The 67642-nt window shown below is 53.9% G+C and overlaps 2 protein-coding genes across 6 annotated transcripts in view; both read right to left on the bottom strand.

Moving 5' to 3' along the window:
* Positions 1 to 7843: 7843 nt before the first annotated feature.
* On the bottom strand, positions 7844 to 33659 carry LIMK1 (LIM domain kinase 1). The gene is given in 17 exon segments (XM_051991946.1): positions 7844 to 8036; positions 8039 to 8097; positions 8214 to 8371; positions 8734 to 8789; positions 9686 to 9842; positions 11315 to 11380; positions 11619 to 11678; positions 12636 to 12767; positions 15736 to 15822; positions 16511 to 16694; positions 17506 to 17693; positions 17798 to 17903; positions 20385 to 20591; positions 21377 to 21486; positions 22749 to 22887; positions 29845 to 29941; positions 33576 to 33659. Coding segments are annotated over 17 exon segments (1965 nt in total). The 5' UTR covers positions 33634 to 33659; the 3' UTR covers positions 7844 to 7935.
* A 13543-nt stretch (positions 33660 to 47202) lies between these two features.
* ELN (elastin) overlaps positions 47203 to 67642 on the bottom strand; it is a 67874-nt gene continuing 47434 nt past the window's right edge. For 3 of the 5 annotated variants that reach the window (XM_051991945.1, XM_051991941.1, XM_051991944.1), the window contains 14 exons: positions 64090 to 64140; positions 63027 to 63098; positions 62865 to 62921; positions 62379 to 62465; positions 61997 to 62035; positions 58761 to 58871; positions 58042 to 58101; positions 57461 to 57574; positions 56403 to 56456; positions 55764 to 55856; positions 53545 to 53589; positions 52252 to 52281; positions 50479 to 50529; positions 47203 to 48613 (listed from right to left, as the gene is read on the bottom strand). In XM_051991945.1, the coding sequence (XP_051847905.1) occupies positions 48570 to 48613; positions 50479 to 50529; positions 52252 to 52281; positions 53545 to 53589; positions 55764 to 55856; positions 56403 to 56456; positions 57461 to 57574; positions 58042 to 58101; positions 58761 to 58871; positions 61997 to 62035; positions 62379 to 62465; positions 62865 to 62921; positions 63027 to 63098; positions 64090 to 64140 (908 nt within the window). In that variant the 3' untranslated portion in view covers positions 47203 to 48569. The remainder of the gene's footprint in view (positions 48614 to 50478; positions 50530 to 52251; positions 52282 to 53544; positions 53590 to 55763; positions 55857 to 56402; positions 56457 to 57460; positions 57575 to 58041; positions 58102 to 58760; positions 58872 to 61996; positions 62036 to 62378; positions 62466 to 62864; positions 62922 to 63026; positions 63099 to 64089; positions 64141 to 67642) is intronic. The other 2 variants (XM_051991942.1, XM_051991943.1) reach the window with 2 other exon arrangements.

The raw sequence follows: 67642 nt of genomic DNA, 5'->3' as shown, positions 1-67642 counted from the left end.
GAGACCATCTTGTCAGAGGACTATCTGAACAGGGATTTCCAATTCAACGTCATCCACAGATGACCCCGGAGTCTGGGCTTGTAAATACCCAATCAGGACCTGGTGCCAGTCACCGTTAGAATTTTAATTTGGCTTTTTGTTCCCTGTGTGAGCCAAGGCAAGTACCTCACTTTCTCCTTTATAATAATAATAGGTAGCACTGATTCAAATTCTCCCTACCCCGCCAATGTTATTATCATCCCCTTTTTTCAGATAAGGAAACTGAGCCTGAGAGTACCTTAGTGCCTTCCAGGGGCACATAGATTGTAGTAAGTGATTAAAACAGGATCACAAATCAAGTCTTCCATCTCCTAGCCGCTAGAGTTTGGTGGTTGCTCTGCCTTCTGGGGAGGTGCCTTTCCAGTAGATCTTTTGATTCTTTTTTTCTTTTCTTTTCTTTTTTCTTTCTTTCTTTCTTTCTTTCTTTTCTTTTTTCTTTTCTTTTCTTTTCTTTTCTTTTCTTTTTTTCTTTTCTTTTCTTTCTTTCTTTCTTTCTTTCTTTTCTTTCCTTCTTTCTTTTTTCTTTCTTTCCTTCTTTCTTTCTTCTTTCTTTCTTTCTTTTTTCTTTCTTTCTTTTTTTCTTTCTTTCTTTCTTTCTTTCTTTCCTTCTTTCTTCTTTCTTTCTTCTTTCTTTCTTTCTTCTTTCTTTCTTTCTTTCTTTCTTTCTTTCTTTTCTTTCTTTCTTTCCTTCTTCTTTCTTTCTTTTCTTTCTTTCTTTCTTTCTTTCTTTCTTTCCTTCTTTCTTTCTTTCTTTCCTTCTTTCTTTCTTTCTTTCTTTCTTTCTTTCTTTCTTTCTTTCTTTTCTTTCATTCGTCCTTCCTTCCTTCCTTCCTTCTTTCTTCTTTTTTCTTTCTTTCTTCCTTCCTTCCTTCCTTTCTCTCTCTGTCTCTCTCTCTCTCCCCCTCCCTCTCCCTTCCTTCCTTCTTTCCTTCCTTCCTTCCTTCTCTTTCTTTCTTTTCTTTCCTTCTTTCTTTCTTTCTTTCTCTTCTTTCTTTCTTTCTTTCCTTCTTTCTTTCTTTCCTTCTTTCTTTCTTTCTTTCCTTCTTTCTTTCTTTCTTTCTTTCTTTCTTTCTTTCTTTCTTTCTTTCTTCTTTCTTTCTTTCTTTCCTTCTTTCTTTCTTTCTTTCTTCTTTCTTTCTTTCTTTCTTTCTTTTCTTTCATTCGTCCTTCCTTCCTTCCTTCCTTCCTTCTTTCTTTTCTTTCTTTCTTCCTTCCTTCCTTCCTTTCTCTCTCTGTCTCTCTCTCTCTCCCCCTCCCTCTCCCTTCCTTCCTTCTTTCCTTCCTTCCTTCCTTTCTCTTTCTTTCTTTCTTTCTTTCTTTCTTTCTTTCTTTCTTTCTTTCTTTCTTTCTCTCTCTCTCTCTTCTTTCTTTCTTTCTTTCTTCTTTCTTTCTTTCTTTCTTTCTCTTTCTTTCTTTCTTTCTTTCTTTCTTTCTTTCTTTCTTTCTTTCTTTCTTTCTTTCTGAGACAATTGGGGTTAAGTGTCTTGCTCAAAGTCTTATACCTAGTGAGTGCCTGAGGCAGGATTTGAATACAGGTTTTCTGGATTCCCGGCTGCTCCCTTACTGCCCCCGGATTTAAGGATTCTAAGGCAGCCTTGAGGACAGCTCTGTTGGGAAGGTTTTCCTTGTCTTCCTTCATCCCTAACCCGCCTCACTATGACTCCTCCCATCATCGCTGAAAAGGAGGCAAGGACGTTTGATGTTGTAGGAGGATGCTCCAATTGCACAGGATCAGGAAGAGATCCGGGAGCCAGGGAAGGCACCTCTCTCCCAGAAGGGAGCTCGGAGAGTGGGAGAAATGATTCTCTATTTTCACAGCATCACTCACTGGTCAGGAAAGCGTCCCTGAGACCCACGTGTGCCAAAATGTTTGTGGCAGCCCTTTTTGTGATGGCAAGGAACTGGAAACTGAGGGGCTGCCCATCCGTTGGGGAATCGCCGAATAAATGATGGTATATGAAGGTAATGGAACATTATTATTCATTATTGGTGATTTCAGAAAGGTCTGGAGAGACTTACAGGAACTAATGCTGAGTGAAACTAGCACAACCAGGAGATCATTGTACATGGCAACAAGAAGATTTCGTGAAGATCAATTCTGATGGACGTGGCTCTTTCCAACAATGAGTTCCAATGACCTAGAGAGCCATCGACACCCAGAGAGGATTGTGGGAACTGAGTGTGGATCACAACGTAGCATTTTCACTCTTTTTGTGTTGTTCTCTTGCATTTTGTTTTCTTGCTCCTTTTCTTACCTTTTGGATCTGATTTTTCTTGTGCAGCAAGATAATCATACGTTTACATGTATTGGATTGAACATATATTTTGACATGTATAACATGTGTTGGATCGCTTGCCATCCAGGGGAGGGGGATGAGGCAAGGAAGGGAAAATGTGAAACCCAAGGCTATGCAAGGGTCAATATTGAAAAATTATTCGTGAAGATGTTTTGAAAATAAAAAATTAAAAAAGAATTAAAAAAGAGAAAGCATCGCTGACCTAGAAGGGAGCTTGGAGGTGGAGAGAAATGATTCTCTATTTTCACAGAGTCACTTGCTGGTCAACAAAGCAGCCCTGACCTAGAAGAGAGCCCGGAGTTTGGGAGAAATGATTGTTTTTTTAACAGCCTCACTTACTGGTCAAAACCCGTTAAGTCTCTGACCTCTAGTGGCCACAAATGGGCACTGCGGAAACCAATGGAGAGCTGGGGAAGTTCCAGAAAGAGACTGACAGAAACTGGGGACCTCAGGAAAAAAGAAGCTCAAAATGAAAAAAACAAATAAAAATTAAAAAAAATCGATGAGAATGGGAACTCCCGGTATTGAGAAGACTTTCTGCCAGTTCAGGTCAGCACCTTTTTTGCAGATTCACCCGGAGCCCCCGGCCAGGAGGGGCTCCTCTGGCCTGGAGGCCATTTACTCGGCCTTTGTTAATGCCTTTGTTTGATTAAATTTCCGTTTTCCAGGTGATCCCCTAGGGGACCCACTTCCTTTCCCAATCATTCCCCAGTAGAACCCTTGGGTCACGGGTCAGCAGTGGGAATATCTGTGGCCTCCATGCCTTCCAAGGCGCGCCCTCCCCTCCTCGCGACCCCCCCCCCACACACCTGGAAAGCTCTCCCTCTGACCTCATCTCTTAGGCCGCCATCTTTTCCCATCCTCCCTCCCGTTAGGTAGAGCCAGAGTGCGCAGAGTGCCAGGGCTGGGATCAGGAAACGCGTCCTCCTGCGTTCGAACCCCCTTCCAATCTGGCTCGGAGGCTTCCCAGCTGTGAGACCCTGGGCAAGCCACTTCACTCTGCCTCAGTTTCCTCATCTGTAAAATGAGCTGGAGAAGGAAATGGCAAAATGCTCCCGTATTTCTGCCGAGAAAACCCCCAAACGTGACTGGACAAGCCCTGTTCCTCCCGCGCCAGCATCTTCTCCTTTAGTTACCTTGTATCTACTCTGTGTGTACCTTACATGCAGCTAGTAATAATGTTTCTCCCACTAGATGGAAGGGCTTGGAACATAGGTGGGGTTTTTTTTTGTGCTGAGACAATGGGGTTAAGTGACTTGCCCAGGGTCACACAGACAGGCAGGGCTAAGTGTCTGATAGATTTGAACTCAGGTCCTCCTGACCTCAGGGCTGGAGCTCTCTCCACTGCGCCCCCTAGCTGTCGATTTTTTGGCTAACTCCCCCGTGTTTAGCACATAACCCAGGCTTAATCCGTGGGATGAACTCTTTCTTTGTTAGAATGCAGGCTTCTTGAGGGCAGGGGGCGTTTCTTTTTAATCCGGGTATTCCCAGGCTTCGCATGTTGCCTAACATATAAATGCTTAATAGAAAGGATCGGTTTATAATGACTGTGACCCTGCCCCTTCCTCACCCTCCCAGGTCATTTCAAGACAAGACACTGGTTCCATTTATGTGTGTAAAAAACAACCCCAAACCTCCCCAGATAAACAGGCTTTTCTGCCTTTATAAGTCAAGCCGTGTGATCCTGGGCAAGTCACTTCCCCCGTCTGCCTCAGTTTCCCCATCTGTAAAATGGACCGGAGAAGGAAACGGCAAACCACTCCGGGTATCTTTGCCAGGAAAATCCCCCAAAGAGTCAAGAAGAGCGGGAAAAAGACTGAAAACCAGTAACATTTAAAGAAACCAATTCCCACTCAGGGTTCAGTTTGCTCAGATCACCGAACGTGGATAACAAGACACGGTCCACTCTCCAACGTAAGATTCAAGAGCGACGATGGCTGGGGAGCCTCCTCCCAGGGGATCCGAGGTCCACAAAGGGCTCGTTTTTTGGTGGTGGATTCTCCAAATGGGTACAAAACCATTATTTGTGGAATTATTTTGTTTTTGTTGGAGGGCAGTGACCTCAGGGACGGGATGCCATGACGCGCAAGTGAATTGGACTGAATCGAGGGAGGGCTGGGCAAGGTCACCGGTCTCACTCTCTCCTCCGGAGCCTCGGTCCAGTGGCCAGATCGAGATCAGGACAAGTGTCACCCATTTTAGGGGAGAGGGGAAGCACGATCTAGTGAAAAGAGCTCTGGATTTGGAGTTCTGGAACCCGAGTTCAAATCTTGCCTCTTCTACTATTTGACCTATCACTGTCCTCTCAGATCCTGTGAAATAAAGGTTTAGCTGTTCTCCGCTTCCCTCTAGTTGTAAACTCCTTTGGGGGGGATTATATTTGTGTCCCTAGAGCTCAGCAGTGTCTGGCAAACAGTAAGCACTCAATATATGCACGTTTTCTTCCTCTCTTCTCTTGCAACAGAGGAGCAGGAGAGGCAGCATACCTGACATGGCCCCATTGTGCAACTTGGACCAAATTAAAATTGGGAAATAGTTAATAAAATTCAAATATATCAGAGATAATGTTAAAGTGTGATTTTCTAAGTCAATATATGTCTGTGGATATCTTTATGTCCAGGCCCCCATTTCTACTGAACTTTGACCCCAGTGACGAGTCCAGCAGCCTGGTGATTTAGGACAAGTGTTTCCTCATCTGTAAAATGGGTGACTTGGCCTCCATGGCCCACTCTAGCTCTAAGATCCTAATGAACTTCCAGTGCATAAACTCTCTTGGCCAGGCCCCCGTCCATCTCCAGACACCCAGAGAAACCGGACACACTTCCAGAAGTCAAAGGCTAGTGGGTGGAAAGTATGGATTTTATTGTGTGTTATCACAGGTCTGGAGGGCGCACTTCCCACCTCCTTAAAGAAATATCCCATTTTTAGGGTTTTTTTTTTCCTTCCAGGTCAAAGTGCACTGAGAAATGCGTCACAGTTTTAATACTTTCCTGTAAGCTGAGGCAGAGTGGGAAAAAAAAATGGCCCCCAAACGAAAGAAAAAGATACCCCTTCTCCCCTCAAAACAACACCCCCCGACTCCCCCCCACCCCTACAGCCCCTGTATGAAAAAATAATACAAACTCTTTTTAAAAAATATATTACACAAAAGAACCTGGGTAAACAGTAGCATGAAGACTCCCTTGCTCCTTCACCTCCCATCGGTCCCTCCTTGGGGGAGGGAACTCAAGGATGGGGCCAGGAGGGAGATGAAGGTCTGGGGGTGATGCTGGCAGACCCCTGCTGTCTCCCTTCCCCAGCCCGTTCCTATCGGGTCACCCCCAGCCTCCCCTTGGGTCACTCCCGGCCCTTTTGGGGTCCAAGTTGAGACACTTTGGGCCACCAAGGGCCCCTCGGGCGCTCCCGCTCAAGCAGCTGCCGGGGCTGTGCTGAGACACAGAGGGATGGAGTGACTTCCGATGTGATTTGAAAGAAAAGAAAATAAGAGGAGGGGGATACTCTAGCTAAAGGGGTTTCTTGCCCCAAGGATCACTACCTACTGACAGACAGGAAGGGGACCCTTTGTGCCAGGGACCGGGGCAGTCATCAGGCGCCTGCCCAGGCTTCCCAAACACCCCCTGGGATAAGGGAGGAGGGCTCCTGGGAACGTCCGCGCCCATCTCCATGACGACAGGTAAAGGCGGGGCCTTCCCAGGAGGCCAGGTTGGCAGGCCCGGACTGACCCATTTTCTGCCCTTTCTCTGCGCTGCCCTGGCCCTGATGGTGCTGAAACAACAGGTGAAGCAGTTCCACCTGCTGCCCCTTGTGTCCAAGTGACCCACACACACACACACACACACACACACACACACACATACACTCACACTCACACGCTCACACCCGGGTTCTAATCTCAGCGTCTCCTTTCTGTACACAGAGAACTCACAGCCGGCTCTGGTCAGACTCGCGGGGGCTTCTCCCCCCGGCTGTGAGCCGAAGGGCATGAGATAATGAGATGATTCTGGGGTCCTTCTAGCTCGGACTCCTGGGCAATATGGCTCTCATCCCGGCTCGGCCCCAGGCCTGAGGTGCGGCCACAGGCGCAGGCCTGGGACTCCGCGTCCCGACAGTGGGAAGGATGCTCGGGGGCTGGACAACCAAGCGGCGTATGGCTCAAACAAGGGAACGAATGCGAAAGAGAGGGCTTTGAAAGGCAGAGAGCCGGGCAGGGCCTGGGCGGGGCCGGCCATGGAAGCGCTCCCCGCATGCTTGTCGGTCTAGAGCCGTGGGCAACTTTGTGTCTGCTCAAGTCTCTCTGTCTGTTCCCTCTGTCTTTCTGTCTCTCTGTCTCTCTTGTCTCTGTCTCTGTCTCCCTGTCTCTCTTGTCTCTGTCTCCCTGTCTTTCTGTCTCTGTTTCTCTCTTGTCTCTGTCTCTGTCTCCCTCTGTCTGTCTTTCTGTCTATTTCTGTCTCTCTCTCCCCTCACGTACTCTCTGAAACAAGGACGCTGTTTCAACAGGACGGGGGACGGGGAGACGTCCCCCAAAATTCAACCTTAGGGAACCCACATTTGGAGCAAAGCCTACAGAACCTCACGAACGATTCCTGGAAGTTCTATGTTTGAAAAAAATTAATTAAAAGTAAAAGGAGAATGTAAGGGTTTTGTGCCTCTAGCCTTCCTCATTCCCTTCCAGTGCAAATCCCCTCCCCCCGAGGCCCCGCTCAGCCGGGACAGAGCATGCTGGGGTGCCCGGAGTCCCTTGGCTCTCTCTCCGGGGAGGGGGCAACCCCTTCCTCGTTCCCCCCACGGGGCGGGGGAGGGCAGGGGCAGCTTCTGTTCCTTTCTCAAACCCACCTTTACTGCCCCCCAGCCCGCCCCCGTCATCATCCCGAGTGGGAGGAATAGGGAAGCTGTGCCTCGAGATCACGACCGGGGGCCGGCAGTAGGAGAGGGGAGCGTGGCTCACAAAGCAGGGCCAAAGCCGGGGGGACAAAGGAGACCGGAACAGAAGCGTCCCCGGGAACCAAGGCGCCACAGAGGGCCTCCCTTTGGGTCGATCTGAGTTGAGGGGCGGGAGCGAGTGAGCTACGGCAAGGCTGGGGGGAGAGCAGCCACTACTAGAAGCCAAGGGCAGTCACAGTGAGGGTGAGGAAGGAACAAACTATGGCAGGTCAAGAACAGGAGTGAAAGGTCTGGCAAAGAGGGACTGATGGGTAGGGAGAAGGGGGGAGGGGGGCACGAATGCTGAAATGCGGTCACCAATGGCGACCTAGAAATGTTTTTCTCTCTGCCCCTCCCTCCCCCCAGACTTCCCGGGAAGGGTGGCCCCTCCCCGGGAGATCCTGAGCTGCAGCGGACAAACCTGGCTTTACGTCCTCTGGGGAAGGAAGGGCTCCTGAGCTGGGGCCAGGCCCCGGGCACGGCGAGCTGCGAGGAGATGATGACTGTGCATTTTGGGGGGCTCAGATGGCTCTTGGAGGGAGCGGGAATGGACGGGGCGGGGGGAGGTCTCCCTTCCCCTCCCTCCTGCTCTGCTGTCGGTGTTAGCGGATGCTGATGCCGTCTGACACGGGGACTCCCGCGCCGGAGGGGCCAGGAGGGCGAGGGCCGTGCGGGCGGCTCAGTCGGGGACCTCCGGGTGCATGGGCAGCCCGCTCTCGCCCCGCCGGTGCGTCTCCCAGAACCCTTTCTCCAGCTGTTCCAGCTGTGGCCCCAGGGGAGGTGGATGTCCAGGTGCATGCGGAGGGTCTCGAGCCACTGCTCCAGCTTCACAAAAGACGGCCTGAGGAGCCAAGGGAAGGGAGGCTCCCTGAGGGAGGGTCCCTCCCTCTCCCCGGGACTGGCCCCTGCTCTCCTGGGAACCCGGCCCTCCCTCGAGCCGCCGCCACGGCCGCTCACCTCTTCTCGGGGTCGAGGTCACAGCAGCGCACGGTGATGGGGAAGAAGCTCGGCGGGCAGTTGGGGGGGCAGTACCGATCCAGGAAGCCTCGGACGTTGAGACCAAAGTCCATCGTGCGGGGAAGGTAGTCGGGGTCGGCGTTCACGCGGCCGATGATCTGTCGGACAGAACGGTCCACGGTCCCGAGACGCCGCCGGCTCTAACGTCCCCCTGGCCGAGCGAGGCCCGAGGGACGGCCCGGGAGGTTCCCGAAGCCCACGGGCCGACCGCAGGGCCAGACTTAGAGAGGGAAGGGGCCTGGGGGCCGCCGTGGAGACCGAGGTAGTCTCTGCTCCCAAGGGTGAGACGGTGGCTCAAGGAAGCTAATGGGCGGGGGCGGGGGTCTGGAGTCAGGAAGACGCCAGTGGGAGTATCTCCATCCCGGGGAGGGGCGCCCATCCTCGGGCATTCGGCCCCCCACTGGCTCGGGCCGGAACCTCGGACAGAGCCCTCCCCGCCCCCAGCACCCGGGGAACCTACCTCGCAGAGGACAATGCCAAAGGAAAAGACGTCCACCTTCTCGTCATAGCTGTGCCCTGGGGGAGGAGACGGAGATGGTCACCCCCGAGAGGGACTGGGACTGTTGGGGACCTAATTCTTCTTCCCTTTTTTTTAGGGTCCATATACATCATTTAATTCAATGCCTTTATTTTTTTTAAGGTTTTACGGTTATCTTTATGACTCAATGTTCTAACCTTTTAAGATCTTTTATTTAAATTTCCCTCCTGAGGCAAGTGACTTGCCCAGGGTCACACAGCCGGGAAGTGTTAAGTGTCTGAGCCCTCCTGACTTCAGGCCTGGGGCTCTACCTTTAGAGCCTTTACATTTTTTGCAGGCATGTGTATTTATACAGTGATCCAGCTGCACAAGAAGAATCAGTTCAAAAAGGGAAAAAATGAGAAAGAAAATAAGATCCAAGCAAACAGCAACAACAGAAGTGACCGCGCCGTGGGGCGAGCCCCTCGGGAGCTAATTATTTTTTGCTGCGAGAGTTTTGTTTTGCTGAGACCCAGAGGTCGGCGGCGAGCCCCTCCTCCTGCGGCGCCTCCTCCCCGGGCCGGAGCGGCATTTTCTTCCGGCCAGCCCGACACTGCTCCCTGTTCTCGAAGGCCGACACCCGGCGGCGGGACCGAAGGGTCCCAGGGCACGGGCCCTTCTCGGAGTTTCCCGTCTGGCTCCGAGCCAGGCTTTGGTCGCCACAGGGAAGGGCTGCTGGGGAAGTCCTGAGAGACGGGCACCCGCTCTCTAAGTTAGGAGGATGCTCGGGCACCAGGAGGTTACCCGGCCCCGGTCCTCCTGGCTTGGTCAGTGTTAAAGGCACCCGGCAGGTGCCTAACAGACGCTCCCTGGTGGCTGATGAGGAGAAGGCGCCCATCGCACAGAGAGACACAGGCCCCTCCGGGGCCCAGGGGGGGCAACGCGCCCCACTCACCATTGATCATCTCGGGCGCCATCCAGTAGGGGTTCCCCACCACGGTATAGCGCTTCTTCCGGTCGGGCTTCTTCAGGCTCTGCAGCTGGTCGGGCTGGCTCTTCTCGTCCACCATGAGCCGCGCCAGCCCGAAGTCGGCCACGACCACGTTTTTGTTCTGGGAGGTAAAGAGAGGGGATCCGTCGGCACCTGGGGCTGAGGGGGGGGTGCGCCGGGCACGGGGCCGAGGGGGGCAAGCGCCAGACACAGGGCCGGGGGGGGGGCGCGAGTGCCCACGCTGGGCATGGGGCCGAGGGGGGCAAGCGCCAGACACGGCACCGCGTCCGCTAGAGCAGGGTCAAAGGGCCTCAGACCCTTCCCAGCTATCGGAGGAGCTGGCCCCGATGACCTGGGGGCCGCTTCCAGCTACGACCCGACCTGAGCTCCCCTCCCCCGGGGGCGGGGGGCAGAGACGGCCGATGCGGACGGCTCCGTGGGCCTGGTTTGTCCCTCAGCTCCGCCAGGACTCATCCCTGCTGGTGAGGGCCCCCCACCTTCAGGAGAATTACTGGGTGTTCATGGGGGGAGGCGGCTCCTACTCCCAGGGAAGCTGTTTTCCGTGGTCATTCCTGCCGCCCCTTCCTCCCGAGGTCTCCTTTCCTGAGCACGCCCACCTCTTCCTTCCCCTTCTCCCACCGAATCCGACTGAACTTCAAGGCCTCCCCTCCATCCCCACCCGCTCCAGGAAGCCTGCCCACGCAGCTCCGGCTCCCACCGACCTCCTCTCTTCTCAGCCGGCATCTGGGGCCATCCCACGTTTTGGGGGCCCCTGGGCTGGGGCTTCCCGGGAGGCCGGGATCCTGCCCCTCGTTTCTCTGTCTCCCCACAGCTGCGTCTGACACAGGACTGGGCACACGTGCAAGAATCCCCACTCCCATTGTACAGATGGAGAAACTGAGACCTCGGGCAGCCGGTGACATACTTAAGGTCACACAGCGAGGCAGGAAATAGAACTTGGCCCCTTCCATTATCAGCCTGATGGTGTTTCCTCCACCACGTGGTGCCCTCCCCAGTTACTATAAATTGTATTTTAAAGGTCATTTAGTGGGGAAGAGAATACATTCTATTTGTACACACCGGACGCTCTCCCCGGAGGAAGCTGGGAAGGAGGGGAAGCTCGGCAGCCTTGGGATCCCCCCGGCCCCTGGTCTGGGGAGGGCACAGACGTCTTGTTTGGGAAAGAGACACAGAGGGAGTGAAAGGGAGGAAAAGGAGGGGGAGAAAGAGGGAGACAGAGACAGAGAGAGAACAGAGACCGAGAGAGAGAGAGAGAGACACAGAGACCTCTGTGAGAGACAAAGAGACAGAGACAGAAGAGATAGAAAGATACAAAGAGAAAGAAAGAAGAGACAGAGAAGCAAGAGACAAACTCACAGAGAAAGAAACGGTGAGAGAGACAGAGAAAGGAGAGGAGACAGAGAGAGACAGAGACAGAGAAAAAGAGGAGTGAAGGAAGAGGGCAAGAGAGAGAAGGACAGATAGAGGGGAAAGCGGAAGCTCCAGAAGGAGGAAGAAAGAGAGACGCCGTGGAAGGCAGAGCCTCGGTGGCCCCCGTCCCGACCAGGCCCCTCCCCCTGGCGTCGCCCTCACCTCTCGCACCAGGCAGTTGTGGGAATTCAGGTCTCTGTGGATGATGTTCATGGAGTGCAGATAGGCCTGTGTGGCAGAGGCGGGTGGTGGGTGGTTGGGCTGACCTCTCTCCTTTGACCTCTGCCCTTCCACCGCTCCCCACCCTTCCCGCTCTCAGGGGCCTCTGCGGCCCTGCCCAAACCCAGGGGAAGCTGCTGATATTCTCATGGAGGAATATGTGGGTTCCCCTCCCCAGGAAGGGCCAGAGCAGCCCCCTGCCCCTGGACCCCTCCCCCAGCCCTCTGTCCGCCCCCCCCCCCTTTACCATTCCAGAGGCGATGTCCTTGGCAAAGCTGACCCGCTGGCTCCACGGGTACTGGCTGTCCTGTGGGAGAGAGAGGGGGCTGCCAGGGAGCTGGGACGGGGCATCGGGGCGCCCTCTGACCCGCTTTGGGGGGTCCCGGCTTCCCCTTTCTTCTTCTCCCACCTGAATCCGACTGACCTTCATCCGCCAGCCTGGCTCCCGCTCCCAGCCGAGCTCCCTTTGGCCCCAACCTTTGCCCCACGCTGACCCCTCGACCCCTGCCGAGAATGACCAACCCCCACTCTCATGGGCGAGCTCCTCGCGCCCCGCCCGGCCCCTTCCCAATTTCTGGACTTCAGAGTTAGGCCCTGAGCTGAGACCTTCCTGCCCCTCCGGCTCCTTCTTCTGCCTGTTCCCCCGGGGGGCGGGGGCTGCCGTCCTTTTTGCTCCGGTTGCATTAGCTCAGTATCCCCCACATGGAGAAATGCCGACTCCTGCATTTCCTCCTCAGACTGACCCCTGGACTCTGGGCCTCTGACCTCAGACAACCTCAGGCCTTCGACCTCGGACAAAGTGATCTGATCCCCGGACACGGACCTGAGCTCAGCCCCTTCCTCTGCTGGCCCTAGTCAGCGTCTCACTAATATGCCCCTGGAGACTGAAAAGCTACAGCCCCGAGCCCCCTCCCCGCTGAGCACTAACCACTGAGCACTAACCCCTGAGCCACACTGCCCATAGCCCCGCCCCCTCCCCACTGAGCACTAACCACTGGGCCACATTGCCCATAGCCCTGCCCCCCTCTCTACTAAGCACTAACCATTGGGCCACACTGCCTATGGCCCCACCCCCCCTCGCAGAGCACTAACCAATGAGCCACACTGCCCATAGCCCCGCCCCCTCCCCGCGGAGCACTAACCAATGAGCACTAACCCCTGGGCCACACTGCCCATAGCCCCGCCCCCCCCTCCCGCTGAGCACTAACCCCTGAGCCACACTGCCCACAGCCCCGCCCTCCCTCTCCCCCTGAGCCACACCCACCATGCTCTTGATGATGCCCCGCAGGGTGCCGCCCTTGATGTACTCGGTGATGAAGTTCAGCCGCTTGTCCTTGTAGAGCACGCCGATGAACTTGAGCACGTTGGGGTGCTCCAGACACCGCATGACCTTCACCTGGGGAGAGGACGCAGGGCGGGATGGAGGGGCGGCCGAGAGGAGAGGGTCCGACTCCCGTAGCCCCGCGCCCCTCCCCACCCCCCATGGGCCCCGTGGCCCCCGCGCCCATTTCCGGCCTAACCTTCCTGTCGCCCACCTGGAGCTGCCGCTGTGCCTGCAGGGGGCGCGCGGTACATGAGAGGGACCCGCCCGCCTCTGAATCCTGGCTCCGCCTCCGGAACCGAGCTGGGGACCGGGCAATGTCTCCCCTCCCGGCCCTAAAGCCGCGGCCCCGCGGGAGGCTGAGCCCAGACTCTGCCTGTCCCGAGGCGGCGGCCGCCAGCGCGCACAGTAGGAGCCTCACGAGCACGTGGCTGAGCTCCGATGTCTCTCCGGGTCATGGGGACGCACGATGCCGAGAGTCCCCGTGGGTGAGATCGCAGAGACGGCAAGTCTCGCGTGACCCGGCCCCGGCGGGGCCCCACAGCCGCGGCCCCAGGGACAGAGGGTGCGCGCCCCCAGACCCCCGGCTCAGGACGAGGCCCCCGCCCAATCGGAGCTATGAGCAGCGGTGGCGGAGCCCGGGGGATCACGGCCCAGTTGGAGCAGCTAAAACCAGCCCCCAGAGGTCCAACAGGACCGGAGGCAACGCAGATAATCTGAAGGCTCCCAGCGGCCCCGCGGGGAGGGTTACCACAGGCTGGGGACTCTGGGAGCTTCCCTGGGTCCTCCCCCAGCTCCGAGGACCCCTCCCTCCGTTGGCTGCCTGGAGGAGTCCCTCAGGGCTGGGGAGGAAGAAGGGAAGCCGCCTTCTGTTCTCAGGCCTCCTCAGGGAACTAGGCTGGTCGGAACCCAGCCCCAAGGCATGATGGCCGGCATGAGGGGCCCGGAGGGGGCCCGAGGGCAGACAAGGCTGGCAGGAGCCGGCTCCCCCCTCTGCTCTCAGGCAGCCTTAGAGAGCGCCAACGGTTCACAGATGCTCACAGTTTGCTGACTTTGGCTGAGTCACTGCTGCCTCTGGGCCTCAGTTTTCCCATCTATAAATGGGGCAGCTGGGCTCATCTCAGCTTTTTGGGGGTCTCAGCCATATAGTTGCAAAACTGTGATTACTTATTAGGAAATGTTTGGTTTGCATACTTGGTTTTGTACCTGTATACCCGGGGGAAACTTCTGGCAAAAGGGAGTCCTGAGAGATAAAGTTTCAGAAGCCTGGGCTCCAGGCCTTCCAGAGCCCCCCCTGACTCTCCTGCTGGGACCCCCATGCCGGAGACCGGCTCGCTCCCCTGCCCCACCTCGCTGCCTTCCAGCCCCCTGGGAACGATAACTTGCCTGAACTCATTCCTCCATGGGAGCATATTCCACCCCAACAAACACCTGTTTCAGTGATTCTGAAGCCCCCGATGTCGCTGGATCAGCCCCATTGCCCATCTCTCTCTGTTGGGTCCCTGGTAGCCCAGCCCACATCAGCCGACACTCTCCATCCCCCTCAGTGCCCCCGCCACTCTTTCCCACACTTTGCTCATAACAACCCTTCCCCCAACTCCCTGGTCCCGGTGGGGAAGCTGGACAACCCTAGCCGCCCAGGCCACTTCCAGATCCCTCCTCCACTACCATCACCCAGAAGCCTCTCCTTGGAGAGTCATCCAGTTCTCATTTCCCACCTGAGACTCTCCTACAGCTCCCGGGGCTCTCTCCTCCCTCCCTCCTTGCCTGGCTCCCAGTGGCCCTTCCGCCCAATTCCTCCCCTTATTTGGTGGATTTTCGCTCAGGTCCCGCCTGCTGGCCACGAGTGTCCCTCTCCGGGCCCTCTCTCCTTCCCTCTTGATACTGTCTCCCCCGGGGGCCTCATCCGCTCCGTGGAGTCCATCATCATCTCTTTGTAGTCGGAAAAGTTGAAGAAGCGATTAGAACATCCAGTCCTAACCTCTCTCTTAACCCTCAATCTCCTATCCCCAAGTGCCTGAGGCCCTCATCACCTGCCTCTGCTGGTTGCTTTCCCTGCTTCAAGCTTTTCCCCATCCTAGGCCATCCTCCCTCACGGCTACCAAAGTCCCCGTCAGACTGTGTCCCCTTCCTTCCCCCCCTTCATTTGATAAATTCCAGGGATTCCCAATCCCTGTAAGATCAAATATAACGTCCTGTTTGGTCAGGAAACCTGGCCCGCTCTGACCCCTCTAGTCTCCTTCTACCCAACTGCCTTCTTGGATCTGGCCTGGATTCCTCCCAAAAGGCAGCCCGTCTCCGGACTCGATCCCGGCTCTTCTCGGCTTCCTTCTCCAAGGGGCCTGGCCCGGTTTCCCTGAGCGCCAGGTCTTCCCCATTGCTGATCTCTGTCCTACCCTATGGACACATTTGCTTGCACGCAGTTACTCCCATAATGCCTTCCCATTAGAACGGAAGCTCCTGGAGGGCGGGGCCTATTTTTGCCTTTCCTTGTCTCCCCAGCACTTAGTCCCCTACACAGCAATTACTTAACAAATGATTATTGGCTTCCCATCAGGAGGTTTTTTCCCAAACTAATGAATAATATGGCGGCGCTGATTCTTTCCCCCTTTGGCTTTAAGGTCAGAGGTCGCCTCTCTGTGATTCCCATTGGCTGTGTGACATTGGATAAGTGACTTTACCTCTTTATGAGCTGCTTCAGCTGCAGAATGAGGGGTTGGGTAGATCGCTTTTAACTCTAAGGCTGTGATCTCAGGGTCTTCCCCTTATTGAACCTCTAGCTCCCACGACTCTATATCATCTACATATCAGATAACTGAGACTTGGAGTTTTGGGGTTTTGGTTTTGAGGGGATAGTGGGGGAAGGTGGGAAGAAGGGAACACAAATCTGAAAATAAAATAAATTTAAAAAATAAAAAATAACTAAAAATAAAATTGAATTTGACAAATGAAAACTGAAACAAAAGCGAGGTTTGGCTAGAAGTGAAAATGAGGCCGGTAAGGGTCTACGAACTGCTCGGAGCCCCCTCGGAGCCAGACTGACCTCTTTGAGAAACGTCCTCTGCGTCTCCTCATCGAATCGGATGAGCTCCTTCATCACCATCACCTCGCCGGTCTCCCGGTGAGTCACCTGGGGGAAAGCGCCAAGCAGAGGTCGGCGCAGAGGTCGGCCCAGAGGCAAAGCCTCAGAAGGCCCTGCTCCGACTCCTCTGGAGAGGAAGGAAGCTCGGCAGAAAAACCTTTTGGGTCACAACTGAGTCACTCAGGGGAACTGCGGCATAAGCAGGAGAAGGGGAAGTCGCTAATGACCGGTATAATCCTTAGGGCAGCACCAGCCAGCGCGGTATGGGGGAAAGAAAATGAGTCTAAGTACAGGGGTCCTCAAACTTTTTCAATAGGGGGCCAGTTCACTGTCCCTCAGACTGTTGGAGGGCTGGACTATAGTCAAAACAAAAACTTTTGTTTTGTGGGCCTTTAAATAAAGAAACTTCATAGTCCTGGGTGAGGGGGATAAATGTCCTCAGCTGCCACATCTGGCCCGTGGCTGTAGTGTGAGGACCCCTGGGAGATGAGAGACAGAGTTCTTCATTCTGCTTCTGCTCTTAGCTTGCTGGAGATCTTGAGCTAATAACTGTGCCTTTCTGAGTGTTATTTTGCTTCTCTGTAAAGGGAAAGCTGTGGGAACCCAAATGGGCCTTCTAGCACGATATTTGATGCCATAAATGTAAGGGAGAAAAGTTGAGGGGAGGGGTCCCACAGCAATGTTTTCATCTCTCCGGGTCTTCCCACCCACCCTGGGGCAAAGTGAGAGCCCATACCTTGATGGCTTGTCCGAAACAGCCCTTCCCCAGCACTTCCCCATGAATGAGGTCAGAGGGCCGGAAGATGCGGTGGGTGCGGGAGACAATTCGAAGGGACTCAGAACGGCCCAGGTCCTTCCGCTGGGAGGCTGGGGAACTCAGGGAGCTGCCACAGGGTGACTTGTCGATGCTGCAGCTTCTCCTGCGGGCACAGATAAGACAGACCTGTGGGATTAGGGCGGAGCTCTTCCACTCTCTACTTCCCACCTAGGTGGGTGGGGGTGGGCTACAGCCTTCTTCTGCCTCAAGAACCACTCCATCCTTCCTTCTGCCTTCAGTCCTATTCAATAATAACCCTCTCCTACACTGCTTCATCCATCCATGGCAGAGTGAGTATTTAAGCCGCTCCTCGGCAAAATAATTAAACCACACAATCTTGATGCTAAATGGGGTCCCTTGCCTCTGTGGGGCGGCTCCTTCACTTAGCTAAGGCATCAGTAGTCTCATGTTTCCCATCTCACTTTATTAAGCCCTGCCCAGTTCCTCATGCTTAGTGGGAACTCCATGTGCCTATGGATCTGCGCTTGAGTCCTAACTGGGTAATGTAAGCATGGGATATCCCATGTGCCCCTAGCAAAGTGCCATGCATTCAGCAGATGTTTAATAAATGTACATTAACTGTCTAGTGTAAGAGAAAAATGGAAGACAAAGAGTCTTCCAGATCCTGCTGAATTCACACTAACTGTAGTGAAGACCATGTCTTAAGGGGTCTACTTTTCAAAGGGTTTTAGCCAAACACCCGGGAGTGAAGGGTTAGTGAGGTAATTACCCTCAATTCTAGTCAGAGAATTTGCTAATTATTGGCAGAGGGAGCCGTACAAAAAATAATTTTCTCTTCAATAGGAGCCTATGGTTTATTCTCAATTTGGGAAATGGCCAGAAAAGGTAACAGGCAGAAGGTGGTCCTTGCCCGAAGCCCCAGAGCCCAGGGGTATATCCTGGAGATGACTTACAGGACAGGTCTCTGCCGGACGGGCCCCCCCGCTTCTGTGGTGGGTGTTCTGGCTGGGGAACACAGTGGGCTTCGCAGATCTGCCAGAGGGCTGGCCTCTGGAGCCGTGCCATGAGCCAGGACGTCATGGGGGTCATGCTCAATGGTCAACTGGAGAAGGCGGCTGGTCTCTTGGATCAGCAGGTCGATCTGCGGGGAGCAGGCATGGATATACATGAGCGAGAGGGTCCCAAACCCTTCAGCCTCCCCTGCCCCCTTTAGCCCACCCACCCACCTCCCACTGTGGGGAATACCTCATCCAAAGGGACGTTCCGGATGGGAGTACCATTGATTTCTAGGATTCTGTCTCCAATGTGGATGGAGTTCTTCACGTCTGGGCTGATACAATCTGGGTCCACTCTACAGGGCACGGAATAGAAAGAGTTGGAGACCAGTGGCTGCCATGTGATCATGGCATGTTATTATGGGGAGAGACCATAAGAATCATGGACCAAATCCTCCAGTTAACAGAGGAGGGAACCATCATTAGAGGGCAATAAAAGCCCGGACGCAAACTTTAGCTGCTGGCAAAAGCCAAACCATGTGCACCAACAACTAGGTGGGTAGCAGCCAGGTTCGGGACCCACCAGGAGTCCTGGCAATCAGACCACTGCCAAGTCCATTGGAGGATCCTTGTCTCTTAGCACCCAAAAGAGAGATTCGGCCTATTCCCCTCAGCCCCTGAAAGAAGGAGCAGGAGCAGCGGGAAGACTTAGCAGTGTTTCTATTTCTAATTGGTAGGGCCTGGGCCTGCAGAGAGGAAGAGTAAAATCCCCTAACTGCCAATTAGTGTTCTCCCTTGCCCAATTAGGGCCCAGCCATTTAACTTCCTTCATCTACCAAAGCTGGAAGGTCTTAGAGGCTCCCTAGTTCAGCCCTCTCATTTTCTAGCTGGAGAAACTGAGGCCCAGAGAGGGGGAATGATTTGTCCATCCAAGGCTCTGACTGCAAACTCCACATTCTCTCTGTTCAATCTTGTTTCCAGTTAATTTTAAAGAGATGCATTCATGGAGAAGACTGAGGAGCCACGGCTGAAATGCATTGCCCTCTGGGAAGCTACGGGAAGGGAACAGGGTAAGAAGATGGGTCCCATTCCATGAAGCTCCTTCCCTAAACTCGGATAAGTTGGGGTGTCTGACGGCAGGCTCCGCTTCCTTCCTGTTGGGCCTTGGCTTAGAGACTCACACATGCACATGGTGTCTCCCCACTGAGGGCAGGCAAGTTTGGCTTTCTGTCCTTGTCTCCCCAGTTCCTGCCCAGGGCAGGTAGATAATAAAAGTGCCTCATTGATGGGCTTGGGAGTATCGAGATGGGCCAAGAGTGAGCAAGACTGTTGGGTCTCCCGCTCTAGAGCTACATGATTGGATTTCAAAGCTTCCTGCCCCTGCCCAGCTTGTATCTGTGTCTCTCCTCCAGTGATGAGAGGCTCAGTACTTTCAGGAAGTGCCTAAATCCACTGCTGGATAGTTCTCACGGTCCACACATGAAGGATATCCATGTCTGATTCCTTAGAGTCAGTGTTCAAATCCAGCCTCAGACGCTAACTAGCTGTGTGATCTTAAGAAATATCCCTTAACTTCCATCTGCCTCAGTTTCATCAGTTGTAAAATTTTTAATAGCATCGACCTCCCAAACGAGATCATGTTTGTAAAGTGCTTACTTAATAAATATTCATCATTATATTATCTCCATCACTTTTTCAGCGATTGAACCAAAATCTTCCCCTCTCTAACTTCCACCTATCATCGCTCCCAGGTCCATTGTCAGGGGCGCGCAGGCCAAGTCCGACGCTGTTCTAGATCACGGTCCTCCTGACATTTGCCCTCCCCCATCCCATCTGTCTCTCCCCACATCTTCTCTTCTCCAGTCTAAACATCCTCATTCCCTTCAGCCAATGGCTCGGTTTCCAGACCTGGCAACCATTCTAGCTGTCTTCGTCTGGACAGCCTCCAATTTGGAAGTGTCTGTGCCCAGAAATGGAGACGCTAGCCCAGGTTAGAAGGCTGCTTCTTGCTCTGGAGCGTGATGGGGCAGCACCGAGACAGCCTGAGCTTCTAGGAATCACGAGCTCCTGCTTCCACCGCACAGACTGTTCAGACTGCCCACGGTGTCTGGAGCTCAGCCCTGGACGCCGCAGGTTAATGCGGACGATGATGAAGTGGAACGTGTCCAGAGGAAGACATCCAGCAAGATCAAGGGCCTTATGGGGAAGGGGGGAGGAAATGGAAATGTTTCCTCTGGGGAAGAGAGGGCTCAGGGAGAACATGATCCTTCTCTTCAAGATCTGAATGGCTGCCACAAGGACAAAGGGGTTCTGTTTGACCTTAGAAGGAAGAACCACAGTAATGAGCTGGAAGGGGCCATTGGGCTTCACATTGGCAAACACTGCCTAATGATGAGAGCTGTTCCAAAGTGGAGCTGTCTGCCTGGGGAGGTGGTGAGCGCCCTGTCTGATCCTGGATGATCAGGTATGGGGTGTGTGTGTGTGTGTGTGTGTGTGTGTATTCTTGGTTAGTCACAGACTGGACCACCGTGGCCAATGACTCTGCAGTTCCGTGAGCCTGTGACTTTGCTCCATATTCCCTGAAAGAAAATGGTGAACTAAGGCCCCAAGGCCAAACCCTGAGATTCTGGGGCGTTGACTTCTTCCCCAACACTTAGCCTGAATCTCCTACCTGGGCCTCACAAGGACTCCTTACCCATATTTTCAAAATCCCCGGTCCCAGGGCCAGCTCCTCTCCCAGTCCTTAGGCCGAAGTAAAAACCACACGAGCCGCACCCTCAGGGTGACCCGCCTTCGCCCTCCCACCTCCTGAGGGGACCCCAAGAGGGGACGCTCACCCCCGAACGCGAACAGTATGGGAGTGCTCAGAGCCGCCGCCATGCTGGCCATAGGGGGGGTCGATGGACACAGAGAGCCCTCGTTTGCCATCAGCGGAGGCTGGGATGGACACCAAGGTGACCGTATGCGGGAGGCGGGACCCCGGTGAGTCAGGCAGGATCTGCTCGATGACCGGAGTCACTACCATTTGGTAATAGCAATGTCCGCTGTTGAGGGCAGGAGAGAGGAGAAAGCCAGAGATCAGACAAAAGGAGAAAAAAAAGGAGTAAAATGGGCCCTAATTAGTGTCAGCCCCCCAGCCTGTGTCATATGTGACAGTTGGAAGGCCCCCTAAAGACTGGCCAATCCACTGTTCTGGGGACAAATTGTTATGGACACAAAAGAAACGTCATTAGGATAATTATATCACTTTTAAACTCTACAAATAACTGACTGCTTTTCCTCCCAAGCTCAGATTTCTTTTTTCCTCATTTCTAGGGCTCCATTTCTTGGTCTAACTCCTTTCTCTCAAGTTCTAGTGCCCGCCCTCCTCCCACTACTTTGTGCATATGAGTATGCATTTCTTCCCTTTGTAACTGCTACTGCCTAGATTTTCATGGGGACTGGTCTCCCACATTAGAAAGTAATCCCTTTGTGAGTAGAAATTGCTCCATTTTTTATATTTGTGTCTCCACAAATCTATTTTTTTATATTTTCAATATTTATATTTGTGTTACCTGGCTTAATAAAGGCTAATTGATTGACTGATTGAGGGCTCTGGAAGGCTCTCAATGCTAAGGACAGAGGGTTGTAGAAGATTAACTATTTTACTAGTCTGCCTTGACTTGGGAAATAATAATTTAGTTTCGTCTGTCCCAGTTCGCAGAGAGGGAAAACTGAGACCCAAAGAATGACGTGTTCCACAATGTAAGGGGGATTTTTTTTTTTTAAGCAAAGGCAGGACTAGGACCCAGGACCGTCTGTCTTAGCCACTCGCCGGGCTTAAACTCACCAGTAGAGCTTGGATCGTTCCACCAGGGCATAGGTGTCCCCGTCCCCAATGAATGCCCCACATGTGAGGCAGATGAAGCATTCCGGATGGTACTTCTGGTCCCCTGCCACCTGGAGACACAGGGAGAAAGACCAGAATTTGGAGTCTCCTTTCTTCCTCACGATCGCTATGGTCTTGGCCTCTATACCCTTCTCCAAGCCAGGGGCCTCCATGATTTTCCTGCCAATCATTGACTCAATGACTCAACTTAATTCATTCCTCCATACGCCCATTCATGCACCCATCCATCCGTCATTCATTTATCCATTCATCTCATCATCCATCTACTCAACTATTCATCCAAACATCCATCTATCCATCCAGCCATCATCCACCAATGCATCCGTCCAAACATCCATTCATTCAGACAAACTCAATCTACATCCATCCATCTACTCATCCATTCATTCAAACTCCATCATTTGTCCATCCGCCATCCACCTTCCAATCATCCCTGCGCTCATCTACCCTACAGACTTTCATTAAGCAGTCACCATGTGCAGAATGCTGGTAGGCACTAAACGGGGCACAAAGTTCATGGGTCCAAAGCCTCCCACCAGAGGCCGAGAGCTCTGAGAAGGTTGAGTCAGACTTAGCCTGGCTCCTCGGAGATCAGAAATTCTGAAAGGTGAACTGTGGGCACAAAGGCCTTGAACCCAGGCCAGAAGAGGATCAAGCATGGACAAGAGGTGGCGTGTGTGCTGGAAACAGGGAGAGAAATCCAGGGAAAAAACAGCTCCCACGCTTGTGTGTGTGTGTGTGTGTGTGTGTGTGTGTGATATCTCTGTATGTGTATGTGTGTGTGATATCTGTGTGTGACATCTGTGTCTGTGTGTGTTTGTGTGTGTGTGATATCTGTGTGTGTGTATATGTATGTGATATCTGTGTCTCTGTGTGTGTGTGTTTGTGTCTGTATGCTTGTGTGTCTGTGTGTGTCTCTATGTGTGTGTGATATCTCTGTGTGTGTGTGTGATATCTGTGTCTGTGTGTGTGTCTGTGTGTGTTTGTGTGTGTGTATGTGTGCGATATCTGTGTGTGTCTCTGTATGTTTGTGTGTGATATCTGTGTATGTGTGCGATATCTGTGTGTTTGTGTGTCTCTGTATGTTTGTGACATCTGTGTGTCTCTGTATGTTTGTGTGTGTGAGTGTGATATCTGTATGTGATATCTGTGTATGTGTGTGTTTGTGTGTGTGTATGTGTGCGATATCTGTGTGTTTGTGTGTCTGTATGTTTGTGTATGTGTGTGACATCTGTGTGTCTCTGTATGTTTGTGTGTGTGTGTGTGTGTGTGTCTGTGTGTGATATCTGTGTGCCTGCGCGCGCACACTCACCATGACCAGCCCTTTGGTGATCTGCTCGGAGCAGCCATGGCAGGATTCTCCGTAGCGGGCCCAGTAGTCCTTCTTACAGTACAGCTGCCCGTCCTTTTCATAGTACTGGTGGGAGAGGGAGGCGCCGCACTCGCAGCACCTGGGCCGGAGACAAGAAGGGAGCTGGGGGGGCGCCCGGCCTCTGCCCACGGCTGCCCTGCACCTCCGCATCCCGAGCCTCCGGGAAGGGCCCAGCCCGGGCATGGAGCTCTCCTAATCTACAGCAGCGCGGCTCGCTGACGTCTGGGAGAGGGGGAAATGCCAGAGGAGATAAGGACCTGCAGAATTCAGGGCTGGAGGGATCTGAGAGAATCTCTGAGTCCTCTGGCCCTTTGGCCCCAAGATTTTGCGCTCATTCCACAAAGGTGGGACCAGTGGTTTGGAGGAAATGGAGACTAGGAGGCCGGCCTGCTCCTGATCTGTGAGAAGAGGCGTCTGATCCACGAGCTGAAAACTGGGCCTCGCTGACACTACAAGATCTGCCCGAGAGCTCCCGGAGCTGGAGTTAAAACTCAGGCCTCCGACCCCCGATCCTGGCTCTCTGCACGACTGTTTTCTGGGAGGCCTTGGAAACGGAGAGACTAGAGACCCTCTGCGCCAGAGGCTCCCGCCGGGGTCCCGGAGCTTGCTTTAAAAATCAGCTACGATCATGACATTTTGTAGTTTTCTGTGATGCTCTGGATGTGATTTCAAGGAATCACAGACCGGAGCAGACGGGGGTTTGGGGGTTTTGGGGTTTTTGGGGGGTGCGCATCTGTTTTTGGCAGACAAACAAAAGGCCGTTTAGAGCCCAGCCTCTGGGGGTCTCCTCATTTAGCAGACAAAGAAACTGAGGCCAGAGAAACTCCCCCAGAGGAAAGCAGCAGCTTCCTCTTGGGGCCTTCGGGAGAGGCTCCGGGCTGGGGGATTTCAATAGATTCCTTTGTGATACTAGAAATTTGTTTTCAAGGAATCCACAGACTTGAACAGATTGGTGACTTTGGTGTTTTTTTTTTTTGGCAGAAACACAAAAAGGCAGTTTAGAGCCCAGCCTCTGGGGGTCTCATTTAGTAGACAAAGAAACTAAGGCCAGAGAAACTCCCCCAGAGGAGGGGGGGGCGGCTCCGGGCTGGGGGTGCTCCTGAGGGCAGAGGCCTTCTCACTATGACACAGCCATGAGCAAAGTGGGACCCCACGGTCCAATTAGATTTGTCAAAACCATCCCAAGGGATGGGGAAACTGAGGCTGGGGAAGGTTGCTCTCAGCCTGGCGCAAGGTCACGCAGCCAGGGGCGGGGCTCGGACATCCTGCACGAAGCTGCAGTTAAGGCCGGAGGTGGGAAAGTGGGCGGGGAGACACCCCCCTCCCCCCCTCCCCCGCTTGGCGGATGACGTCACCGGCCCGGCTACTTGAGCTCCCCCCTCCTGAGTAGGGACCCCGGGGCTCAGGCCTGATTAAGTTGCAGAGCTGGGGGGGGGAGGGACAGAAAGGGGAGAGCGTCTGGCCCAACAGGAAGGAAAGAAGTGGGAGGGAGAGAAGGCGGGGGAGCCCGAGAGGACAGCGGAGAGACTGCGGCACCGGAGCCGCGCCGGGGAACTGTCTCTTTAAGAGGCGTCCGGCCAGTTCCTCATTGTCTGGGAGCTGAAGCGCCTCCTGCCCCCCCCCCCCCCGCCCCCCCAAGAGCCCGGGAGACCGGGAAGGAGCTGCCGCAGTCCGGGCTGCAGATGGGGCTCCCGAGGAGGGGGAGGGGAGGGGGCGGGGCGCTAACACATCTGCCCATCCAGGCTTCCCTCCCCCTCCCCGCGGGGGGGCACCAGCCCCGCATTGTATGGGGTGCAGGGGACTCTGAGGGCCCGGAGCCCCTCAGCGGGGAAGCGGATGGTGGGGAAGGCAGGTGGTGGAGAGAATTTCTGACCCGGCTGTGCTAGGGGAGGGGGGGGACCCAAAGCTGAGCACTGGGGGAGGGGCCGTGAAGAAACGTGGCTTTCTAGAGTCCCCCACTCCAGTGCCATGATGTCATCCCAGAGCTCAGTGGTGAACTTGAACCCAGACGGGGCTGGCCTGGCCAATGGCGGCTCAGGGCTGGTGGGGGGGAGGGGCAGGGGGCGGGGCTCGGCAACTCCATTAAGTCCCCTCCGCATCTCCAGGGGAGCTGGCTCCCGGCCCAGCCACACAAATCAGCCTCATCCCTCTCCGCTCCCCCTCCCAGGCCTCTGCCAAGAAAGGGCTGCTCCCGGGATGGGGCCGGGGCCTGGCAGGCAGGAGGAAAGGGACCGAGCGTCCCACCCCCGGGCCAGAATAACAGCCGGAGAGCGCGAGCATCTTCCCCCGCCCCGCCCCGCCCCCCTCCACCCTGGGGCCGGTCCGGCCCGCGCCAGCCCCGGGCCCCTCTCACCAGCGGCCTCGCCCCCGCCCCGCCCCCCTCCACCCTGGGGCCGGTCCGGCCCCGCGCCAGCCCCGGGCCCCTCTCACCAGCGGCCCCGCCCCCGGCCCCGCCCCCAGCTAATCTTCGCCGTCTGTCATCAAGTTCGCCCGGTGACGTCAGAGCCTCCTGCCCCAGACAGTGGGGACATCTGAGGAATCGGATGTGAAGCCTTGCGCGTGGGCCCCATCCTCAGCAGGCGGCCAGGGAAAGCCCGAGGCAGCGCCTTCTGTTGCCCAAACATCCCCACGCTCGTCTGATCCCTCCCACTCTCGGAGAGAAACTGGGCCCAGAAAGGGAAGTGACCAGCGAGCGAGGACCCTCGGGAGACCCAGGCCCACCCTCGGTCCTCCCTCCCTTCACCCGCGCCCTCCTCCCTCCCAGGCCCTTTCCCTTGACTCACTCGAACACCCCCGAGTTCAGGACCCCCTCCTGTCTCCCTGGACATCGTGACGGCCTCCTGACCGGCCTCCAGCCGTTTCCCTTCCCAACTGATCTTTTCCTGTCTGATCCCTTCCCTGGATTCACCCAAACAACCCGGGCTCAGCCGGCCGGGGCTCCCAGCTCCCAATGGCAGCCTCTTCCTCTCCCGAGTTATCTTTCCCAGGCCCGCGGGCCCTGCTCAGAAACTCCAGCCCCTGAGATCTAAGGGAAGCCGCTGCCCGCCCCCCTCAGCGCCTGCGGCCACACTCCCTGCACGCGCCCCCCACATCCTTTCCCCCAGAAACCCTTGGTCCTCTTGAAGGCTCAGCTCCTTTTCCCGACTCCCCCCAAAGCTCTCAGCTCCAAAAAGGGAAAAAGCATCTTCTAGCTAAGTTCCGCTGTTCCTGCAGGCAGAGGCAAGGACGCGGCCACTTCATCTCTAAAGCAATGACATCCCAAAGGGCCGCACAGCAACCAGCAAACAAGTGGCGCTTAATAGCGGCTGGCGGAACCAGGCTGACCCGGAGGGGCTCCCGACAGGCCCAGGGGAGAGGGAGGAGGGGAGCGGGGGAACAGGAGATCCTTCCCCACCTCTGAGGGGCTTGCACTGGGTCCCTCTCCTCCCCCCCAGGGAATATGGCTTTTCCACAGAAAGGGAGCTGGGGGGGAATTAGCAGCAGCAGCCGCTGGGAGGCTGGCCCTGAGGCAGGGCCCCGGCTGGGGAGGGTGAGCCACAGGGGGTCTGGCTCCAGCCCACCAGGTAACTCTGGCCAGGAACAGCCAGCGAGCCCCCGGAAGGGAGGGCGGAGGTCAGGACCACTCAGGGCCCCGGGGGTGGGGAGGTCACCGGCCTCCTGGATCAGCCTCCACAGGCCAGGGCCCAGCTCGGCTGAGTCCTGCTCAGAGACCCCCTCCCTTCTCAGAGGGGCAGAAAGCGAGGGGCAAAGCGAGGCTGAGGAAAACTGCGAGATATAATAATGAATGACCCGGGGCAGGGGGTAAGGGAGGGTAAGAGGTGAGAAGAATCTCTTCTCCTCCAATCCAGAACGGAGGCTGGGCCAGCCACCAAGCAAGCTGCAGAGCCCGGCCCAGGCTCCTTCTCGGCCCCAGATACAGGCAGCTCTGACTACCGACGGCTCCGAGTCCCCGGCTACGGGCGGCTCCGAGTCCCCGGCTACCGGCGGCTCCGAGTCCCCGGCTACGGGCGGCTCTGAGTCCCCGGCTACGGGCGGCTCCGAGTCCCCGGCTACGGGCGGCTCCGACTCCCCGGCTACGGGCGGCTCCGACTCCCCGGCTACCGGCGGCTCCGAGTCCCCGGCTACGGGCGGCTCTGACTCCCCAGATACCGACGGCTCTGGGTCCCCGGCTACGGGCGGCTCTGACTCCCCAGATACCGACGGCTCTGAGTCCCCGGCTACGGGTGGCTCCGAGCCCCCGGCTACGGGCGGCTCCGACTCCCCGGCTACGGGCGGCTCTGCGGCAGGTGCCAGGGCCTTCTCCGAGGGCAGAGTGACAGCCCCTGAGCACCCCACTCCCAGGAGGCCCCGCCGGGCCCGCCTCCCTCAGGCAGCACCTGGTCCCACCGCCCGTTGGGAGGGAGGCCAGGGTGCCCGGGCTGGAGCTGGAAGGCCTCTGAGACCATGAAGCCCCGGGGCGAGGGGGGGCCCCCCCGGCAGCAGCCCCAGGAAGCCCGTAGCCCTGCTCTGGGCCAGCCCGTCCATTTTGCAGACAAGGGGAGGGGCCGAGGGTCTGAGCAGGACTCCTGTCCAGGACGACGGGGGACGGAGCGACTGTCGGACAGTCCCTAGAAGGGAGGGGGAGTGGAGCTCCGGGAGGGGGAGTGGAGCTCTGGGAGGGGGAGAGGCCCGGAAGGCTCCGAGCCGTGTTTCGGTTCTCGGAGGCTCCCCAGACTTGCCCCCTCCCTCTGCCACAGCCCTGGGGGGCGCTAGGGAAGGCCCCGGCTCCTCGGGTGAAGAAGCCCCCCGGCCGAGCCAGAGGGAGAGGGGCCTGTGGCGGTGACTTACTTGGCCCTGGCGAGGAAGTAGCGTCTCCTGAGCGGGGAGGCCAGCATCCCCGGGAGCTGCGGCCTCCGGGGGTATCAGAGCGAAGAGGAAGCTGGGTCTCTAGCCCCGCCTCCAGCCCCAGTCTATGAACCTAGAGACCAGGGCTCAGGGGTGGGGCCAGTGGGGCCGCAGGCTCGGAAGGCCCAGAGAAAGGGAGAACATGTGGGCAAGGAGCCTCCTCTCCTGCCAGCTCGAAGGGGGGGCCCCTCTGTACCTCACTTCTCACCTCCCCCTGTCTCCAGGACCACCGAGTTAGGACTGGAAGGGACCTCAGGCTACAGATGAGGAAACTGAGGCAGGTTCCCACTCCATTGAGGTCCTTCCCCCAGCATCATGGCTTCCGGGCCCACCCCTGGCACTACTAAGGAAACCGAGGCCCTGAGGAAGAAGCCGAGTGTTCCCCGGTCCCCGACGTGGGGTCACGGAACGCAACTGGAAGGGAGCTTAGAGGCCAGCTAGTCCCCCTCATGTTACACGCAAGGAAACTGAGGTCCGGAGAGGGGAAACAGTCAGTATGGAAATCCAATCCATTCTTTTGTTTATTACTACTTATAATTTATTACTGATCAATTTGTGAAATCTAATTTATTGTTATTAAATTTAAATTCAATAAGATGGAAGGAAAGAGCATCCCACGATCATTTAATGCTGAGAAATGTGACTTTAGTGGAGTGATCAATAACAATAGTTCCTGTGCAGGATTCAGGCCAGGGGGATTGGCCCTTGCTGGGGGAGGGGGCTTCCTAGAGAGAAGATTCCCAGGGGCCTCGAAGACCACTGGATCCCCCCCCCCCATCTCTCATTTACAAGCCAGGGAGCCAAGGCCCAGAGGGGGCCCAAGCAGGGGGGGGGCCTGAGGACCAGGGTACGAATTTTGCCTCTGATGTTTACTTTTTGGGGACCTTAGGCAAGCCCCCTTTGCCCTTTGTGCCTCAGCCCCCCTCCTCTTTAAAATGAAGGGACTGGAAGAAATGCTCTCTGGGTCCCTTCCTGCTGCCCACCCTGTGGGCCGCATGTCCCCGGAGCTCCGCCCTTTGGCTCCAGCTCCGGGGGTACGGGGACCCCGGGAGGAGGTGCCCGGAAACGGGTGGCTCAGGGAGACACTCAGGCCCGAGTCCTCCCGAGGTCCTTGCTGAGACCGTCCATGTGCCAGGCCTCCGGGAGCACTCCCAGCCTGGGCGGGCATGAGACACGGGCAGCCGAGAAGGCGTCCAGGACGCTCCTGAGGGCCTGGCACTGGACGCCGGCCCCGTCCCTGCCACAAGGCCCACAGCGCCCAGAGCTGGAAGGGCGAGGGCTCTCGGGGCAGCTTCTGCTTTTGGAGATGAATATCGAGAGCCTTGTCTCAGCACCCCCCAGCGCGGTCCAGGGGCAAGAGCAGTTTGCCCCCATGGGACAGCTCTGGGGCGCAGCCCCCTCCTCCGGGAACTAAGGTGCCTCTGAGCTCCCTCCCAGCTGTTAGCTCCGCTAACGTGCTCCGGGCCGCGCATCTCCCGGCTTCCCGGTCTCTCCATGAGAGACCTTCCGGTTGGCGCGGGCCCCGCCGAGGCTGGTCATTCTGAATTCACCCCCCGCCCTCTCCGTCTCCTTCCACTTTGTCCGTTAGACCGGGGCCCTCAGCCGGGGGGCTGTGCACTTGCTTTTAGCAATACTCTGATAACCAATATCAGAATCAGAGTATCAATATCAGGGATGCATCTGGGAAGGGGCCGTCGGTTCCCCGGACTCTGCCACAGAGGCTGCAGGCACCCAAACAGTGAGACCCTGGGACGCCGGGGCCGATGCGGGCGGAGGACCCGGCCAGCCTTCCTGCCTCCGCCCCCAGCCTCCTTTCTCCCTGGCTCTGACTGCTCTAGACATTTTGCTCGGGGTCTCCGTGTGACTACACAGGTGCGTTCCGAGGTAGGGGATGGCCGGCTAACTGGCCTCTGAGACAGAAGGGCTTGGGTTCAAGTCTCTCCTCTGGCACATTTGGGGTCGGTCCCTTCATTTTCCAGGCAATTTTCTATGACTGAAACAGGGAGCAGGGCTGGTCTGGTGGAGGGAATCCTTTCACTGGGAGCTCCCCACATCAAAGCAGTCCCAGGTGGGCTCGTTTCTGAGCCGTGCTGGGGATGCGGGGCCCTAACCAGGACCCTCCCTCGCCCTTGTTCTGCCCCTCCAGCCCTACCTGAAGCAGTCCGAGTGCCAGTCAGCATTCAGGGCCTGGAGGTACTGCCCGTCATAGATGCTCTGGCCACAGCTTGAACACACGGGCAGGTCACTTCCTGTAAGGGGGAGCAGATGCGGGAGAAGGGAGACCGTGAGTGAGACAGCTTGGCACGGTGCCCGCCCCTCCCCCACCCCATGCCAGGCTGGGGCCGAGTGGGACCCTTTCCCGGGCCATCTGGACCTGGCGAGCAGAGGATTAGTCGTGCGAGGGGGAAGGGCAAGGAGTGGAACCAGTCACTCCTGAAGGGCCTGCCCCGTGGCAGACAAAACCAGCCCCTGTCCTGCCCTCGAGGCTTATGGTTCAACTTGGGAACTGAAGGAAGGATGACAAGGGGGGATTCTTCCATTCTCCCGTCCCAGCCCATCCATGCCCAGAGGAGCCAGTGTTTGGGACCCTCTGCCCTTGGGCACGGCCTCCGCGGCGCCCCCTCGGAGGGGAGACTGGAATCGGAGAGCGTGGCGGGCTGGGGGGGTTGGGGCCTGTCTGTTCTGTCTCTGGGCCTCAGTTTCTCCTATGTGACTTCTACGTAGTGTCAGACGAGCGGCCTCTGGGCTCCCCCCACCTCGAGAGCTTGGAGCCCATGACTGATGTCCGAGCAGCCTGTGTCCTGGCCCCGAGGGCGGGTCCCAGCTGAGCCAGGAGAAGGGATGTTAGGAAAGGATGGCAAGGACCCTGGAGCGCTCAGAGGGCCCCTCTTGGGAGGATTTGGAGAAGCCGGAAAATGGGCATGTGAGGGTCTCCTCCTGCTTAGTCACCCCTTGGCTCCCCCCACACTCGCCACAGAGCACGGAGCCCCCGGGGACCATCGGACCGATTCCCTGACGTTATGGAGACGGAAGCTGCGGTCCCGAGGAGGAAATAATAAGGGACGTTTAGGATTACAGAGCTCCGGCTGGAAAGGACCTCGTGACCCTTTTAAACATTCATTCTCTCTGGAGCCTCACAATCACCCTCAGGAGATAGAAGAAGCAGCACTTCTCCCATTTCAGAGATGCAGAAACCGAGACCCGGAGAGGGGGCGATCTGCTCAGCGGCCCCTACGAGGCTTTCCCAGCTTCCCCAGCGCACCACGGTCAAGTTTCCGTGATGCTGCGATGGAGAGCCAGGCGCCCCACTGAGCCCCTCCAACGCCCTCACCTCCTTCAGCCTGTTTGGAGAAGCCAGGAAGGCAGTTCTGGGCGCAGAGACACCCAATGCCCAGAATCTGGATCCTTGGGCACACCCCCTGGATGTGGCTGGGGGTGACAGGATGGCCGGGGAGTTGGGGGGCACAGGAAGGATTGCCTCCTGGCTCTATGTGAGACCCCGGGAGAAACCAGACGTCTCTGTCTCCCTGCCCGCAGGAGCGGGGCCCGGGCTGTCTGTGGGAGCGGGGCCCGGGCTGTCTGTGGGAGCGGGGCCCGGACTGGGACCTGGGCTGCCCGCGGGAGCGGGGCCAGGCTGTCTGTGGGAGCGGGGCCCGGACTGGGACCTGGGCTGCCCGCGGGAGCGGGGCCCGGGCTGTCTGCGGGAGCGGGGCCCGGGCTGTCTGCGGGAGCGGGGCCCGGGCTGTCTGCGGGAGCGGGGCCCGGGCTGTCTGCGGGAGCGGGGCCCGGACTGGGACCCGGGCTGCCCGCGGGAGCGGGGGGCGGGCTGTCTGTGGGAGCGGGGCCCAGGCTGTCTGTGGGAGCGGGGCCCGGGCTGTCTGCGGGAGTGGGGCCCGGGCTGTCTGCGGGAGCGGGGCCCGGACTGGGACCCGGGCTGTCTGCGGAGCGGGGCCCGGGCTGTCTGCGGGAGCGGGGCCCGGGCTGTCTGTGGGAGCGGGGCCCGGACTGGGACCCGGGCTGTCTGTGGGAGCGGGGCCCGGACTGGGACCCGGGCTGTCTGTGGGAGCGGGGCCCGGACTGGGACCCGGGCTGTCTGTGGGAGCGGGGCCCGGACTGGGACCCGGGCTGCCAGTGGGAGCGGGGGCCAGGCTGCCCGCGGGAGCGGGGCCCAGGCTGTCTGCGGGAGCGGGGCCCGGGCTGTCTGCGGGAGCGGGGCCCGGGCTGTCTGCGGGAGCGGGGCCCGGACTGGGACCCGGGCTGCCTGCGGGAGCGGGGCCCGGGCTGTCTGCGGGAGCGGGGCCCGGGCTGTCTGTGGGAGTGGGACCCAGGCTGCCTGCCAGCCCTTTCAGAGCGCGGGAGCCTGCACAGGTGAGCCCAAGTCCATCATCACCAGCGGCCCACGCTCTGCGGGCAGGAAGCCTCTGGAGGACCAGAAGAACCCTTTGCTGTCCCCTCTCGAGGCCGTCTCCTCGCCCTCCCCCGGCAGACAGGGAGCGGAGCCCGCTGCCCCCCCGAGAGGCCCCAGGACGGAAGGAAGGCGGGGAACCCCGCAGTCCCAGTGGGGGGCAGGGAGCTGCGACTCGGCTCCTCTCCAGAGCCTGGTTTGATGAGAGGGAAGCCAGGCGCCCTGGAGACCTGGGGGGAGGGGAGGCAGAGGGAGAGGGCCCAGAAGGGGAAGCCAGGGATGCCCCGAGTTCTCCTACGTCACGGGTCTGCTCTGCCCAATCCCCCGCCGGAGGCGACATTCTGCCTGCCAACATGTGGAGCGTGTCCGCGGCGCGGGGGGTCGGGGCTCAGGGGGACCCGGGCCCCGTCATGGGCAGAGGCGGAAACTGAGGCCCGGGGAGAGCCCGCGGGGGCCGGAGCCAGAGGGAGCCGCTCCTCCTGCTCTGGGGGCTCCTCGGGGGCAGAGCTGGGCCGGGGCTGGGCAGCGAGGGCAAGGCCGCAGGAGGGAGGAGAGGGAGGCAGCCGAGGGGAGGGCTCTGGGACGGGAGAGAGCAGGGACGCTTCCAACCCGAGGCCGGCTGGCAGACCACCCAGGAGAGGCGCTCGGGGCGGGGAGGGGGGAGGGCAGCCTGGCCGAGATCCTCTAGCTGGGCATCTGCTCTGATGGCCCCAATTTAGAATGTGCTTAGGATGGGCTGGGGGATGGGGTGAAGGCAGGGAGGCTACGGGAGCAGCAATGGAAAGAATAGGGCAGTTGGGAGAGATGGGACAATGGGGCTGTGGGGGTTGTGGGGCGGCAGGAGGCGGAGGGGCCCCTGAGAACAGTCCGGGAAACTGAGGAAAAGGGGGCAGGGAGGGTTGGGGCCTTCAGAGTTTGGGGACCATCCAGGCCAAGTTCTCCCATTTACAGATAAAGAGCCTGAGGCTTGGGCAGGTCAGGTGCCTTGTCCAAGGTCACGCAGGCAGAGGAACTGCAGATGGGATTCGAACTCGGGCTCCCGAGCAAGCGGCAGTGCGCGGCCCGGGGACGGGCAGGCAGGGCCGGTTCCAGCCGCCGCTTTGCTGCTTCCTCCCCGGGGCGACCTTGAGCCCGGAGCCCACTTCTCCCTCCGCAAAGCGGGGGGACTGCGGGGCACCCGCGCCCAGAGCTTTGGGTCTGGGATCCCACCACTTGGGGGGAGGGGGGCAGTGGGGGACAAGTCGGGGGGCTGGAGCTGGGGCAGTTGGGAGTTTGGAGATGAGGTGGGCGGTCACGGGCGGCGAGGGATGGGGATGAGGAGGGCTGGGAGGGGATGGAGCGGGGCAAAGGGCCAGGGGGCACGGGGCGAACGGGGGGATGCCCCCCGGGAGGCAGGGCGGGGAGGCGGCCCGAGCCCCCGGGGCCGAGCCTCGCCTGCACACTCATGCACACTCTTGCACACTTGCACGCGCGCTCACCTTCCTCCTCTCCCATACGTTCTTCCCTCCAGGTGCAGCAGAGGAGCATCAACCTCATGCATTCGGCGGGGCCGGGGCCGGGGCCGGGGCCGGGCCGGGCCGGGCGCCCAGCGCCGCAGCCACCAGCCCCGGGCCGGGCCGGGGGCGAGAGCCGGAGGTCGGGGTGGGGCTCCGGGCGCCCCGCGGGCCGGGCCGGGCTGGGCGCGCCGCCGCTGCGGGTGCCGCTGCTGCAGCGTCGCCGGGGCCACCGCCGGCGCTCCCGCCTCCAGCCGCCGCCGCCGGGAGCAGAGGGAGGGATGGAGGCAGGGGAAGGGGCGGGCCTGCGCAGCGGGGATCCCAGGGACAAACTGCGGCGGCGGCAGCGGCGGCGGCGGCGGGGCCCGGGCCCGGGGCGGGGGTGCGGACCCTGGCAGCGCCGGCGCGGAGAGCTTGGGGGCGGGGCCTGGGCGTTGGGGGCGGAGCTGAGGACCCTGACCGCGCCGGCGCGGAGGATCCGGGGGCGGGGCCTTGACATGGGGGCGGAGTCTAAGATCTAGGCTTCGCCTCGAGGAGGGTCTGGAGGCGGAGCCTGTGCATGGGGGCGGATCCGGGCATCTTGGAAGCGCTTTGAAGAGGACTGAGGGCGGGCCCGGGGCGGGGCCCTCCACTGTCTTGGTCGCCACCTCCGTCTGGGTCCCTGCTCTTGCCCTCCCGAGACCCTAGGAGACCCAGCCTCCGGCCGGCCCAGCCTCACCTCTCCCTTTGGCACCCAGCAGGCGCCTCACGGGCGCTTGCTGATCCGTGGTCCCCGCTCCGCCCCCCTCCCCAGCCTGGGCCTGGGGTCGCCTCCGCCCACCGGGCCGTGCAGGGCGGCCGGAGACAGATGGGCACGCCCCGTCCTTGGCACTGGCGGAGACTTTGTGTCTCTCCCCTCCCCCCAGCGCCTAGCCCCGGGCTTGGATGGAGGGGCGAGGAGAGACCCCCGGGAAGGAGAGCCTCTCCCCAGCAGATGAGCCTCTTCCTTGCGGCTTTGTGGGGGAGGAGCCTGGGGCCCTGAGGGAGGGGCTCAGGGGCTGTCCGGGGCCGTGGTGGGCACCTTCATTCTAGACTCTCCCAAAGTTATGCTTAATGAACGTTGGCGGGCGGGTGGTCTTTGGGTGGCCCGGAGCCTTGTGTCCCCCAGGAAGGGCCAGTGTGCGGAGGAACTCTTGTCCGTCCGTGCCCAGGATGGGACGCTGCCCTCGCAGCCCTTTCCAGGAGCCACAGTTTTAGGGCTTGGGAAGGACCAGCGGGCACTGAAGCCAGCCCCTCACTTTGCAGACAGAAAAGGAGGGGGGAGGAAATGATGAGCAGCCTGGGAATGGGATAAAAGGCTCCCGATGCCAAGTGCAGCATTTCCCCTTCTCTCTGCTGCTCCCCTCCCCCCTTCCATCTTCGGCTTCCATGTGCAGCTGCGTGTGGGACTCGTGGGTCCCGTCTCTCTAGCCTAGAGACCAGGAATGGGGTCTTCAGCTCCTCCGTCCTGGCGCGGGGCTTCAAATGATGCTCAGGAAGGGCCCTGGGAAGGAAGGCTTCCGCCCTTCCTGCTCGTCTCTCAGAACACTCAGACCCGCGCTGAAGGAGGCCCAGCTCTGGGCCAGGGGGAGCCTGCGAGCTCTTGCCCACCCCCACCCCCACCCCCAACACGTGGCCGGAGAGATCTGGTTCGGAAAAGCGCTGCAGGGGATGTTTTATGGCTCAGGCCAATGGGCACTAATTGAATCAATTTTCTTGTCTGAGGCTGGCTAAGCCATTTGGAGAACAAGTGTGTGTGTGTGTGTGTTGTGTGTGTGTGTGTGTGTGCATTAGAGTATGTGAGTGGGTGTATTTGTGTGTGTACAAGTGTGTCTATGAGAAAATGTGTGTGTGAGTGTGCGGGAGTCTGTGCGTGGGTGTGTTGGGGGGGTATGCATTAAGCAGAGCTCGGGGAGAGCCCTTCACTTGGATTGGAAGGTGCACAGGAGAGCCTGAAGACTTGGGGTCAGACAGTCTCCAAAGTCCCTTTCAGCTCTTGACCTTCTACCGCTCTATTGTTCTATCCCTGGCACTGCCTATGTACTCCCTAGGGGTCACTCCCCAGCCCCAGTTTCCACTCCTGTAAAAGCAAAGGCTGATCTCACTTGTTCATGGCTCTAACATGTGATTGTAACAACATATTGAACCTTGTGCTTTGATGTGCTTTGGCCCCATGGGGGATGGGACAGCGATTCCCCTCATGAAGGGGTGATGCATCCAAGACAATTGGTCACTGAGCCATGAAAAACACCCTGCTCAATAGACCTTAAAAGGAGGGAGTGCCCTCTGACCTTTTTATCTTCCTTTCTCATGAATTCTCTCTGGGGCTTTCCAAGGGGTGAAGGGTGAAGGGGAGGGGAGAGCCTCCACCCCTTGACCCCTTCACTAATGGTAGCAAATGTCTGTAGTGTCAGGTGAATTGGAGCTATCCCTTCTGCTTTGTGGTTCTCTCCCTGAGCCTGTGATCAAAAGTTCATCCTGAGAGGGATGTCTGGGAACTTGGGATCTCTCAAATCCCTCAATCCCACTTTCATTGCAGAAGGTCCTCCTTGTAGCCAATAGGATGATTTTTTAAAAAGTGCTTTATTTTTCCAAATAGATGCAAAGAGAGTTTTCAGCATTCACCTCTGCAAAATCTTGTGTTCTAATTTTTTTTTTCTCCCTCTCTTCTTCCTTCCCTAAGACACCAAGTAATCCAAAATAGGTTAAACATGTGCAGTCCTTCTAAATGTATTTCCTTATGCATCACGCTTCACAAGAAAAATCAGATCAAAAGAAAAAAAAATGAAAAAGAAAAAAAAAAAAGCAAGCAAACGACCAATAACCAAAAAAGGTGAAAATACTATGCTTTGATCTTCAGTTTCCATAGCTCTCTGGATGGGGATGAAACTTTCCATCATAAATCTATTGGAATCGCCTTGATCACCTCATTGTTGAAAAGAACCAAGTCTGTTACAGTTGTACATCACATAAGCTCTTGGTTCTGCTCATTTCACTTAGCATAGGTTTGCTTTCAGGGAAGAGGATGACCCCAGACTGAAGATGGATCTAAACCCTGATCCGGCTAGAACTTGAGGGTTCTGTTTGTTCAAGGCAGAACCAACATGAAGGTAGAATGATTATTTAACATTTTTTTCTAAATGTTCCATGTTTTGACAATTTTCCAAGAAGAAATTAAAGCTTGTTTTAGTCATATGAAAACATGCTCTAAATCACTATTGATTAGAGAAATGCAAATTAAGATAACTAAGCTTCTACTTTACACCTCTCAGATTGGCTGATGATCATAAAAGAGAAATGCTGGAAGGAAGGGATGTTGGAAAACTGGGACACCGATACATTGTTGGTGAAATTGTGAACTGATTTAACCATTCTGGAGAGCGATTTGGAATTATGTACAAAGGGTTATCTAACTCTGCATATCCTTTGGTCCAGCAGTGTGTCTACTGAGTATCCCATAGAGATCATAAAAAGGGAAAAGGACCTATGGGTGCAAAAATGTTTGCAGCAGCCCTTTTTGTAGTGGTGAGGGATTGGAACCTGAGTAGATGCCCGTCACTTGGGGAATGGCTGACTAAGTTCTGGTATATGAATGTGATGGAATATTATTCTGTAAGAAACGATCAGCAGGATGATTTCAGAAAGGCCTGGAGAGACTTACAGGAACTGGCTAAGTGAAGCGAGTAGAACCTGGAGAACATCGTACACAGTAATAATAAGATTATGTGATGATCAATTGTGATGGACGTGGCTCAGGGGAATTCCAATAATGGAGAGAGCCATCTGCATCCAGAGAGACCATGGAGATTGAATGTAGATCACAACATAGTATTTTCACCTTTTTTGTTTTTGTGGCTCGCTTACTTGTCTTTTTTCTCTCATTTGTCCCCCTTTTGATCTGATTTTTTCTTATGCAACATGATAAATGTGAAAATATATTTAGAAAAATGTGTTTAATCTATATTGGATTACTTAGGGGAGTAGAGGAAAGGAGGGAGAAAAATTCGGAACACAAGGTTTTGCAAAGGTGAATGTTGAAACTATCTTTGTATGTATTTTGGAAAAAAAAAAACACCTATTATTTAAAAAAAGTTCCATGTTTTAATGTGTTAATTATCAACCAGCCGAGAGTTTATAACAGGTTTATATAATGTTTATGTAGGTCATTATATTAGCTTTTAAGACTTTTAAAAAATACTATGTCTTAGATATTTTAATTGTTTCTTTCATTAAATAAATAGTTGTCCTATATCTAATCTACATTATACATTGAGTGCTTTTCTACTTCCCTTTGAGGAGACCCTAAACTTGAGTTAGACTTTAGTTTTAAATGGTTTTCTCTTTGGACTTTGGGGTGGAGAGTAAATAATCAGAGAAAATGAGAGGACATGATTTTCTTTAAGGAGTCAAACTTCCCCAGAACTGAGCATGGTCTGTGTGAGCTCGGTGATTGGTGTATCTTAGTGGGAGATGGCAAGGCCTCGATCCTGCCAGGGCCTGTTAGAGTACTGTGATTGAGGTCACAAGCTGGCTAGCTCATCCCTCTTGCTAAGGAGCTTGCCTTGATGAGAATGCAGAAAATGCATCAAAACGTGGTGGTGGCTGTTAGCGTTTACTGATATTCCTTCAACTTTGTAGGAGCTAGCTAGTACCTAGTTAGTGTGAATAATGAGTTAAGGTAGGAAGTAGCAGTCCAAAGAATCGGGAACAAAATAGATGCTCATCGACTAACAGGAAGAATTAAATTGTGCTACATGAATGGGATGGAATATGATGGGATGGCAATGAATATGATGGATATAGAGAAATACGGACAGATTTACATGAACTGAAGATGCTAAGTAAGCAGAACCAGGGAAATCGTGCTCTTCAGTTATGTTCGACTCTTCGTGATCCCATTTGGGTTTTTCTTGGCAGAGATGCCAGAGTAGTTTGCCATTTCCTTCTCCAGCTCATTTGACAGATGAGGAAACTGAGACAGACAAGATAAAGTGACTCGGCCAGGGTTACACAGTTAGTAAATGTCGGATGCCAGAATTTTCCTGGCTCCAGACTTGATGCTCTATTCACTGTGCCACCAGGAAAATGGCATATGCAATAATGAAAATCGAGAAAAAAAACATCACAACGCCACAAAATGACTTAAGGATGAATTGTGAAAAATTACACAGAACAAGAAGAGAGATGAGAAGATTCCTCCCTCCTTCCTTTGCAAAGGTGGGAGTTCTATAGGTGTAGAACACTGAATGCATCATCAAACATTTTGGTTCTATTGGTTAATTTTGCTGATTTTTTTTCTCATTTTCTTTAAAAAAAAAGTTTATTATATGGAATGGCTTAGAGTGGGGAAGAGGAAAAGAGAGAGAGAGAAAAAATGTAAAAAACAAAAGATCTCAATGAAAATTTCCTAAAAATTAAAAAAAAAAAAAAAAAGAAAATCAATGATAGAAAACTACCTCACTCCATCAGATGGTAGCTGAGAGAGAATGGCGGTGAGAGGGGTGTTTCAGTGTGGAACTCCAGTTTCCTTTGGTATAGGTTGAAAAGTAGGCTCATGTGAGAGAATGTGGCTCCAATTGACTTTCCAAAACACCCTCCTTGGCCAGCAAACCCTTCTATGTGTCCACTTCCCTTATTAGAATGTACGCTCTGTGAGGGCGGGAGCTGCCTTCACTTTTATATTCCTGTAACATGCCATCTGTGGCTCAGGGCATGTAATGGGCTAAAGCTCGAGTTGATGCACTGAGGTCCCAAGCACGTGAGGCTAAATAGCAATTGGACCATACTCTATTAATATATGCTTGGAGAAAGAATGGCCCCGCCCACTCTCTGTGCAAGTTTTGATGTGTTGTATAGGAGATGACATAGAGATGATTTGGTGGATGGAATGAGAGAGGTAGAGGCACTGCTGGCTGAAGTTGTGTCGTGACTGCTCTAACTTCGTATTGCCATTTTTCCCTTCACCTCCACAAAGAATAAAGATCAAGGATTTTCCCTTATTCTGATTCTGGCTGATTTTAAAATACGCGGTCATCACATTTGGCGCCCAATGTGGAACCAAGGACCCTATTTTCACTGAAGAAGTCTCTGGTGACCAGGAAATTAGGTAAATATTTTAATAGACAAACAGGGAACTTACTTTGTTAAGGGCTAAACTAGTAACTTTTTCTGGCTGAAATGGGCAGATATTGGGAAAAGATTCTCCTCCATCCCCCACCCCACCCCCACCCTGAAGTGGTGCTATAGAAAGCATGCTTAAATTGATAGAAGGACAAGGCTTATAACTTGGGAACAGATAGCTAGACTCCTGGGTACATTAAAATGCATCTCCCCTTGGTTCTTAGAGGAAGAGCAAATCTCTCCAGATAATTGGAGATTATCAGGACAACAGTCTCTGAATATTACAACGAAAAAGGTCCTTGTTCAATTTCCATGGAAGCATTCTATATATTCCATATAATATAGTTGGCCTTAAAGAATCCTGCAAGTTATAGAAAAAAGAAAACTTCTAGGAACAGCCAGATGAGGAAGTGTGGGGAAAATGAGAAAGACAATGAACAGATTAATGACCATATCCCCACAGGGTATGGAAATTTAAGTGAGGCTCAGCTTCAATACAGCCTACTGAGCAGATAATTGACTCTACTCCATCAACTCCACCTTCCGGGATGGAGGGAGGAGAGGTAGTGGGAGGTAGGGGGGCAGTGACACCACCAGCACTCTCCCCCAGCATCCAACCGCTCCTATGAGTAGATTGCAAAAGGCACTACTTAAAGCTGTGGAAGAAGGGGAAGATGTAACTGAGTAACATTTTTCCTGTGATCTAACAGTTTAACTCTTCAGGTCAAGAAAGTAGAAAATATACTCCTTCTGATATAGAAATTCTCAAAGACCCAAAAAAGGCTTGCACTCTTTATGGGGCTACATTAGGTTATGTTAAGATGCTATTGCAGAATTTGGCTTTTGAAATCTTAACCCCTAGGGACTGGAAATTATAGCAAGGTATGCCTAGAACCTAGACAAAACTTGTTGTGGCTTTCTGAATATAGTGAGCTCTGTAGCATACAAGCTCAAGAAAAAAGTCAAAGTGGAGTTCATACTCCAATCACCTGTGACCTGCTAACAGGTGTAGGTTCCTATGCAGACATCACAGTACAGATTAATTATTCTATAGCAGCATATGAGCAAATTGCTGCTAATGCTACCAAAGCATGGGCTTCTCTTCACAATAAAGATGACAAGGGTGAGGCCTTCACAAAAATAACACATGGGCCAAATGAACCCTTTGCTGACTTTGTGGGACATTTGCAGGCAGCTATCACAAGAACTAATGGGGAAAATGCAGTAACAGACATTTTGATAAGGCAACTTGCTAAGAAAAATGCTAACGAGGTTTGTAGAAGAATTATATTAGGACTGCGCAAGGATGCTCCTTTAGAGGAGCTTATAAGATGCACAAATACCTTTTATAGCCAGGCTATGATGCAGATTTCCCAAGATCCCAACATGGGAAGACAGGGTCCCTTCTGGCAAGGGACTTCCAGAGAGACTCGTCAATGCTTTCAATGTGGTAAAGTAGGGCATCTGAAAGCTCAATGTTGGCATTGAGACAGAATGAGAAAACAGGGTGGGAGAACAAGACCCAAAACCCCATGTCCAAAATGCAACAGAGGCTTCCATTGGGCCTCAGAATGTAGACTGATTCAGGGAAACAGGATGAGGGGCCCAGCCCCAGGGCCCAAGACAAAAAAATACTTGGGGCATGATGGCAGCTGATGGTGCACCTGGAGAGTGCCTAGAAGTCTGAACCCAGACATGACCAATCAGCCAGGAAGCCATCTGATGGGAGAAAGGGATTACAATTGGGGAGAGTAGAGTTGTATGCAGCTGGGACAACTGAGTTACCCCCTAGAGAAGTGAAATCTGTTTCTCTCCAGCCTATGGATCCCTTGCCTCCAGGCACAGTAGGCTTGACCATTTCACCTCCTTTTTGTACGTATAAAACAGTGTCCATCCACACACTGATGTGGGAAACTGGGGAATGTGTAGATAATATCCCAGTCACTAGTACAGGCAGACAGTGTGTGACTTATCACCCCAGAGTAGTAGCATCAGGTTTACTGATACAGACTCCTAATAAGCAACCTGGTAATAGTCGCCAAGATTCTGACTCCAAGCCACAAAATCCAGGAATATTCTGGACAGCAGCTGTGGCAGCTGACTGACCTATGCTCACGATCTATATAAATGGCATACCATTGGAAGGATTGGTATTCACAGGTACAGATTGTACAGTCATTAGAGGTGCCAACTGGCCCAGTCACTGGCCAAAGATTAAGGCAGACACCTACATGTCTGGCGTAGGAGGATCAATAGCAGCTGAAGTTAGTGCTGCCCCTATGAGATGGACTTTTGAAGGCAAAACAGGAGTTTTTACTCCTTTTATAGTTGAAAAAATCCCCATCAATCTGTGGGGAAGAGACGGTTTACAACAATTAGGGTTAAAAATGAGTACTTCGGTTTTTTAGGCAGGGCTGCTGTTGAAGGCCTGCCAACACTTTCCCTTGTTCCTATTCAATGGAAAACTGATACACTAGTGTGGATAGAAAGTGGCCCTTAGGTAGTGATAAAATTCGGGCCTTATTAGATATAGTACAGGAGCAACTTGACCAAGGACACTTACAATCTTCTCTAAGCCCTTGGAATTTCCCAGTATTTGTTGTAAGAAAGAAATCTGGAAAATGGAGGATGTTGACTGACTTAAGAAAAGTAAATGAACAGATGGAAACTATGGAAACTCTTCAGCCTGGGCTTCCATCTCCTACTCAATTGCCTAGAGAATGGCCTCTTTGGGTTATAGACATTAAGGATTGTTTCTATTCTATCCCTCTGGATAAGGAGGCTACGAAAAGATTTGCCTTTTCAGTGCCCAGTGTTAACTTAGCTGAGCCTTATAAAAGATATGAATGGACAGTTTTGCTACAGGGAATGAAAAATAGCTTGCCTTCCTTTCCACGCTCCTACACTGCCTCCAGGGAATAACTCTTGTGGTTTGAGATCCAATGAAATTTGGCAAATGGATGTGACCCATTATAAATCTTTTGGTCGTCTGTCTATTATCCATGGGTTGGTAGACACCTTTTCAGGATTCACTTTTGTAATACCAGCAGCAAAAGAGACAGCCCCAGGGGTCCTCATACAAGCATTTGCAATTATGGGTGTGCCACAAGTCATAACACCAGACAATGGACCTGCACATACTTCTAAACATTTTGCACACTTTTGTGCACAGTATAAGATTTTACACACTGCTGGAATACCCTTTAATCCTCAAGGACAGGCAATAGTAGAGAGGAAAAACAGAGACATTAAAATACTCCCCCAAAAACAAAAGAAAGGGGGTGCCACAGGTAATCCTAGAGAACTACTAAATCTAGCCCTTTATATTATTAACTTCTTGATTTTTGATAAAGATGCACTGGCTCCGGCAGACAGGTTTTGTAACCCACCGGAAGGGCAGTGTCCAGTGCGAGCAGCTCCACTATCTTTAGATAATCGCCAGATGATGTGGAGAGACCCAAAAAGTGGTGAATGGAAGGGACCAGATAGACTAACTGCTCGGGGGAGAGGGTTTGCTTGTATCTCTACAGGTGGAGAAGGAATCAATGGGTGCCAACGAGCCATATTTGCCTTGTCCTCACAGAGAAATGGAGCAGACCCTTGAAATGAAGGAGAAGACCCAAGAAACATCACATGGTTCTGTTGCTGACTGTGCCCACCACTGAAAGAGCATGGCAGTTATGGCGTTTGACTCATGGACATCGAAAATTGTTGGACTTCAAAACCCTCAGGAATCATTGGATTCTTTGAGACATGATAAGATTGTTGTAAGACTTGAAAACTCTCAGGAATCATTGGATTCTCTGAGACATAAGATTATTGTAGGACTTGAAAACCCTCAGGAATCATTGGATTTCTGAGAAATGATAAGATTGTTGTAGGACTTGAAAACCCTCAGGAATCACTGGATTCTCTAAGACATAAGATTGTTGTAGGACTTGAAAACTCTCAGGAATCATTGGATTTCTGAGAAATGATAAGATTGTTGTAGGACTTCAAAACTCTCAGGAATCATTGGATTCTCCAAGACATAAGATTGTTGTAGGACTTGAAAGCCCTCAGGAATCATTGGATTTCTGAGAAATGATAAGACTGTTGCAGGACTTCAAAATCTGCTGGAATCATTGGATTCACTAACACATAAAAAGACTGTTGCAGGACTTCAAAAACTTGGGGGGATTATTGGATTCCCTGACATGTGAAACAATGGACAATAGATTGGTTTTGGACTATCTCTTGGCTGCTGAAAAAGGTGTATGTGCGACTTGTTTACATACCCTCCTTCTAGGACTTCTGAAAATCTTTTACAATATCATGCTAATTCATATTGTTTGTTATACCATTACTTGTACACGCAAACATGAATTGTTTGTCACACCACATTGAGCCTGCACTGACTGTAGGGAGAGTCATAACTAATAGCCTGTGCGTTATTGCTATGTGCTTGTGTAATACCTCCCATCCTGATGGGTTTGTGCATACCTGTTTCTAATAAGATCCTTCAGCCCAGAATCCCACTAGCAATCCCCACTTCCCTTTGGTGCTTTTCATCTCCCTTTCTGAGATATCGGGGTAGGGGGGTGGGCCTAATCACCTCCTTTTTGGTGCTTTCACCTCCTTTCCTGAGAAGTCAGGGAGGGTGTGATGACCTCCCCTTGGGGGCTCTCACCTCCCTGAGAGGTCAGGGATGGTGTGACCGCCTGCATTCTAAAACAAAAGAAAGCGGGAGATGTAATGGGCTGAAGCTCTTGAGTTGTTTCACTGAGGTCCCAAGCATGTGAAGCTAAATAGCAATTGGACCATACTTTATTAATATATATATGCTTGGAGAAAGAATGGCCTTGCCCACTCTCAGTGCAAGCTGGATGTGTTGTATAGGAGATTGCTTAGACGATTTGGTAGGTGGAGTGAGAGAAGCAGAGGCACTGAGGGCCAGATTCGTGTCATGACTGTTCTCACTTTGTGTGGCCATTTTCCCCTTCATCTCCACAAAGAATAAAGATCAAGGATTTTCCTTTATTCTGACTCTGGCTGATTTTAAAATACACGGTTATCACAAGGGTATATGTTAAATTGTGTTCCTATTTCTTAGCTCAGTATCTGTCTCATCATCGGGGTTTCATATTTTCCTGTATCTGTTCATTTTTATTCATCTGTTTATATAGTGTCAGGGGATCTAGAGTAGGGGTTTCTATCTCAATTTCATGGGAACTTGGGTGGAAAAATGACATTTTTATTTTCATTAATCCATTGAAATTTAATATTTCCTTCCATTCAGAACAGACACGGAATCTTGACTGAGGTCCAGGGGCTTCACCAAGGGCTTCATGAGACACAAAGGCACCAAAAGCATGTGAGGTGTGCTAGCTTTCATGAAAGGATCGTGGATCTAGCACCAGAGGAAACTTCAAGCTCAGTTAGCCAATTCCCCTCTTTTGAAAAAAAGAAGGAATCTGAGACCTGGTGAGATGGTGTGACTTTGTCCACATTTTTGTTATTCAGTCATTTCATTTATATCTGACTTTTTATGACCCCATTTGGGGTTTTCTTGGCAGGGATACTGGAATGGTTTGCCACTTCCTTCTCCAACTCATTTTACAGATGAGGAAACTGAGGCAAATAGGGGTCAGTGACTTGGCTAGGGTCATCCAGCTGGTAAGTAGCTGAGGTCAAACTTGAACTCAGGAGGATGAATTTTCCTGACATAGCATGAGGGGGGAGTTTGCACCTCGTTCCTCTGAGACTACATAGACATGGACAAGAGAAGCAGAGATGAAGAAGCTGGGGCAGGGTCACGGGATGGATCCACATGGATCTCACAGACCCATGGAAGGACGTGTTCCTCCCCTACTCCCCCATCTCCTTCCTCCTCATGTTCACCAGTAGGTGGGAGAAGCCTTGGGAAGATCCAAAGGCAGGATTACCTGTCACGGGCAATATCCTCCTAACTCCCCGGTCTGCGGAAGGCAGTAACCAGGTGTCTCAGTGGAGGGAATGCTGGACCTGGACAAAAAGATCCGAGTGCGAATCCTGATTCAGATGTGACTCTGGAGAGAATCACAAGCTCTCTCAGCCTCGGTTTACTCACCTCAAGAAGAGGGATAATAACAAAGATTGTTGTGAGGATGAGATGAGATAAGGTTTGTTAAGCACTTAGCATGTGCCACCGGACCCCTCCTCTCGAGGGGAAAGTGAGGCGGGTGACCTCCCTCACTTAATTGTATTGTCAGGAAATCTGGGACAGTGCTGTTACCTTTCTTACTTAAAAAGTACTTAGCTCTTAGCTCGATGCCATCATGGAGCTAGCACTAAAAACGCTTGTTAATTAATCAATTAACTTGTCTATATGGCTGAGATCCTAGAACACCGTAGACCTCAAGGGCAATTACAAGACGCTTCTTGCTGTAATGGTATAAACACGGAACCCAGAATTAGGGAGACCTGAGCACAAATCCTGCCTCAGACACTTGCCTCTAGGCTACTCATTAACCTTTCTATATCTCCTAAGGAAAATGATGGGTTTGGACTCAGGGACCGGCCAAGTCCTTTCCAAGTTCTAAACCGAGACTCCCATGATCCTATAATCATGAATCTGGAGACCTGGATTCAAATTCAGGCATTTCTAGGTACTACCTGTGTGAGCCTGAGCCAGCTTCTGCTTCTCTTTGGGTTCCAGGTTCTTCATTTGGAGAAGGAAGGAGTCAGACAAGATAGTTTCAGCTCCTTCAAAGTTCTAGATTTCTGCGCCTTTTAATGTCAAACGTTCCTTCCGATTCTAAAATGGAGTTTCCTACGAATAAGCTCTCCCTGTCTGGGATGGTGGGAGAAGTCAATTATTTGGTTTTGGAGGAGCCAGGTTCAAATCCCACCTTTTGCTTCAGTTTCCTCATCTGTTGCACTGGGTGACCGTGGTGGTCCCTTCTGGATCGAAATCTAGGATTCCGTGATTGTTTCTGCTTGTTTAAATCCTCCTGTCCTTCCATTTCCCTTCCCCCTTTCTGATTCCTTTGCAGCAAACACTCAACTGTTTTCTAGGTCATTAGAAAGTAAGCTCCTTGAGGGCAGGGTTCTTTTTGTCCTTTCTGTGTGACCCCCGTGCCCAGCCCAGAGCCTGAACATCATCCCTGTTTCCAGGATGTTTGTTGAAGGCCTCGGATGGATCTTGTTCCCTCTCCTATCCCCTGAGCTCCCTAGGAGTGTCTCCCGCCCGGCCCCCAGTAGCCGCCGCTCTCCCGGGGGCCTCGGATGGATCTTGTTCCCTCCTGTATCCCGTGAGCTCCCTAGGAGTGTCTCCCGCCCGGCCCCCAGTAGCCTCCCCGCTCTCCCGGGGTCTCGGATGGATCTTGTTCCCTCCCTTATCCCCTGAGCTCCCTAGGAGTGTCTCCCGCCCGGCCTCCAGTAGCCTCCCCGCTCTCCCGGGGCCGATGGATGGATTACGAGGGAACGAGATAAGTCCAAAGAGACCAGGACGCCATTTCCTTTAAAAGGTTTTCATTTATTAGTCTGTTTTCTGAAGCAGTTACTTTCCTTTTCTTATAAAAAAAAAAGTGTGTTCCATCCAAAGTGATACCAAAGTGATTAAAATGGATGCAGGGGGGTCAGCGCCCCTCTGTGGGAATGCAGCTCCCCGAACCAGAAAAATTTAACCCCCCAAAACAAAACCAAACAAAAAATCCCCAACCAAAATAAACCCCAAGTATCCAGGACAAAAAATAAAATATTTATTGATCTATCACAGCGAGACACGGAGACGGGGCCTGAATGTTGGCAAGAGTTGCTCTGACGCCCAGGGGCTCAAGGGACAGGATACAGTACTGCTGTGTGAGATATGCCAGGGACGGGCAGGGGCTCTGGGCCCGCGTTTCCCTCCGATTCCCCTCCCGCCACTGCCCCGGGCTCGGCCTCCTCCGCGGCCTGGCGGGGCTGGAGTCGCTGTCAATGGCGAGTACATGCATGCGTTCCCCCACTCCCGACGCCAGAGGCGGATGTGGGGGCCGGGCTGGGGGAGGGGAGGGGGGGAGACCAGGACAGGGCCTACAGGTGGAGGGCTTCACCGAGGGACATTCAAGTCTGCTGGGCAGGAGCCTCTCGCCAGACTGGGGGGCTTTGGGGGGTGAGGGGTGGGCGGGGAGGGGGGCGGAAGGAGGGATTCCCAAAAGATGGCTGTTCCCAGTCTTCGGGCTCCACGGATGGTATGAAGAGCGCCGGGGGAGACTGAAGGGACAGCCCTCTGAAGGGGGGGGTCAGATCCAGGTGGGTCAAAACCAGGACTGAGGCGGACTTAAAGTGCTTGGGTACAAGGTAGGCAAACGGACCCAACCCCAAAGACCGGTCGTCCCGGGGGGAGCACGGCGGGGCTGGGGCCTGGGCTGGCCTTTCCCGGTGGGGACAGGTCTTGCAAACACCCGGGACTGTGCTTGGAGGAGCCCCTGGGGGAGGGGCTCCTCCAGGGGACTCCCCTCTTCCCTCCTCCCTCGCCCCCAAGAACGTGAGAAGCACCAACGAGTAGCACCATTTTTCCCTCAAGATCATGAATACGGAGGGGAGAGCTCCTAGGTGGGAATGGGGTGGGGGGAGGGAGCTGGCCCCTCCCCCCGTCCCCGTTCTTTTAGGGCAGGGGCCCGAGTTCCAAGCTGAGCCCTGGTTCTTGGGCCTGCTTGCCCCGGGGCCCCCGGACGGGTGGGGGCCTGCAGGAGCCCTCCAGTGAGAAGGATCTGACCTGGGAGAGGGGGAGGGGAGGGAGGGCCAGGGGCGGGAGAGGGAGTCACTCAAGGTATACATTCTAGACTAGGCAGTAGCACCAAAGTTCATGAGGTCGCGGGTCGGGTTTTCTGGGAACATCTACTTTCTCTTCCGGCCGCACATCTTCCCCACACACGGGCCCCCTGGGGAGGAGAGAGAAAGCCGGTCAGCGGCCCCGCCCCTGGGGGAGGGCCCAAGGGCCACCTGCAGCTCAGCTCAAAAAGGCGTGAAAAACATTGACCCGACGTCCTTGGGTCACAAGTGCCCTCGAGGTCCCGGGAGCTCGCTGGGGCTCAGGGTCAGAGGATGGGGAGGAGAGCAGCGACCTTGGCACAGTGCCTGGCACACACAGGCGCGTCATACCAGTCGGGTTAAGGTCTACACACTCACACACACTCACACACACTCACACAATAGTGTGTCTGAGAGTCACAATTTCATCAGCATTCTGGGAGGTGCCGGAGAAGCCCCGGCTGCTCCGGCCGCAACCGGCCCCTGGGACTCATGTTTGTCGGACTTAATCGTTTGTTTTCCTCCACTTTAGTAAAAGAGTGTCCCCCCCCCCCTCCCGCCCCCCCCTCATTCCCCTTCCCCCCTCCCCCCGTGACACACTCACTCCCCGCCCCCCTCCCCTCCCCCCCCCCCCCCACACACACACAAAGGAGACTCCTGGAGGAGCAGCGGCTCTCAGACCCAGGAGGTCCCATGTGAGACTCTTTACCGCCACCTAGTGGCAGCCAAGGTGCACGCAGGGAGCAGAGGCCCAGTCCCGCCACTGCAGGTTGGCTTGGCCCTGACCTTGCCCCCGGGTCCTGCTGGGGGGGGCGGGGGGGAGGAAGGATGGGCCTAGATCTCGTTCTCGGGCCTGTCCTCAGACTGCTGGGGGAGGAGTCATGGTGCTCCCGTTCTGCACCCGGCCAATGGGGCTGGGCCTGTGCTCCGGGGAGGAGCCTCGGAGATAAGGGGAGCAAACCTACCCCGGGGGTGGGAGGAGGGAGGGCCAGGGAGGAACAAACCGCTCCAGATCCTGCCGGGGAGGCTCCCCCCTCACCTCCCTCTGCCCCACTAATTTGTCCCTTGGCTTTCTCTCCCTTTCTTTCCCTTTTTTTTTTCTCTTCACCTATCCCCTCCTTTTCCCCTTTTGGCTCCTTCTTTCCTTCTCCTTTAATTCTCTCCCCCTTTATCTTTTCTCTCTCTTCAGTCTCTTCTGTCCTTCCTCTCTCCTCCTACCTGCTTTTCACTCTGTCTTTGTGTCTCTCTTACTGTCATGCCTTCCCTCCTTTTCTTCTCTCACTGTCTCTGTCTCTGTCTCACTGTTTCTTTCTGTGTCTCTGTCTCTGTCTCTGTCTCTGTGTCTGTGTCTGTGTCTGTGTCTGTCTCTCTCTGTCTCTTTCTCTGACATGCCCTTCCCCCCCGTTCCTTTCCCCCGCCATCTCTGTTTCTGTCTCTCTGTTTCTGTCTGTCCCTGTGTCTGTCTCTGTGTCTGTGTCTGTCTCTCTCTGTCTCTTTCTCTGACATGCCCTTCCCCCCCGTTCCTTTCCCCCGCCATCTCTGTTTCTGTCTCTCTGTTTCTGTCTGTCCCTGTGTCTGTCTCTGTGTCTGTGTCTGTCTCTCTCTGTCTCTTTCTCTGACATGCCCTTCCCCCCCTTCCTCCCTCCATCTCTGTTTCTTTCTCACTGTTTCTGTCTTTCTTTCCCTCCATCTGTCACTGTCTCTCTGACATGCCCTGCCTCCCTCCCCTCCCCCCTCCATCTCTGTCTGTCTGTCTGTCTGTCTCCTTCTCCCCGTGCTCCCTGTAGGAGAGGTCACTGAGGAGGACGGGACCCGAAGCCCTCTGCTTTGACCTTAGGGGAGGACAGGGAGGAGGGTCCTGGAAGACGGCTCGGGCACACCAGAGGGCCTAGAGAAGGCTGCCCTGGCAGGGCCCAGGGGCGGGACCAGGAGGCGGCTGGGCTTTGGGTGACCTTCTCACCGCTCAGAGGGGGCACCTGCCCTTCCCCCCACATACCTCGATATCCCAGGGCTCCTAGGGCGCCTCCGTACTGTTTGGGAGGTTTTCCTGTGGAAGATAAGGGGAAGGGGGAGAACACGTGTGAATCAGGGCCCTTGCGGGCTCCTGCCCTCTCCTCCGCCCAGCCCTGGTCAGCTCAGCCCCAGGAGGCAAGGAGCCCGAGGGGAGGCCGTGGCAGGTCCTTAGCACCCGGGGCTGGTCGGGCGGCCCAGTTCCCTGGGGATGGGGATTCTTGCTCACAAAACCCTGAGTCTAGAGCACAGGAGCTGGCCGGCTAGTCCCAGCCCACAATCTCTCCCTGGAGAGATTATTGCCTGAAAGTGACCGAGGCGGCAAACATCAGGGTAGGATCTGAACCCGCCACCAGAGCTCAAACCCTTTCTTCCTTTCCTAATCCATACCTGCCTAATAACACCTGGACGGCTGTTAAATCTCGGCACACATTTCCCTCTTACCAGTCTACTTTTTAAAATCTGCCAGATGGTAATGATCTCACTCCCGAACCTTTGATGGCTCCCCATGATCTAGAGCACCAGTTCTCAGAATATACTTTCAGGAGGCAAGAGTGTGCTGGCAAATATTTAACAACCAGCTCTCCAGGGAAAGAAAATACATTCAGGGCACACTATTAAATTTAATCTACATTATTCACATTTCCCCCACCACTTTAGGTCTAGAAATCCACAAAATGATCAAGAGGCCCTGATTGGTAGCATTTGATCATTTCTAAGGTGTAAATATAAACACTGAACATTTAACACTCAGTTCTTCACTATTTTATTGACTTTATCACACCTCCGCCTGGGGATTCCTGCGACCTTTTCAGGAAGTCTGGGAAATCTAATACATTTCCATACTAAGACATCATTTGCCTTTTAAAATACTCTTCCCTGCGCCAACTCCATACGTGTTCGAGACTAGATTTTCTTGATATACGAAACCAAAACAACATATCCCAACAGATGGAATACAGATAGGAAAATCCAACTGTCTTCTATTAGGCCAGATGTGAAGGAGCTCTTCAAAAATATATAAAACAAAACTGTTCTTCTCATTACGTTTTGTTTTGGAAAATGGTTATTTTCATAAATATAAAAATCAATATTTCATAAAACTGTTATTTTCATAAAGATAATATTATTCTTTAAAAATATTTTATATATTTTAAATCATTTTAAATATTTAAATCTTTTAAAACGTGATCGGTTTTCATCTCTAATAGGGTAAATATGAATAGAACACACATTTTAAAAAGCTTTTTGGGGGGGTTCTCAATCTTTTTTAAGAGCAAAGTGGCCAAGAGGATGAGATCTGAATCCGAGGTCCTCCACGATGTGGCCTTGCCAACTTTCGCTGCCGTTCTTCAGTCTGAATGCTCTGTGTCTGTCCCACGGCTGCCTCTGGGCCTTTGTCCGGCCCCGAATGTTCTCTCCCTCCAAATCCTAGCCATTCTTCAAGACCCACCTTTTCTAGGAAGTCTTCCCTGATCTTTCTACCCTCCTCTCAACTCCTATGGGATTTTCTCCCCTTCCCATCCTACCTTGAGTTAGGAATCACGTCTGCATTGTACATCTTGTCTAGCTCCTAGATTATAAGTTTCTTGAGTGTGAGATCCTATTTTGGCCATATTTGGATCCCTCAGGGAGCAATCCCAGTGCCTCATGGTAAGGGATGCTCAGTACAAAAAAGCCTAGCCAATGAAAGTAGATTTTCTAGATCCGTCTGAATCCTGTAACATGGATGTTGCCATCTTGGGATAGATTTACTTACCACCATATCCCAGTCCAGCAGCTGCAGCACCTGCAACACAAGAGATCAGGAAAATGAGTCTCCTTTTTATTCGGTCAACAAGCATTCAGCCTCCCTCTCCCAGCCTGCCTGGAAACAGGACGCCCCATAGACTCCCGAGGATAGGAAAGACTGAGTCCAAGTCCTGGGGAAGGCGGCTGGAGAAGGATCTCTGGCGGACACATTTCTGTAGTCGGTAGTCTGGCTCTGCCAGGAATTTGCCATTTTGTGACTTTCCCTGTATCACTTAATCGTTTTGGACTCAGCTTTTCTCCTTTGTAAAATGGGAAGAATCATGTCTGCCCTTTCCATCGCACAGAGATATGTGTATATGTGTGTGTGTGCACGCGCGTGTGTGTTAAAGACAATACATGAAATGTGCTTTGCCAAAGTTAAAAAGTGATTGGGATATGTGAGGGCAGGAAAGAAAAGAGCTAAAAGAAAAGTAAAAAAGGAGAAGACATAGAGGAAGTGTGGGAGGTAAGAATAGAATTACAAAGAGGGAGGGGAAAAAGAAAGGAGGGAGAGAGGGGAAGGAGGTAAAGAAGAAAAGAATGAAGGAGGAAGGAAGGGGAAGATGAAGGAAGGAAAGAAGAAAGAAATAAAGGAAAAGAGAAAGAAAAAGTAAGAAAGAGAAAAGGGAGGAAGGGGAACAAAGAGGGAAGGAAGAGAAAAGAGAAGAGAGGTAGAAATGGAGGGAATATGGTAGAGAAGAGGAAGGAGATAAAGAGGGAAGGGAAAGAAAGGAGAAAGGGAAAGGAAAGAAGAAAAGAATAAGGGAGAGAGGGAAAGGGAAAAGAAGTAGGAAGATTAAGGAAGGAATAAAAGAAGAGAGGGAGAAAGAAAAGGAAGGAGAGAGGAAAAAAGGAAGGAGAAGAAAGAATATAGGAGAAATAGAGAGGTGGGGGGAAGGAGGGAGAAGGAGATGGGAGGGGATGGCTTTGCTGTTGCCCAATCTAAGTCTTCATCCCTTTTGTCAAGATTCTGGGCCGAAAGGAGAGTGGGCTCCAGCTCACTTGTGACAGGGCCATCAGGTCCAGGAAAAGGAGGGGACCTATTGGGGGTAACAATTGCATTTTCTTCTGTAGCACTTGGTTTTCCTCATGCCAGTCCTGGGAGGGAGGTGATAGAATAAGAAGTTTTATTCCCATTCTACAGATGAGGAAGTTGGGGCTCATTGATGGGCAGTGGTTTGCTAGTTAAATGCATGTTGGGGAGGAGAATGCCCCGGTCTGTGAACATGAAGGGAGGGTGGATCTTGCCGATGTCACCTACCTTGGAAAATAGGTGAATATCCATAGCCAAGGGACGGGGCACCTGCTAAGAGAGGGAAGCACGTGTGAGCGATGGCTGGGATGGTGAGATCAGAGGATGCGGACTCTAAAGCCGGAATGACCACAGAATCATTGGCCACCTGGCCCAATCCCCCATTTTACACATGAGGAAACTGAGTCTCAGAGATATGTTGACTTCTCAGGGTTTTTCAGAGAACGACTGATAGTGAATAGTTGGACCCTGGTTCCCTAACTCCAGTTCTGCCATATAAGGCAGTGGGAGAAACTTTGCATTTTCCCCTCTAGTGTCTGGCACACAGTAGGCGCTTAATAGATGCATGTTGACTGATGGAGAGAATGTGGGATTTTAAGAGGTGAAGTTGAGAATGGTGTAGGTTTCAGACATGGGGGATGGTCAATCAAAGGCATAGGAGAAGGGAGATAGAGCCACGTGTGGGAAACAGCAAAAAGTCCACGTTGCCTGGGATGCATTGTGGGAAGGGAAGAGTAATAATAATTATTATAGTCACCACTTGTATATGCTAAGTATTTTACAAATATTATCTCATTCGGTCCTTACCACAGCCCTGGGACATAAGGTGCTCTTATCATCCCCATTTTACAAATAAGGAAACTGAGGCAGACAGAATTTACCCCTTAACCCTAAGGGATTTGCCCAGGGTTAGGCAGTTAGTAACTGTCGGGGCTGGATTTGAACTCAGGTCAAATGCGACCTCAGATACGACATTTGGGAGCCGTGTGACCCTGAGCAAGTCGCTTAACCCCAATTTCCTCGCAGAGAAAGAAAAACCCCAGAGAAGTGATGTCAGGGGCTGTGAAGGGAGAGAGGGGACGAGGAGGACAGACCCGAGATCTGGCAGTTGCCTGGATGTGGGGGAAGGGCCGAGAGAGGGAAGGAGGAGGGCGCTTCTGGGTGTCAGTCTGGGCGACCGGAGGGGCGGGGGTCCGGGACAGAAATGGGGCTGTCTGGGCCTCTCACTCTAACCTTGCCCCAGTGCCTGACTTCGCCCACTCCCCGGGGCTGCTGGGAGGCTCAGTAAGAAGAGAGGTCATTGGTCCCCGGGGCCAGACCCCGAAGAAGGGGAATCGCATCTCTGCCCTGTCAGTCTCAGGAGAAATCCGGGGCCTCTGTCCCAAGCTCCGGGACCCAGGCTTGGTCCCTCCTGCAAGGGCCCGGTCTGGAAGACCTTGGCCAAGGCCTCTGACCCAGCCTTCCGGGCAGTCACTGCCCGGTGCCAAGGGACTTCCCGACCAGCTGCCTCCCATCATCCTCCCTGGTGGAGCTATGGGGGTGGGGCCCCACGGGGCTCTAAGGGAGGGAGCCTCCCCTGGGCTGCCCTGACAGGCACTTGTCTGTTTGGCCTGGGGGATGGGAGAGAAGGGGGCTGGGAAGAGAGGGAGAAAGACGGGGAGGGGAGAATCAATGGCTGGCCCTGCTCAGGGTCACCTTGGGCTCCTGGACTCCCCTCCCCCTTCCCTCTGTGCTGTCCCATTGACAGTGCTGAACTACAGAGAAGTTAGCCATCATCCATCTATCTGTGTGTCTATCTAATCTGCCTGTCTGATGTCTGTCTGTCTGATATCTATTTGTCTGTCTGTCTATCTGTCTGTCGTCTATCTATCTATCTATCTATCTATCTATTTCTCACGTGCTGGTGGGGAGATTAAGGGCTCCATGTTTCCCCTCATCAGACAGTGGACTCTGGAAGGCAGGCTCAGCCATCAGATAGGGGCTTTCCAAGGAGAGGCTCCCCGTGCCCCCTCAGCCCAGGAGCTCTCTGAGGGAGGTGGTGGCTCCCCTTGCGTTAGCCCCCTGGCTCTCCTGTAACGGGGACTCACTGCCCGACCCCCAAGGATGAGGAGATGACCCTTTTCTCCTTTGTCTCTCCTTGAGGGTCCAGCTCAGTGTGAGTCAGGACCCAGAAGCCCTCAGGAAATAAGCCCCCGACTCTTTCTCCCTCTCCCTGTTCTCCATATCCACACCCAGCTACAGGGCTCCTGGCAGGTTGGCTTGGGAGGAACCTTCTGGTCCAGCCCCATCCCATTAGAATGTGAGTTCTCTGAGGGCAGGAGCCATTTTTACTTTTTTCCCTTTTCTCCTGCACTTAGCGTGATGCCGGGCACAGAGAAAGCACTCGCAAGAACTTGCTGTTTATTGATTTGGGCTGAAACACAACCTCGGTCTCAGAGAGGACTCACCTGCCCCTGGCAGCCCTCGGGTCCCTGGCAAGCCTCCAACTCCAAAGCCTGGCACGAGGCCTCCAGCTCCTGGCACGAGGCCACCGGCAGCACCTATGGGAGAGGGAGAGGCTAAAATGTGGGCCCTGAAACACAGGGGCATGCTGGGAGAGGGGCCTGGGGGTCCCCGGCACAGCTGCTGCCTCCTCTCCCGAGATGCCACAGCTGCCATGTCTTCTCCCCAGGCCGGGGGACACGCAAGACCACTGGAATCTTCGGGGCTGCCCCTCACCCAGTAACGCCACTCCAGCCTTCCTCAGCCCCATCTATCCCTCTCCGCCTTTCTCTTCCCTTATGTGCCCCCAGACACCCCATTCATTCTGCATGTCTCCTTTTCACAAGCCTTTGATTTCTTGGGATTCCCCCCCAGCTTTCTCCTGAAGCAGTGGATCTCTTGGTATAATAGAGAATGTTCTTAAGATCAGCTCCTCCACCCCCATCCCCGTCTCCTAGCTCAAATGAACGGGCTCCGAGGCTGGAATCTCCAGTTTACTGGATTCCAGGGACCAGGAGCATCTTGAGTGAGGACGGGAAGAGACAGGGAGAGTTCTTCCAAGTGCGTGGGAGTGGGCTCGGGCCGGGGCAGAGATGGACACTCACCGTACTTAGCTGCTTTGGCAGCGGCTTTGGCGGCTGCAGCTGGAGATCCTGCTCCTGTGGGCCAGAGAAGAGAAGCTCAGACTTCTGCTACCAGTCCAACCTGTCTGAATTCCTTCCTTCCTTCCTTTCCTTCTTTCCTTCCTTCCTTCCTTCCTTCCTCCCTTTCCTTCCTTCCTTCCTTCCTTTCCTTCTTTCCTTCCTTCCTTCCTTCCTTCCTTCCTTCCTTCCTTCCTTCCTTCCTTCCTTCCTTCCTTCCTTCCTTCCTTCCTTCCTTCCTTCCTTCCTTCCTTCCTTCCTTCCTTTCTTCCTTCCTTCCTTCCTTCCTTCCTTCCTTCCTTCCTTCCTTTCTTCCTTCCTTCCTTCCTTCCTTCCTTCCTTCTTTCCTTCCTTCCTTCCTTCCTTCCTTCCTTCCTTCCTTCCTTCCTTCCTTCCTTCCTTCCTTCCTTGCTTCCTTCCTTCCTTCCTTCCTTCCTTCCTTCCTTCCTTCCTTCCTTCCTTCTTTCCTTCCTTCCTCCTTCCTTCCTTCCTTCCTTCCTTCCTTCCTTCCTTCCTTCCTTCCTTCCTTCCTTTCCTTCCTTCCTTCCTTCCTTCCCCCATTCACAATGCATCCCTCCACCCCTCCATTATCATGGGGCTTCTCTTCAGCATCTCTGGCTGTTATTGTCTTGTGCCCGAGGGAGAGACACAGGAAGGGAGGTAGAGGCTCTGACCTCAAGGAGTTTAGAGTTTGCTTAAGAAGAGAAGACTGAATCTCATGAAAAGATGGTTTTCATCGCAGTTGGCAGAGGGACCACAGGGAGGCCCAGACAGGAAGAGCTGAGGAGCTTAGAGGAGTGAGCGGGGGATTGGGGTGATCAGGGAAGTCTTCCTGGGGGAGGAGGCACCTACTGCTTGGGGGATGATCATTGGGATTTGCTGGAGTTGAGGGGAAAGATTTCCAGGCTTGGGGAAGGGTCCGAGTGGAGGGTTGGAGGAAGGATTGAGTGGGAAGTGAGCAGGGGAACACGAGGAGGGTCTGTCCACACACAGGTTCAGGAAAGATGGCTCGCTACCCGTACCTGGGACGCCTCCCACACCTGGGATGCCTCCTACACCTGGGACGCCTCCCACGCCGGGGATGCCTCCAACGCCGGGGATGCCTCTGCCTCCGAGCCCGCCGGCTCCTCCAACGCCTGCGGAGCGTGAAGAGAACAAAGCCGCTTATCATCGTTGAGTCACAGACTCCGAAACTCATAGACCCTGGCCAAGTCACTCTGCCTCAGTTTCCCCATCTGTAACATGAGGCTAGTGACGGCACCTCCCCTCTGTGAGGATCTAGTGAGATAATAATCGGAAAGTGTTCAGCACACAGTAGGCGCCATGGAGTTCTTTCCAGAGAACCACACTCCAGGGGATGTTGCTGTAGGAGGCATGGAGGAGGAGGAAGAGGACCCGTGGCTGGGGGCGCCTCCCACGGGGTGGGCGAAGGCCCGCAGGGACAGGGAGGAGCGGTCCCCTATCTGGCGAGCTCGGCAGGGACTTAGGGGGCTGGGTCTCAGCTCGTAGGACTTCTCTGCTGAGTCCCAGACTCAGCCCGAGGGTGAGAAGGGGAGGCTGGAGACGCACCTGGGAAAAGGCCGGCGGGGAGAAGGGCACTCACCGTACTGGGCGGCCTTGGCGGCGGCCTTGGCGGCTGCGGCTGCCGCAGGGGTACCTGCTCCTGGGAAACAGACAGAGGCGCTAAGGGAGGCTTGCTCCTCTCCGGAGCTCCTCTCACCATCATCTCATCCCTGACTGTTGAGACCCCTGCCCCATCCATCACATAATCTTCCCAAATCGTGGATCTGACCACGTGCCCCCACCCCCCACTCAGGAAACTCCCCTAGACGCCCACTGCTTCCAGAGTTAGAGAAAAAACCCTGACTTCCCCAGGCCTTCCCAACCTGGATCCTTCCTCCCTTTCCAGGCTCCTTCTCTATTCTATTCCATGTCCAGCCACGCTGACTTCTTGGCCGGCCCTTGAACGAGATGCCCCCGACTCAGTGCATCCTCGCTGGCCTAGAGGCTTCCCCATCCCTGGGAGGGTTGGGCTCCTCATCTTCTCCCAGCTTCCCCGACTTCCTTCTAGTCCCATCGAAAACCCCGCCCTAGCAGGAAACCTTTCCCCGTCACACCAGACCCTCCTCTCCCCTCTCCCCCCGGTAATTATTGCCAAGTTATCTCGTTTGCACGTGGCGGTTTGCCCGTGTCTTCCCCACCGGACTGGCAGCCCCTTGAGGGCGGCCACTTTGAGGGGCTCTTTTCAGCCCTTCTTCGCCCCTCGCACACGGTCAGTGAGCGTCTGTGGCTGCCCGACAGGGACCCGGCTGTTGTGCTCACCTGGAACACCTCCCAGACCTCCAGCCACTCCACCGGGGACTCCGGCCACGCCAGGTATCAAGCTGCCTCCAGCCCCTCCCAGGCCTCCCAGGGCTCCAGCTCCTCCGGCCGCTGGGGGTAAGAAAGGCAGGACCCTGTTAGCGGCCCAGCGACAGGCTTGTGGGGCCTTGGCCCACTCCCCTCCCAGACAGAGATACTGGAGCAGTTAAGAAGTAACCCCGGCCTTCTCCCCCTCCCAGCCTCGTCTCTCCGGGGCTGGACGGGGCCTCCGAAGCCGTTATTTTACTCTGCAGGCTCATGCGTAACCTAGGACTGGGAGGACCGTGGAAGGGCAGCTAATCCAGATGGGGAAACCGAGGCAGGCAGGACTAAATGGTTGCCCAGGGTCTCCTGGCCAGAAAGTCTCAGGCTGGATTTGAATTCAGTTCCTCCCGACTCCAGGGCAGGCACTTTGGCCACTCTGCCACTTGGCTGCCCGTCTGTAAATGGAGGGGAGGAGAGGAGGGGGGAGAATAACATCTGTCCCGGCTTGCCGGAAAGGGAGAATTTCTTTTTTCTTTTAAGCTGGAGAACCAAACAAGACTGGGAAAACACTGAGCAGAAGCGAGGAATGCTGGCGGAAGTCTCACAAGACAGCCAGAGGCACCCTGGGCTTGAGAAGCTCCAGGAGCTCTTATTGCTCCAAGAGAGGAATACTCTCCTCCGGGAGAAGGCAAGCTCCTCGAGGGCCGGAACTGTGTCTGGGAGAGCCCCGGGCTCGCACTGGCCGGGAGGCCTCGGGCAGATCCCTCTGCCTTGTGTCCTCCTCTCCAAGGGCAGGGGTCAGGCTGGATGACCCTGCGCCCGCCCGGCTGGCACTGATTCGCTGACCCGGGGATGAGGGGGACCTTCCTCAAAAGCTGGTGAGTTTCGGGCCAGCCGGGCGGACGTGGAAGCACATGAGCAGCCCCCCCTTTCCCCCCCGCCGGAGCGTGGCCTTGGAACGGAGGGGATGGAAAAGCGCGGCGTTCTCCAGGATGGAAATTGGGCCCCGGTCTACAAGTGTGGGCCAGTCGGTGGACTTGAGATGGGCCGAGACATCCAAGAATCCTGCTCCATGCAGGATCCCAATAAAGCAAGCTGAAAATCATCTGTTGGCTGCCAAGCACGGGCCGGGCCAGGAACGCCAGCTCCCTTTGGCGGCTGGCGAGGGCTTGGCTCTCGGGACGTGCCAGCCTGGAGATGCCGTCACTCCTGCCACGTCCTCGGAGGCCCCGAGGGCCCCTCCTTGTCCCCCACCGAGCAGATCTAAGGGAGCGTCCTGGCCACGGTGCGGGACATGACCGGGAGCTGGCTGCAGCCTCGGGAGGGGGGGCGACCTTTCGGGCCAGATGGTCACAGGTCGGGCTCTGGACCAAGGGAAGCGGGTTCTCCAGCACGGGGACTCTCAGCTCCTCAGTGAACATTCACTGAGCACTTACTACGCATGAGGGGCTACAGAAAAAGCAACAGGCTGACTGACTGCTGGGCCCTGGAGGTATAAGGGGGGAATGAAACAGGCGCTGCCTTCAAGGAGCCTACAATCAAATGATGGGATCCCTGGCAAACCCGGGTCTGACCCACAACCCGTTCCGCACGCAGGGCGCGAAATGCCACTTAAAGCACTCGGGTGTCTGGGATCCAGGCCACATTGTCCTGGCAGAAACACGGGCGTGGTTTGCTATTTCCTTCCTCCAGAGCATTTGACAGATGAGTAAACCGAGGCAGACAGGGCGAAGTGACTTGCCCAGGGCCACCCAGACAGTCGGGATCCCAGGCGATATAACCCCATGAAAATGGGTCTTCCCGACTCCGGGCCCAGCACTCTATCCACTGCGGCGCCACCTAGCGGCCCGGCACCTAGGAGATGCTTCATAATCGCTTGTTAAATCGAACCAAAATGGGAAACCTTTGCTTCCATGTCTGGGGCCTCAAGGTTCCTGTTTTCCTGTAGCCAGAGGGCGGCTGGTCCCATGGACACCGAGCTGACCGGCTGGTAGGGTGAGCATGGGGCGCAGGAGGCGGGATTTGGGGTTTTCTCCCTAGGTAAGTCAGTCTCATGGATGTGGACTGACCCCTCACTCCAACAGAGGGGCTCATAATGAGGATATTTAGTCTACAATTCCTCTGCCCTTTACTAAGTGAGGAGCATGGAGAGGAAGAGAGGGAAGAGGAGGAAGAAGAGGAGGAGAAAGAAAAGGGGAGGAGGAGGAAGAAGAGGAGAAGGAGAAGGAAGAGGAAGAGAAGGAGGAAGAGGAAGAGGAGGAGGAGGAGGAGGAAGAACAGTGCTTCTAAACTTATTACACGAGAGTTTCCAGGAGGAAGGCTTAGAGGTGATCTAGGTACATCTACAAGATCTCAGATCTCGAACTAGAAGGAACCCCAGAAGCCACTGAATCCATACAAGCGAAATTTTTTTTTTTAAAGGAGGCAATTGAGGTTAAGTGACTTGCCCAAGGTCACACAGCTAGGAAATGTTAAGTCTGAGATCAGATTTGAATTTAGGTCCTCCTGACGTCAGCGCCACCTAGCTGCCCCGATATGATTCGTTTTAAAGAAGAGGAAAATTGGAGTCTTGATTTTTAAGAGTTCTGGACTTGGAAGCTCCTGGGACAAATCCCTTAGAGCTGGAAAGGAGAGCCTCAGACTTCCGGATATTTGGTTTTCATTTGGGATCGTTGGGGTCCCATAGGCTGAAATTAGCTTTAGGAAACTAAGAGAGCAACCGATCAATTATTAATCTGCATTTATGGGACACCTGCTGTGTACCAGACACACTGACTCTGGGCTAGATGCTGGGACTCCAATAACAGACTGGAATAAGGCTTGCCTCAGGAAGCTTCTGCTCTAACACACAAATTCAGGGTTTGTTCACATGGTTGCTCTGGTGCTCAAATAGGATCATGTATGTAAAGGGCTTTGTAAACCTAAAGTGCTCTTTAAGTGTGCGCTCTTCTTGCCCCAGTCCCATCAGCCTTTTCTCACATCCCAGATCCTCCCAATTTCTCCTGGCTCGCCTCTTGTTCTGGGATGCCAAACTTGCATCTGTTGAGAAATACTTCTCCCTCACCCTGACCCCGCTAATCCTTCTTGTAAGAAGGGGACCTTCCACTCCCAGCTCCAAGGACAGGACCCCTGGGACTGGGCCAGGGGACGCCTCGGGGCACAGAAGGGGCACCTGGGACTTGGCCAGGAGAAGAGCAGAGAAGGACACTCACCGTATTTAGCCGCCTTCGCCGCTGCCAGGGATCCTGGAACTGGTGAGGAAGAGCAGAATTGGAGGGTCCATAACATGGCCCAAAACGTAAGCAGGCCCAAGTCCCGGAAGGTCCTGGGACGTGGCCGGGAGCAGACTGACCAGAAAGCCCTACCCAGCTTCCTCCTGGACCTTTAGGCTCGGGGCAAAGCTTCTCCCTCTGGGAGGGTCCCCGACCACACCAGCTGCCTCCCATTCCCAGTATCCGTCCCTCCGCTAAACTGCAGCAATGACCTTCGATGGCTCCATCAGGTGTTTACCCCGGGCCACTTGGGACCCTCCTGGCAAGAGAAGCCGGCTCCTCTGCCTCCGTCCCTCAAACCCGCTCCCTCTGGGACGCTCACCTGCGCCAGTCCCGTAGCCAGGACCACCAACCAAGCCATCTACAGCTCTGCTTGGGTAGCCAGGGATTCCGATCCCAGTGGCAGCTCCTGGGGAAAGAAAGGCCTCGGGTGATTTCATGGGCTAGGACCCGAGGGAAAGCTAACAGGATGGAAAAGGAGGGAAGTGGCCCAGGCCATGACCCCGAGCCTTCTCAGTGAGCCAGCGCAGAAATGGGCGAGAAGAAACCCAGCGCCGAGGCAACCTCTGCTCCTTCTAGGGTTTCATTGGGGGGGCAGAAAAGAGCAGAATCCATGTGTCGGTGGCTAGTTAGTCGGGTTAGGTCCCTGGGCCTGGCCAGGAGACAAGTTTCCCAAAGTCAGGTCTCTGGGCCTGGCCAGGAGACAAGTTTTCCAAAGTCAGGTCTCTGGGCCTGGCCAGGAGACAAGTTTTCCAAAGTCAGGTCTCTGGGCCTGGCCAGGAGACAAGTTTTCCAAAGTGGTACTTACTGTACTGGGCTTTGGCGGCTGCTTTGGCCGCAGCCTGGGCTGCCGGGGTCCCTGCTCCTAAAGATACAAAGAGATGGAGTCAGGGATGCCCATCTGTCCTTTGGGGGGGCGTCCATGAGCAACCCTTTCCCACAATCCTATGCTGCAGGGATTCCCCCTTACCTGGGATAGCTCCGGCTCCAGCACCAGCACCCCCAGGGACTCCTCCTAGTCCTCCTACACCTGGGACTAACCCTGTGGAGATCAAAAAGAGGGACTCAGAATCCATGTCTGAGCTCCAGGGGATGGGAATCCCAGGGTCCTGGAAGCGGGCTGGGCAGAGGGTGAAAAGACACAGGAACTAGACAGGGGGGGATCATTCCCCAAAGTTTTGGGGATGCAAGAAGGAGTGTATGGGATCCCGGCAAGAATCACAAGGCAAGGGACCCCAGAGGCCATCTGGATGGTCCAACTCTCCCATTTCTAGAGGAAGAAACCGAGGGCCAGAGAAGTTACAGGAATTGCTCCAGACCCACAGCTAGTAAGTGAAGAGCCAGGAGTTGGACCCAAGTCTCTCCCAACTCCAGCACATGCTGGAATCCATGCTGGATTGGGCTCTAGGAGACCTGAGTTTGAATCCATCCTCAGACTCTTCATCGCTATTTGACCCCATGCAAATGACTTAACCACCACCTGCCTCAGTTTCCCCATTTATAGAATGAAGTCCTTGGAGGGGCCTCCGGCTCTAGATCCAGGAACCTATTAATGCGCTGCCTGTATGGCCTTGGGATCGTGAGGAGCTGAATAGCGTGGCTGACCTTGGCTCTTACCGGGACCCAGTTTCCTCATCTGTGAGGTCCCTGCTAGATCTAAATCTATATTGGCTTTTCTTATAATGGTAAAGAGGGACCCACGTGATCTGAACTTTCCAGATCCCCAAATTGTCCTCCAGGAGCCCTTTGACTGGTGAGGAAGTGGGCGTCTGGGGGTGGGGAGAGACTGGAAGCAAATATGGAGGAGAAGGATTGTGATGGAGAGAAAGCTCCTGAAGATGGGGAAACTGGGGGAAGCCACATGCCCAGGTCTGCGGCCAGGTTTGAATTCCTGGCTTCAGGCCCCGTGCTCCGTCCCTTGTAACCCTTTGGAGAGTCAGGCCTTTGGCGGAGACCTGGGGAGTCCCGGGATACCTGGTACCCACACTGAAGGACAGGTTAGGACCGAGAGGACGGTTTCCGAGGGTACGTACCGTACTGGGCGGCTTTGGCGGCGGCTTTGGCGGCGGCGGCTGATTGGGCTCCTGTGAGCAGAGAGAAAGGTAGCCATGTTGAGTGGGGGCAGTGAAGGCAGAGGGGGCCCAGAGAGGGTCCATCTCCCCACCCTTCCTCCCCCCTGGATGAAACAGGCCGTGTTTCCTGGGGTCTTCAGAAGCCTTCTCCAGCAGGCTCTCGCCTCTGAGGGGAGTCCAGTCCTAGCTTTATTTCTAATTCCCTAAAGCCACCTCAGGCAGGCCCTTGTCCTCCATGGACCCATTTCTTATCCGTAAAACGAAGGGCTCGGATCCGCCCGAGGAAGGCCCTTCCAGCTTTTGGATTCTCTCCACGCCGTCTCCCAGATATGATAAGTGGAAGAGACGACTATAAATCTGCCCTTACAAACTTTGTTTTCTGTTCTCCTAATCCCCCCGTAGCCTTTCTCGCAGTCGGCACCCCACCCAGGACAGTCCTGGCCCTCACCGCTGGCTTCGCCCAATCGTTTGGAAATATTTATTTTGGTTGGAATACGAGCTCTTTGAGAAATCAGTTTGGAATCGAACCAGGAGAACAATAAACACGATGTTGAACAATAACGCAAGTGGAAAGGTCACTAAGAGGAAACTGAACTCCGAGTAATTGAAAAGCTGTTAGAGAATGGAATATCAACGATGGCCCTTCCTCCTGGCGGAGGAGCAGGAACTACTGGGGCGGCCGGGAGGGCTGCGTCCATTATCAGAGAAGCTCGCGGCCCGGAGAGTTTGGGGGTGAATGTTTTTCTTCGTTAAAAGGCAGCTGGGTGGTGACCTGGATGGAGCTCTGGACCCGGAATAAGGAAATCCAATCTAGCCTTAGACCATTACTAGTTGTGTGACCCCGAGCAAGTCATTTCACTCTGCCTCAGTTTCCTCATCTGTAAAAGTGAGCTGGAGAAGGGAGTAGTGAACAGCTGCTCCACTGGTTGCCAAGAAAACTCCAAATAGGGTCAGAGAGAGTCTGAAATGACCGAACAGCTACGACTTTCTTTGTTCAAAGGGAGAATTCAGCTAGGAAGTAGAAGGATGAAGGGATGGTATAGTGCCAGAAATGATGGGGAAGTTAAAAAAAACCCCAATGCATCATTAAAACTTAATAGAAAAATTAGTTTTAATGGCTATTTTTTCTAAAATAATTTGCATCTGAAACAATTTGGAAAAAAGTCCATGTTTAAGAGAAAGCATAGTTTCTAAGGCAGGGGCTCAATCTTTCCTGGACATCACGGACCCTTTGGGCAGTGGAATTATGTTTTTAAATGCATAAAAGAAAATATAAAGGGTTACCAAGGACTGCTTGCCATCTAGGGGAGGGGGTGGAGGGAGAGAGGGGAAAAATCGGAACAGAAACGAGTGTAAGGGATAATGTTGTAAAAAAATTACCCTGGCATGGATTCTGTCAATATAAAGTTATTATTAAATGAAATAAAATAAAATATTAAAAAAAAGGGTAACCAAGAAAGCTAATTTTGGAAATATCTTTGGAAAGGTTACACACCCTTACTTTAAGGACCTAAAGGGAATCATTGCAGGTAGATGCAGCAGAGATTTGAAGGGAGGGAACAAGAAGAAAGAAAGAAAAAGTTAATTCCCGGAACGATCATCTTCTGATTGGAAAAGGTAGGAATAGGCCCCTTAAGAAGAGAGCTCCTCGAGGAATTGAGAACAGCAAACTTAGGTGTTCTCTAATGACCAGATAGAAGGGAGACTGAGGAAGCCACTGGCAGGGAGCTCCCAGGAAGGGTTTTTGAAGTCTCGCGGGCCTTCAGACATAGAACTCTCCTGAAAGCCATTTAACGCCCAACACAGGGGAGCACGGGATTATCTGGTGGTCATATTGGGGTTAGATGAGATTGTGATCAAAATGGTTCTGAACTGGGGACAAAGGTGCAAGGTTGTAACTCATCTCCTGCAAGGGAATGTTATCTCTGGTTTGAGAAATAATTTAGAGGAAAAGTACATTCATTTTTCACTCCATTGACTTAGTCTGTGATTGAAACTTCCCAGTCATCTCACCATTGGCCTTTGATTCAGGTCTTCCTCATCTTCGTCCCCTTTCCTGCATCCTCACAAAAGGACTACACCCCTGGCTCCCCTGGCTCATATAAATGAGCTTTTACTTTAGTTTATTGGGAACCAGGCTTAAATGCTGTTAATCCTGATCCTTTTCCAGCTCCTTTTTTAGATTATGTCTCTCCCAGGAGAATGTAAGCTCCTTGAGGGCAAGAACTGTCTTGATTGTTTGTATTTGTAATCCCAGTAATATTATAGAGCAAGAGCTTAAATAAATACTATCTCTTCCTCTCTCTCTGTATCGATGTATCTGTCTTTTCCTCTTTCTATTATCCATCCATCCATGATCTATCTCTTTCTTGTCTATCTCCCCATCCATCTATCCATCAGGTTATCTGATGTTCATTCATCTATCTATCCATTTTCCATTTATCAATCTATTTCTTTCTCCCGCAATCATGCATTCATCCATATATCATCCATCTTTCTTGTCTATCTGTCCATCTATACATCTGATTATCCATTCATCTATCTATCCACATTTCCATTTATCCATTATGTCTGTCTCTTTCTCCTTCTATCATCCATTCATCCATCACCTATCCTTTTCTTATCTCTTTCTCTTTTTCCCTCTATCATCCAACCAGTTATCTATCCATGATCTATTTCTTTTCTACCATTAGATTATCTATTCATTCATCTATCTATCCCTCTTTCCATTTATCCACCTGTCTCTTTCTCTCTTCTCCATCTATCATCCATCCATCCACCTATCATCTACCTCTTTCTAGTCATCCATCTATCCATTCATTTATCTATCCATCTTTCCCTTTATCTCTTTTCCCCTCTATCATCTATCCAGTTACCTATGATCTGTCTCTTTCTTGTCTGTCTGTCTGTCTGTCTGTCTATCTTTCTATCTATTCTTTCATCTATCCATCTATGTTTCTCTTCTCCTTCTATCATCCATTCATCTACTCTCGCCTATCTCTTTCTTGTCTGTCTATCCATCTATTTCTTGGATATTGGGGCCATGAGCTCAAAGCAAGACCACGCGACTCAATGATATCAATCTACCTTAACTCTGGCAAACATGAACGGGAAGTGATGGCAGAACATCTCAGCTGATTTTTGCAGTGAGCACAATGGGTAAAGTGCAGACAGCAGGCAAGGACACCCTCCCCAGGAGAGGGGAAAATTGTGTAAGATTTCTCATGATTTTCTTGAGGATTTTTTTCTCACCACCACAGTTCCAGGTCCCAGGTTAAACCTGAGTGATGCAGTTAACATGTGGAAAGCGGATAGAGCTCTGGATCTGAAGTTAGGATAACTTGGACTCCAGTTCTGTCTCAGTCACTCACCAACTCTGTGACCCTGGGCAAGCTCCTTTATCCACCCGGGTCTCAGTTTCCTCATTGTAAAGGGAGGGTGTTGGGTGGCTTAGCTTGTAAGGTTCCCTTTCACTCTAGTTCTATGATCCTGGGATTTCCCTGAGCAGTGATTC

The sequence above is a fragment of the Antechinus flavipes genome, chromosome 4 (genome assembly GCF_016432865.1).
Source record: "Antechinus flavipes isolate AdamAnt ecotype Samford, QLD, Australia chromosome 4, AdamAnt_v2, whole genome shotgun sequence".
Lineage (NCBI taxonomy): Eukaryota > Metazoa > Chordata > Mammalia > Dasyuromorphia > Dasyuridae > Antechinus > Antechinus flavipes.
Note: the sequence above shows the minus strand (reverse complement) of the source record. Positions and strands in the feature narration are given on the sequence as shown.